General features: G+C 34.0%; 4 protein-coding genes across 5 annotated transcripts in view; 2 read left to right on the forward strand and 2 right to left on the reverse strand.

Moving 5' to 3' along the window:
* Window positions 1-5,487, reverse strand: part of LOC122607739 (transmembrane protein DDB_G0273707/DDB_G0273361-like) — an 8,416-nt gene extending 2,929 nt beyond the window's left edge. Inside the window, exons 1-2 of the mRNA XM_043780768.1 lie at window positions 5,107-5,487; window positions 4,898-5,031 (exon numbers count right to left, since the gene is read on the reverse strand). Coding sequence (XP_043636703.1) covers window positions 4,898-5,031; window positions 5,107-5,350 — 378 coding nt within the window. The 5' untranslated portion in view covers window positions 5,351-5,487. The remainder of the gene's footprint in view (window positions 1-4,897; window positions 5,032-5,106) is intronic.
* A 36,130-nt stretch (window positions 5,488-41,617) lies between these two features.
* On the forward strand, window positions 41,618-42,650 carry LOC122608577 ((+)-cis,cis-nepetalactol synthase NEPS3-like). The gene has a single exon (XM_043781672.1). The coding sequence runs from the start codon at window positions 41,758-41,760 to the stop codon at window positions 42,544-42,546; it is 789 nt and encodes a 262-aa protein (XP_043637607.1). The 5' UTR covers window positions 41,618-41,757; the 3' UTR covers window positions 42,547-42,650.
* A 727-nt stretch (window positions 42,651-43,377) lies between these two features.
* Window positions 43,378-44,974, forward strand: LOC122609543 ((-)-isopiperitenol/(-)-carveol dehydrogenase, mitochondrial-like). Its single transcript, XM_043782577.1, has 2 exons — window positions 43,378-43,419; window positions 44,222-44,974. Exons 1-2 carry the CDS (start codon window positions 43,378-43,380, stop codon window positions 44,972-44,974), a joined length of 795 nt encoding a protein of 264 aa, XP_043638512.1.
* Window positions 44,975-45,108: 134 nt separating this feature from the next.
* LOC122606658 (plasma membrane ATPase 1-like) lies at window positions 45,109-53,047 on the reverse strand. 2 transcript variants are annotated; one of them, XM_043779500.1, is made up of 22 exons: window positions 52,989-53,047; window positions 52,565-52,645; window positions 52,363-52,482; window positions 52,157-52,255; window positions 51,849-51,986; window positions 51,618-51,752; window positions 50,990-51,169; window positions 50,147-50,353; window positions 49,676-49,795; window positions 49,463-49,582; window positions 48,785-48,907; window positions 48,607-48,711; window positions 48,367-48,511; window positions 48,033-48,197; window positions 47,433-47,671; window positions 47,316-47,348; window positions 47,136-47,217; window positions 46,887-47,047; window positions 46,345-46,530; window positions 45,728-45,910; window positions 45,476-45,654; window positions 45,109-45,380 (listed from the first exon to the last, which is right to left on the reverse strand). In XM_043779500.1, the coding sequence occupies exons 2-22, from the start codon at window positions 52,619-52,621 to the stop codon at window positions 45,284-45,286; spliced, it is 2,874 nt and encodes a 957-aa protein (XP_043635435.1). In that variant the 5' UTR covers window positions 52,622-52,645; window positions 52,989-53,047; the 3' UTR covers window positions 45,109-45,283. The 2 variants fall into 2 exon arrangements, with proteins under 2 accessions (XP_043635435.1, XP_043635434.1); XM_043779499.1 differs by lacking the exon at window positions 52,989-53,047 and having other exon boundaries at window positions 52,565-52,825.
* Between the last annotated feature and the right edge of the window lie 11,955 nt (window positions 53,048-65,002).

Consider the following 65,002-nt stretch of genomic DNA (forward strand, 5'->3'; position numbering starts at 1 on the left):
AATTTAATAATTAATAGCATTTTCTAAAGTTGTGAACTAGTTTTATAAAGATAGTACTCACTCGTCTAAATTTAAGTGTCTTATTTTGACTTTTGAAATCTTTTTTTTTTCAACTTTGACCGTAAATTGTTTCGTATGTGTTATACAATAATTGATGTATAATGTCTAGATAGATTGAGTTTTAGATGTACTTTTTATTGATATAACTTTCACAGTGCGTGCCGTCTTCGAGAATTTAAAAAAGTTGAAAACCTGGTTCGGAAATAAAAAAATGGGCTTCTATAATTTAATATGTCTAATCAATAGGTTATATAAAATCAAATAGACCAAAATAGTTATAAAATTATAAAAGAAAATATTATATTATATTAATAATAAAAAGTAAGTATAAAATTAAACTAGTGTTCATAAATAAGAGTAGTTATATATATCTGATTATATATTATATATACCACAAATTTATACATAGTTTCTCGTGCAAACCCAAAAATTTAACCTGGTTTTTAACTTTTGTTATTTCCAAGTCTATCTGTAGTTCTGTACTCTACAAGTTCACTGTTTCACATACCATAACTCAGAAAAGATAAAATAATTATATACAGTATATGAAAATAGGGGTAAACTACAACATTAGGTAATAACAAAGGGTAGTAAAATGAAAAATATGAAAAGATTTGCAGTCATCATTTTCTTCACAAAGCATGTCTATAAATATCGGTCATCTACAGAGCTATATATATATAGGAGAGAGATCAAATAAAAAGATGTGTTAAGGAGAGAAAAGAAAGAAGGTTATATTAACCAATCAGAGTGTGACACGTCGTTTTTTTAAAAAAATTGCGCGGTGGCATTTTTGTAAATAAATCAAACTTTTGGTCAGCCTGGGTTCTGGGTCAGCTTGGGTTCTCGGTCAGCTTGGGTGGTCAGCTTGGTTGGTCAGCTTGGTCAACCCCAAGCTAACCCAACCCAAGCTGATTCAACCTGACACAGACCCGAAACTGACCCAACGTGACCCAAGCTGACCCAAAACCCATAATCTACATTTGTGTAAATTATGTGTAAATTGTGTCAAGCTAACCCAACCCCAAACTGACCCAACCTGACCAGACCCCAAGCTGACCCAGAACCCAAGCTGATGCAACCTGACACAGACCCGAAGCTGACCCAAAACCCATGTAAATTGTGCCAAACTAACCCAACCTGACCAGACCCCACCCCAACCTGACCCAACCCAGAACCTAAGCTGACCCAAAACCCATAATCTACATTTGTGTAGATTAATCTACATTTGTGTAGATTATGTGTAAATTGTGTCAAGCTAACCCAACCCCAAGCTGACCCAACCTAGCCAGACCCCAAGCTAACCCAACCTGACCCAAGCTGATCCAACCCAGAACCCAAGCTGACCCAACCCAGAACCCAAGCTGACCCAAAACCCATAATCTACATTTGTGTAGATTGTGTCAAGCTGACCCAACCCTGACCCAGACCCCAAACTGACCCGACCCCAAACTGACCCGACCCCAAGCTGACCTAAGCTGACCTAACCTGACCCGACCCCAAGCTGACCCAAACTGATCCAGACCCAACCCCAACCCCAAGCTGACCTAACCTCACCAGACCCCAAGTTGACCCAAACTCACCCAGACCAAAAGCTGACCCAACCTGATCAAGCTAACCCAAACTAAGCTAATCCAACTCAGGCTGACCCAACCCAAGCTGATCCAACCCACTGAGAGTTGAAGCTGACCAAGCTTCACAAAACTTTAAATTATTTACGAAATTGCCACCGCGCTTTTTCTTTAATTTAGACACATGTCTCGTTCTGATTGGTCAATAGGTCTATCTCTTCCTTCTCTCCTTAACACCCCTTCTTCCAGGATCCTCACCCTATATATATATATATATATATAAAACTAGATGAAACCCGTGCGTTGCACCAGTCTAGTTTACTTCCTAGCTGATTTATTGTAAACTAACATACAGTAAAAGTAATTTTATATATAATAAAATAAACATTAATGTAGATTAAACAATAACAACTGATTGGAATTAAATATAAGACTAAATAAAAGTGATATAAGACAATCAACAAAGTTATAATATGACAATTAATGTAAATTTTTACACATCGGCTACAAACGGACTCAAAAGAAACCATAACACAAATTTAAATTAAGGATTATGAATAGCTCGATAGCACCACCCGCACCACCTTAGAGCCGACTTTCATTAGGTATTATATTATACAAACAAAAATACCTACGATCAAATTTAAAAAATAAAGACTCACCAAGTCGAATTTGGATATTTAAATTGGGAAGGAGAGATTATAAGTTTTGTTTAAAATATCGTAATTGTGCTTTAAATACTTATATAATATATTATAAAAATGTATTTGATGTTAAATTTGTTAAAGGTCTTGTTACATTGTCATTAACTTATATGTACGAATAATTGTACATTTTAATGTTAAAAAATCTTTTTTTATATGAAAATTACTCTTTTTATCCACACGAAGACGCTAGCTAACATTTTATCCATTTATTAAACATGATTTGGGCTGAAATTACCCGGTGGTGTAAAATTCTTTCAATTTATGCATTCTTCGTTCACGACCTATTATGTATTCACCAGGACTTAACACTTGAGAAAAGGAAAAAGTCCGTTAATGGATTTATTATGACTGCAATGTGGTGTTTATGGAAAAGCAAGAGATCGGAGCATTTCTAATAATAAATATTTAGTGGGATGTAATGTTATCGGCGAAATTATATCATTATCGTATATGTGGATTAAAAATAGATCAAAAGGATGTTCATAGAGTGGTGGTGTTGGATGTCTTTTGATATTAAAATCTATTATATTGTATCTTGAGAAATATTGTGCATAATGTTAACCGCTTGATTTGAGTCGATTTTTATGAAAGTTAACATGATAAAAAATTAATTTATGTGACACCAATATGAACATTTGGTAAAGTTAGGATCTAGTGGGTATCTTTCATGGAATATGATGAATATCCATTAATAAAGGTCCTCCCAAGATGTTCGTCTTTAATTAATACTTAATACTTATGTTCTTTCCAATCGAAATCATGTGTAATACAGGTTTGTTTGTTTTTTTTCCAATGGGTTAAAATCCCCAACGTCATTATGATGTCATTATGATGTCCTGTAACGATGCTTCGATCTTGAAAGACCAGGGTTCAAATCTCACCAGGGTTAAAAAATCAATTTTTTTTAAACATCAGAATAAATCATATTATATTTCACAAAAAGTAAAGCCCCCTAAAAAATTGTTAGAGTATGTATCAAAGAAAATATTTTGTTCCAAATATATATATATATTATCTATACTATATTATAAAGCAAAAAGTCTTGTCTAAATTTTAAGTTTCAACATTAAAATTTCATGTTTTTTTATCAGAAATGTCATCCGATATACTTTCAACGAATTTTTAGATCCGAAGGCGAACGGCTAAGGCATTTGGCTATCACACTCTATGACCTATTACTTCCAATGACCAATCACACTTTATGACCTATCACCCCACCATCTCACCGCCACTAACTTGACGGCCGTCGCAACGCGCGGGTACCGTTCTCGTATTATAACAAAAAGCATCTCTCTAAATTTTAAGTTTCAACATTACTTTCCCAAAATGTCCCCTATCAATTCTATATTTGCTTAAAATAACTATATTACATTTTTTCTCTCCTCAAATCTCAAACAATCTTTTTTTTCCCTCTCTCTTCCATAAATCATTTATACCTCCATTTCATTCAAAAATTTTTACTCAAAAACCGTACATCGATAAATTATAATTATATGAGTGTTCTTAAAATTTTATGTTGTTTCATTAAAGAGATCATTCTATATACTTTCGAAGAAATTTTTAAATCCGATGGCAGAGCCCGTAAGGCTAAGGGGGGAGTCCATCAGGTATATCACCACATTAGGTATATCACCACATCACTGTCACCGCCACCGCTGTCATTACAACATCACTCCACCATCACCTCCACAACGCGCGGATACCTTTATCTCTTATTAAAGAAAATCTAACTTAATGGTCTCTAATATCATTCGATCAATATCAACCTATCATAGGTAAATTATATTATTGTTCTGGACAGTTAAAAACAAACATTTTGTTTTCTACATATGTTGGACCACAAACTTTTCATTTTTAAATTTATTTTTTAATTTATCGAATAAGAATGTCCTCTAACATTACTTATCCCCGTCAACACAAGAATGAACTCAAAAGGATGTGTAATTGTGTGTAAAAGGCAAAAAGCAAAAATATATATTCTGTTATGTAGATAGGTTTTCCCAAACAGTGTGGCTTTTTGTATGACAGACTTATTTTAAGACGAATTATTTACATAAAATAATATGAATTCCCAAATCTAGAATATTAAGTATAAAAATTATTCAAAATAATAAGCCGCCGTGACACAAGTTTTTAAATTGATGGAAAATAAAAAGTTGCGTATTATGGATGACTTTAATTTATTACTTGATTTATAAATTTGATAATATATATAAAGCACTTTACTATTTTTTGCAAATAACCTTTTGAGACGGCTATGGAGTTAAATTAAAATAAAACAAAAGTGTTAGGGGGAGTTAATAGTGACAGCATTAAGACTAAACCTTACAATGCTGAATATTATATTATACTCAAGATGATAATAATCATATTATAACTAAATCACCATATCAAATAACCTTCATTATAAATTATTTGTTATGCAAAAAATTAAAGTTAAGGTGGCTTTTGATTTATAAAGTTAGTGTTTATACATGTAATAAGTCAATAATGACAATCGGTTGTTATTATTTTCCTGAAAATAAAAATATTTTAAAAAAGAAAGAGATTTAATAGTACCCGAGCACCAGGGGTAGAAGGGGTGGCAAAAAGGACGGCGCAAACAGCTCCAAGTGGTGCTATTGTCATTGAAACACCTTTTTTAGCCAACATGTGGTCCATCTTTCCCAACACCGCCATGGCTGCAAATGCACCTATTGATAAATTCCAATATATGTGTTAATATTTTGTCAAAATTAGTACAAAATTTGATCATATATATATCGAACCTGCTGATGGCCAAAAGATGTCACTTAGTGAAGGAGCTTTAGAACCCATGTCAGGTTTCCAAGCATCCCAGTTGGGTGAGACTAAATTAGCCTCCGCTCTAACACTAAATTTTGTTCTTTTGAGACCGGAATCACTCGTGTCTCGGACGAGACTCGGGGACAGTCGAAACCGCAATGCATTGTGGTTTTCATGGTGGATCTTTACAAGATTTGAGATATACAAAGAAGAAGAATATGTAGCCATGAGGTATGGCTTAATTGGTGGTTTTAACGAGGTAAAATGGGTATTTATGTGTGTGTTTTGGTTTTAAAACATATGATTAGTGGTGGGCTCACAAGTTGAAATGAAAGAAGACAAGTGTTTTGTGTGTGTTTGTGTGCTGGCTATTGAAGGGTGAGAAGAGGCAATTGGATGATAAGGGGCCAAAATATGAAGCTTAGTTTTTGTGATTATAGTCAACTTGTTATCTTTCTGAATTTGTTATGTCATGTTGTCATTTTTGTCAATTGGATTGCTTCGCCTCACAATATTTGCTTTATCAATTACCCATTTTACTTTCTTTTTTTTTTAATGGCAATTACCCATTTTACTTGATTGTTTAATTTAATAGCCATTAATTAGGTCAATTCCAATTATACCATCAAATGCTCACTCTACATCAACAATACAGGGTTGAGTATTTATATTACTCGTACTCTATAAAATAAATTATCCATCTCTTTTTTTAACTTTTCTACTTTTAAAATACTTCAAATATTCTTGACTTTTAACAAATTTTTAATCTACACACTACATCTATCCAAAATATCCCTAAAATATTTTTCAACCTTATATATTCAAACTACCTATCTTTTATTTACTAACTTAAATATTTTTACACAATATACTTATAATACTCTTAATGAAATTATTTATAATATACATTTTTTGAGCCTTAAAATAACCACTTTTACATTAATAATCACATAGTTATCGCCACCACCATCACCGGTTGCGCCACCACCGTCGCCGCCACATTGAGCGGGTACCCTTCTCGTACCATCAAATTCTCACTCTACATCAAAAGTATAGGGTTGAGTAAAAACAAAAACCCAGAGGAAAATACACAAAAATTGAACAAAAAAAACAAAAAACCAAACCGATTTTGTTTTTGGCATTTAAATCCGCCAACAGATTTTGGTTTTCAAAAACCAAAAGGTTCGGTTCGGTTTTAACTAAAAACTTACTCAAACCGAACCTACAAGAGACATAAATCATAAATAAAGTAGTCGAACATATGGTTATAGGTAAAGTCTAAGCATAGGGAGACTAATGCTAATCTTCCTTTATTCTTTTACCCATCTCACGATCCACGCACTTCACTAGCTTATACCTGCTTATCCTGAAGGACACAATATTTTCATAAAAGCAAGTGTTAGCTAATAATTTAGCTAAGTAAGATACACACATTTTTAAAATGTTATTCATTTTACTTTCATAAAACTTCGTCATAGTTTACTTATCAAAGCAAAATCACATTACATATCATCCACGGTAATCATAGATCAACCCACACTTCCTTTTTCCCACATTGCATCACATTTCATTTCATATCAACATATACATCATATCTTAATCAATATCTTATATCATATCAACATAGACTTACCACTTAAACGTAACTTCATATCATACCTTGACATATCACACATAAACTTGTCACACGTATTCATATTAGCACATGTAGAGTAATTACTCCTAATTGTGTCTATCAACGCTACATCATACTTATCAACATATATCTTCTTATAATCTTGATCAACTTGTTCTACTTAATCATCTTAATCAACTTTAATCCACTTTATCAACTTATTCAACTTTATGCATTCCGTTATGCTTTTAACATTGGTGGTTAGTCACTCCAACCGGAAATACTAAATCAACGTAACTATGCCGCAAGAAATTACTCAAGCGACCACTTATAGTATCCCGTCTTGATGGTTAGTCACTCCATCCGGAAATACTAGATCAACATAACTATGCCACAAGGAGCCACTCAAGTGACCACGTACGCACTAGCTTTTCAACTAGCACGGGTTAAGCTTAACACAAATTATGCTCGAGACTTCTTATCTTTATTAGCTTAGGCTACACTTTCACCTAAACTAATCACTTATCAACATCTTTACTTTACTTTATATTAGCTTAGGCTACACTTTCACTTAAACTAATCACATATCAACATCTTTGCTTTACCTTAACTTTAGGTATATTAATTACCTAATGAGTTTCACACCTACTACAACGTGTAATCTCTTTAACGTGCACATCACATAACATTTCTTCGTGTATCTAGTGAACTAGACATTTCATACTTAAGTGCACATATAAGCCATGATCACATATCAACATTTAGGCATATCAACGACTTTATCAAGAACACATATCTTAAACATAACATGGTGACATAATTATAAGCATCATACTTCATATGCACATACTTACTTTTACTTTAAACGTCAACATATCAACCTAAATTAACGAATACACGAGTGAAGGGATACAATTACAATTATGGTCCGGAACATAATTTCAAGTGTATCACAACATGAGTATATTTGTGCCTACGCTTGTGATGCCCGGTTTGAGATGAATTTGAGTTGTGAGCTGGATTGTATTTTTAGGCAAAGGCTAGATGAAAAAATTGGTGGTGACAATTTAGAATGCTTTGTGTAGTTACGTCGTAGTTATTTCCATGAGTTATTGAAGGTAGTTGGTCTTCATCATTCTTGGTTTAACTCTTGTGGTAACTAAGGAAGTGTCATGAAGCTCATATGTGGTATTTATGTATTGAGAGACGCTATAGATGGGAGCATGTATAGGATTTAACGACTTGATTTATAGAACGAGTAGTGATATACTTTTACTTGCTTATATATGTTCACCTTAATTTACTTTCACTAGATCGAGTACCAGGCCCGATATATTAAGAAGGTTATTTACTGGACGCAAGAACGATGAGATGTATATGCAAAGATGAATTAGACATTAAGAATCATGCTAGATCTTTAGAGGCAACTACGTATCATCGACGAGAGAATGAGGTAAGTACTTTTTGTTGAGTTGAAGTTCATGCATGACCTCCATGTTTTGTATAATAAGATATAACTTTATTAAAGTAACCCCTTGTTTAAGTATGGAACTAATTGTCGTTACGTGCTCAGGATACATTGATTTGGTGAAATAATCGTCTGATGTTACTCGTATTAATTATTTAATATGGTCGACAAACATACTATTTTGAAGGCAAATCGATCTAAGCCTTATCCATTTTAAAGAGAAAAAAAAACAATTTGAAATTTTGGGTGGTTGTAGCAAGACACGTGATGAGCAACTAGAGTAGAAGATATTTTTATAAATCTACGTTTGATGAATGAGCTTTAGGATCCCAAGTTGAGCAAACTTTTTTTAGGATACATGGTGACTAACATACTTAGATACTGAAATCGCTAGATCAACAGTTTAGATATAACTTAAGCAATTACTCATTCTTATTATGCTTTCACGGTGTTGATGCATTAGATAGGGTACCTATAATGTTTTAAGGTGTTGTCTAAAGATTAAATGTGCTGTGAAAGACATAAACATATTGAAGTAGGTTGATGTACGTTAAGGGTTTATATATAGATAGATTTGTGAGGCTCATGAATGAAGGGATAGAGAAAATTGATATGACTAATGTATTGAGAAGGAAATTAGTGGGTTTCGGGTCAAATTAAATATGTAAAATCAACCCAATCAATTATAGCTAGGTTTTGATTGTCAATTTTTTTAAGCTAGTATCTCTTAGTATTATGAATAAATTAAAGTAAACTAGCATTTTACTCGAGCAATGTTGCGGTGGTGGTGGTGGCGACGATATGGTGGTAGCGGTGCTGTGGTGTTGAATTGTTTCATTAAAGTTATTATAGATATTTAAAGTGGAAATCTTTAAATTAAGAGAGAGAGATAATTAATTCATTAAGGGTAGAATGGTCATTTCACGTGATGACATTTTTATGAGAAAGAGTGTTGAAAAGTGTTAAGAAATAAACTTTGAAAACTTTTATAAAGCAGTAAGAGATAATATATTTATGGACGAGAAAAGATGACCTTTATGTCCACATTAATTTCAATTATACTAGCAACTAAGAAGCATATATCAAAATTTGAGTAGATTTAGGGACAGAATCCTTATAAGAAGGAAGTAATTGTAACATCCTAAATTTTTTAATATATTTGTTGACCTTTACTATTAGTCAAAGTTGGTCTTCTGTTAAGTAGCTTAATAATTGATGGCGATAATTATTGTGTTTTATATGTGTTATTATGTGGCAAGTAAGTAGAATAATATGAGTCGTTTATGTGGATCAGTTCAGATGTGTGTTCTTATTTAATAGTATTGATAAGTATTTATCAATGCTTGTTAAGGTGATAATTATTCCCTTAAATGTTGACTTGATATTATCTGTTATTTCGTGAAATTAATAGAGGTTGCTATTTAGTTAATTACTCCCTTTATCCCATATTAAATGTCCAATTTTGACTTATCAAGTCTTCTGTAAGTCCCCTTGACGCGGATTGTTAATAGTTTGATCCCATTATCCAGAGGTGCGGAATCCCTCTCTATAACGTGGTGATTCACAACGAAAGCCCCTAGATCACCTGTTGCCTCGCAGGTCTTCTTCGGGCTAGCGGAACGACCTTTGACCTATTAACCTGCACAAATATGCTTGATAATTCAACAAATGTTCAACCCTAATCCCTGTTAGGGTTCTGGTATATATAGGAAACTCGACATGGGCTTTAGCGAGTCGACCTCGCATTTCCTGCCCAGCTCGACATAATTACGAGGTGGTAATTGATGTCCTGCCTCGTATTTGACCCTGCAAATACGAGGTCGTATTTCCTATATGTCATCTCGTAATTATCCCTGCAATTACGAGGTCGTAATGCATACTTAGCAGAATATTATTACACATTCAATACTCAAACTTAATCTAGTATTCTATGCATAATATGAAGTTCATTAATGACAATTACAATGACAAATACATATTACAATATAAGTCCAAACAATCTAGATTGCTATTGACATAGACGTGACTCCCCCTTGGCAATAGCTTCTAGACGTTAAAAAGTCGTCGTCTCGTCTTTGTCATCAATCTACTTCCTCTGCTTCATTTGAGAATAATAACTTCAGGTTGATTTAGCTTAAGGCGCCTCAAGCTCAATTATTATGTTTATCTCTGTAAACAACTATTCTTTGAGCTTGTAGAGCTTCTGAGGTAGCCTTGCCGACATAACTAGCCTGGCTAGACTCTCACTGGGTCTTTGTTCTGATCACAGAACTTCCTCCAAGTTCTTGAGTAACTCGAGCAGCATCAGGATCTTCATTCTGATCATCCTTATTTCCTGCCTTAGCTAGCTCATCACCCTTACAACCTGAGTTATCCTTTTCAGCTCTAACCTTGAGATAGTTGTCGATGAGCTCATGCAGTTTTTCTTCGGAGATCTTGACTCCCTTCTTCAATGCATCTGCCATCTTAACAACCTTCTCATCTAGTGTAACACCCCGCTAAAGCGGAATACACGAGATGCACAGATAAGCACAAGCACGCACAGTACAAGTTCAAACACAACTTATAACATTAAGGAATAAGAAGTATCATAAGTTATTACAGCATTTGGGATAAACCCTGAATTAGATAATATTCAAAAGACAGAACAATTATCTTAAGTACTTTTTGAACTCAGAACAGGAACAAGCAAAAGGAAGTCTTCTCAGCCACTAATCTTGAACGCACGAACAATCTCCATAGAAGTAAGCTGGAAGTAGGAAGACTCCTATGTTAAGAGAACTAAGAACCTAGCCTGAAAAGCATGTAAGTTCAAAAGGGTCAACTACAAAAGTAGTTGGTGAGATTCACATAAAGTACTCGTTAGTTATACATAATATTAGTATGTATATTAAGAATAAGTCATAAGGTCTGTACGTCTTGTCAAAAGTACTTCGTAATATTAAGAATAGTTTTGGAATATGTAATGTACTTAATATGCATTTATATAATTACTGCTAACCCGATTGGTCAATGATGAACGATAATGAATCAGTAAGCTCACAACAACCAAGTAAGCTACAAGCATGATCTAGATCAAATAAGTACAGATAATATGCATCCTCTAGAACTGTAGAGAATGAGGGTGGACCTACCCTAACAGCGTTGTCCATAATTACCTACGGTTCATTCCCTGAACTATGGGATATGAATTGATAGCAGTAAAAATAGAACTCATGCATAGAACAATAAGTACATACAGAGAACATAAAGGTGATACAAATGTATTCAAGACCCTGCCCATTCAAGATCTAGAATACAGTTTCAGAGAATAAGTATGATGATAGGAATGTATTCAGATCCTGCCCATTCAAGATCTAAATACACTCAAGAGAGTATATAAGAAGATATGGATGTATTCGAGATCCTGCCCATTCAAGATCCCAACACACCACAGAAGATAAGAATAATAATAAGGATGCATTTCAGAATCATTTTATAAATAGTCGGTATGTTCATAAAATAGTACATAGGACAGTTTTAGAACATATGTATATATTTATATATATACATTTAAGTACGAAATACTTTTCATACGATCATATAATGGTACGTAGAACAGTCCAAGAACATATATATATATTTATATATATATATAATTTAAGTACAAAAATAGTTTTCATGCTCTTCAGTCCCCGATAAGGAACTTTTGAACAAAATGTACAAAAAGGGGATAAGTGAACTCACAGTGATCTGGTACAGTACAGTTATCGAGCAGAAAGGATAAGCACAAAGATAGATATTATTATATCTATCGAAGTCCAAGCACGTCTTGTCTGAGGCCTAAGTACACGTCGTTGATCACATAATACGTACATATATCAGTCCTAGTGATTAATTAATCACAGAAATGTTCTTGATGATCCGATGATTTGGTCCTTTATGCACAGAAAACGTTTGACTCTTAATGAACTTTAAGTACTTGAACATGCCTTTAAAATGTCTTTGAATATACACTAACAGATTGTACCCAATTGTTCTTGTAATTGTTAGCATGGAACTTGTACCCATTTATCACGATCAAGCAATAAATCATTATTATTTTATTCAACTAGAACTTGGCATTAGGGTTTGTACTAGAAACATTGTTATAAATTGTCTCATGTCTTGATCTACTTTGGTCTATTAATAGATGTTCATATACGAATTTAGGATTCACGATCGATTCATAAGATTACAATATACTTTCTTCACAATAAGTTAGGATTGTATCAAGGTTTATTCGTCATTTAAACAGTCCTTGGCCAAAAGATAATTTAGATCGTTCTATATTTGGTGATTTAGATCGTTTCGTCCTAGGCACCTTTGGATCGTTTTGAGTGAGCTTCATTTAGGTCGTTTCATACAAGTTCTGTTTAGATCGTTTCAGGCAAGCTTCCTTTAGATCGTTTCAAGGTGTTGTTCAGTTTAGATCGTTTCGCTGCTTCCCCATTTAGATCGTTTTACTGCTTTTCCATTTAGATCGTTCTACTGCTTCTCCATTTAGATCGTTCCACTACTTCTTCATTTAGATCGTTTCATCAACAAGCAGGAAGAGATCGTTTCATCAAGCAGAAAGAGATCGTTTCATTATTCTGTTCGTTCATCCATTCTGTAATTGTGACTAGAGTCGATTCAACATTAGATTGAGTGAAACCGATCGTATGATCAGTTGCCCAGAATGTGAATCAAGACCGAGCCACACTCCAACCATAATGACAACGAGAAGTAGCAGTAGCAACTCAAGAACATAAACACGAGCCCAAACAACCAAGAAATCAAGTCTTAACGAGGTCTAAGGCGGTCTTGGAACGAGTTAGGACGTAATATTAGTACATGTTAACATGTTAACACCATTTTCTTATCACATTTTCAGATTTCAGAATCAATTTAACACATGAACACTTGGTGGTTTCAAGAACAAGTTATGCTCATATTTGAAAAATGGGTTTTGCAATTTAATCACGTTATGACCCATATTTGTTCACCAACATGACGTTAAACACATTTAGACACAAACCCATTGCTTACAAACATGATTTCTTAACAAAATCGGACCAAATCATCAAGAACAAGAACATAGAAAGTACACTTTTATTTTGATCAAATTCTCCAAGAGATGTTGTTATTACCTGTGATTTGATGTTGGAAACGTGTTTTGATCGTCACAAAGAACCCAAAAGTACAAGTGATTTCACTCAAACAACCCAAAATCAAGGTGGTGATTTTGTGTGTGTTTATATGTCTGACTATGTGTTTTTAGTGAGAGAGTGAGAAATGGAGGTGATGAATGAATAGTAACTTTTCTCACACTACAACATTCTATTTATACCTTTTCCAAATGGATGCACTAAGTATTTCCAAGGGACTATTTGTGAGCATTTTGCACTGGAACACTTATGGACACGAACATTTATGAACCGAACCTTCATACTTTATCGAATTTAATTCATAATCCGTCACATAAATCAAGATTTAAGATCTAATTGACCTTCAAATAAGCACATATTTTGAGTCTAGAGTACGTCAAGAACTTAAGTAGATTGGACTGTCTAGCCGTTCCGATGGCGATAGAACGAACTAAAAAACTTATTTAGGATATTTATTTGGCGGTTGTTACATCTAGAGCCAAATACTTCTTGTACATATTAGACACTACAACCTCTGCCTTGTTCAACTTATCAGCAAGCTCTACAGTTTTGGCAGCTTCATTCTTGAAGTTCTCAGACAAACTACGGATCAAACTCCTCATCTCAGACAAGTCTCTGTCATGTTGCTCCTTTTGCTCAGACAGTAGTCTCTGCAGACTAGCAACATCTTGAGTAGCTTCTTCCGATGTCTATGATTGTCTTGTCTCTTGTACAACAATAGGTACGCTTTGTGAGACACCACCACCAGCAGAAGTTTCTTGTTCCCTGACAAGTGTTCTTCTTTTAGGTATGGGCTGCTTTGGCTCCCAATCAGCGTCATCATCATCTCTTGTTATTCATCTTCTTCCTTAAGTGGCCTCAGTAGGTCTAGGAACCATTCGAGATCCAACTCTGATGAAAGCATGAGATCTGTAAGGATCTTCATCACCATCACTGCTAGAATCATCATCAGAATGGACAGAAGGCTCTTTGTCTGCTTCAACATCAATAATAGCCTTTCCTCTACCTACTGCATCACCACCTGACCCACTAGCCTGTCCAACTCCAGATCTACTAGCTTCACCAGAACCTAAACCACTAGCTCTAGCTGCTTTAGAACCAGTTGCAGCTTCAACCACATAATCATCAATGTCCTGGTTCAGGTTCACATCCACTAGATCATCATCATTGGGATTGTACCTTTGCACTTGTGCAATGTCACCATCTGGATAAGCCATCTCCTCCAGAATATCATCAACCATTTCAGGATTGGCACCAGCTTGGTCAATCACATCATTTGCAGCTTGTACAACCACTTCAGGCTCTTCTTGCACATCACCTTGCACTTCTACATCATGCAACTACTCCGGAAGCTCAACATTCCTAGCAGCTTCACCATCTTCTAGCTAAGGTCCTTCATAAGCTGATATGACCCCATCAGCCGGTGCAATGTAGTTTGCATTGATGATCACATCAAACAATGCAACATCCCGTGCATTTGGATCATTCGGATAGCGAGACAAAACTCATCATAACCACGGCGAATGATCGAACTCACTTGCTTCACTTCCCTTCCAGCAGGTAGATTCGGAAGTTGAGCATTGATAATCATCATCACAAGTCGAGGAAACAACAAAAACCTCCTCTTGCCCGCAACTGTGATCTGTTTTCTCATCTCATCGAAGAAGAACTTCGAGAAACTATATGGCTTGTTAAACATCAAGCCAACCATCTGTGCTTGTGCTTCCTTGTTTAACGTATCAAAACCAGACTTCTTGTTGCTTAACCCAACATTAAACACATGAGCAGGATACCTCCACCTGCCATAGAAACCTTTCTTGAACAACGTTCTACTGGCCAGGTCACCTGCAAATCCCATCCTCCAGAAAGCACCTTGAATTAATTCATGCCAGAATCTGGTGAGACCTGTAGCACCACCTTCCTGCTCAACTGTGCCTAAACGAAGTATACCAATGACATCAGCAGCGGTGAACTGTATCTGTTGCCCGACAACAATGGTATGAAATATATGTTCGTCTCCAGCACGAACAACATTAGCATTTGCCCAGAAATCTCTTAAATAATCGAGATATATGATGGGCGAATGAGTAAGCACATAATGAACTCGCGATATTCTAAAGAAAGCGAATATCTCGTGATAATATCCGGTCCCTTCCTGACCATCATCGAAGTTAATCACGTAGTTATGCGCACCGATGAAGTTTCTTGCCATTTCTGTAATCAATAATACATGATTAATTACCTAAATTGACATAAAAGTTCACACGCATAATCTACACAACTAGAATTATCTCTGTAACCTAGTCAAAAACATATAAATTATCCCTGTAATTTATACTAAATACAATTAACATAAATTATCTCTGTAATTTAGTTAATATCATTAACTATAATTATCTCTGTAATTAAGTTAACCACTCATAAATTATCTCGGTAATTTATAATCAAAACATATAAATAAATTATCTCGGTAATTTAGTTATACAATTCATTAACTCATTTTCAAATTTTTATTACGATAAACTTTTGAAAATCTGTTAACTTAACTTAAATTAACCCTGTAATTAAGTTAAAATTAAAAATTATCTCATTTTCAAATATTTTATAAAAATAAAACTTTTGAAAATCTGTTAAGTCCAAAATACGAGGTCGTATCCCTGTACAAGGTCGTATTTCAAGGTCAAAATACGGTCAACCAAACTCTAAAATACGAGGTCGTATTTTCCAATTTGGCATCGTATTAGTCCAGGTCGTAAATCGGCATCATATTCTGGAAGTCAACATAAGTCAAAATCAATTGACAACTGCGATGTCGTATTTTTGGGCTAGCAAACCCCTAAATACGAGGTTGTCGCACTATTCATCTTCCCCAACTCGAAAACACGATTTACCCAACCAAAACATGTAAAAATTGTATCTATACGTTCGTATTCTAGTGATAAACATACCCCAACCCTTAGTTTTACCCAGAAAACATCAAAATCGAAGAACTTAGGAAAAACTTGTTCGAAAATTTCGAACCCTATTTTCTTGATTTTCTTGTTGCATGGTTAACTATTGGACGATTATATTATATACCTAGATTCATTATTTCACGAGGATGACAAATATATCAACGAAAACACTCGATCTAATTGTATCTATCAAATCACCAACGGGGTAGCAAAGATCTTTTTCGGGGTCGTAAAGCTCTAAAATTGATATTCAATTTGTGAGGTCGTGATTTGGTTTATATACCCACTTGACCCGAATGGGTCTGGGTCAACCCGGCCCATCAATTACAGTGTCGTAATCAAACTTAGCCCAATAGACCGATTACGAGGTCGTATTTTGCTATCTTCAGTTACGAGGTCGTAATCTCACCTCCTGCACACTTTAAACTTCAATTTTCGTCAATGTTTCTGAATAATTGCTCAACGTTTACTACGAAATTCCTGGAAATATGAAAAATTAAAATGACCAAACCTGTAGCCAGCGAATATTCATCTTTTCCCTGATCTTCATTTTAAACCTGAAAAGTTAATAAACTTACACAAAAATTCTTTAACTTTTCCACGATCAATCTTTCTTAAACAATCTAGAAACGAGCTTTCCCTTACTGTACCTCTTGCAATTAATCTATCACTTGTAAAATTGACAAACGTATTCATACAATTTCACAACATATTCATAGTTATAAAATTGATTATTCATTCTTACACTCCCCCTCAATTTTATGATTAGGAGTATATCTATGATCAATCAACATAACTACCATCATTCTTATGTGCTCCCCCTCAAATGATGATTAGGATACATAACTATGATGTGTTTTTGAATAATTAATCATTCTTATGTACTCCCCTCAATACATAACTATGATTAATTATCAAGACAATAGAAATTCTTATAATATAAAATCCCTTTATATCATACAAATTTCATATTATCATAACAAAATATACATTATGAAATGTAGAAATTCTTATAACATATCTTTACATTATACAAATTTCATACACTTTAACATATTGATTATAACTTCATATTCTTATGAAAATAATTTCATAACTATATGACCTAATAATCAATATTTATACATGAATATATGTTTCTATATCTAAAGTTTCAAAGTATCTTTGAACACTTTTCATAATCAAACATAATACTCATGTCTAAAGTATAAAATACCTTTCACATTCATATATTCGTTTCTATTTCTAAAGTTTATACCTATAAAAACCTTTCAAGTTTAAACGAAATATCGATGTCTAAGGTATATATAACATCAACCTTTCACATTTAAACATTAAACATTATGTTTCTATGTCTAAGGCATATAATAATGTAAATCCTTTCATATTCACTTAATATGTTTATAACATGTACATTAAGTCTATATCTAAGGATTTAACATAACCTCTACATTCACATTATGTATATGTCAAAGGTTTATCTAACCTTCTATACTTACATTATGTCGATGTCTAAGGATTTTATTACGACCTTTTATATTCACAGTGAGTCTATGTCTAAGATTTTAATTAATCTTCTACATTCACAAACTGTCTATATCTAAGGATAGTACATAACCACTTGTGAAATTCTATTATGTCTATGTCTAAGACCTAATAGGCTTCTACATTCACACAATGTCAAAATTCACATAACCTTTCACATTTACTTAATATCAATGTTAAGGTCTTCCTTAACCTTCTACATTCATATTAAGTCTATGTCTAAGGATTTCCATAAGAGTTATGTTTGAATATACATAGTTGATAATCTTTCATATTTAATCAAGATTTCTATATCTAAGATCTTCAACTAACAATATTATAAACATTACTATAATCATCTTGTTAATGACTGTATCAGAGCAAGTCTGGCATTAAGCTTGTCAGAGCAATGATCCCTTTAATAACCTGATGATCTTAGCTTTGCTTATCGATCTTCAGTCTTTTGCTCAAAATTCCTTCCTTTGGATTGAATTTTCTGCAAATACACTGAATAATAAAAAATATTTCGAGACAACAAATTAATTGCCATACCCGAAACTTGATATCCAGAAACTTTAGATTTAAACAGTAAACTTCAAACTTTCTGTATTGTCATAACAATCAACTAATCCACCAAAGATTGTTGTAGTCCTCCCCCTCAACGATAAATCCCTCCGTATTAAGCATATTCTGAGTCTCTTCTCGCCTTGCATAACCGGCATGTGATAGAGGAGTTGAATTTCCAACAATCAATCTTGTACTAGTTGACTATCATGAAAACCAGAAACTTTGAGATTTGAAGCTCAAACTTTAGGAACATGGAACTTCTTGTTTCACGACTATTCTTTGTCTCTAAAACAAAAATACTATGCTTCTTTATGCTAATACCTACACAATCAAGCTGAAAAATACCATACAGAGATAAAAATACAAATGTTCTTCTTTATTACTTCATTACCATATCAGCAATGACTTAATCTAGAACTACATTTTTCATTTTCTTTTCCAGATTTTGTTGTTCTTTTACTATTATAAGTCATAAGTCCCATATGACCTTATCTTAGTCTAAGAACTACAAAATAATTATAAAGTATCGAACCTTAAGAACTCTGTCTTATTGTTCCATTGATACTTATTAGAGCTTTAGAATCTTAAGAGCACTGTCTTATTATTCTAAGGTAATAATGAATAACCTACCCTGAGGTCTTTCACTTAAATCTATGGATCACCTACCCTGAGGTCTTCCATTTACATGCAAATTTATATTGATTTAATTGTAAGATGTTAACTGATCTTAACTCAGTAAAATCACTTAACAGAAATCTAATCACTTATACTTCTGCATAAGAAAATGATACCAAATGTAAAATACAAATGACCTACACAACCCTGTGTGTTAGTCTTTCCTTGCTTCCATGCTGAGATCTTGCTTGACCACCTACAAAATTAAAAACATCTGTTCGCTGTCCTGCACATCTCAACAAACAATCATCATATCTTCTCAAAGTCATAACATATAATATGAAGAAATGAATAATTCAGCAAGATAAAATACATGAATCTGCTTAACAATCTATTATTAACCTAAGTCTCATTAAGGTCTATAATTCACTGTCAAGCACTTTCGATTCTAAACACAATCATTTGAAATCTCAGTTTCAAATCCTTTTGATTTAACAAACATCTTTTCAAGAATAATTCTCAAACTATTAATCATCTCCCCATTCATTCTTTGAGAATCTTTCTTCTAAAGATCAAATCAGTTCTTTTAAAGATAAAATTCAAAACTATGAGAAACTCTGTGTTCATTCTTAAGAACATCTTCTTTCTAGGAATAGAAACATTTCTTTCAAAGATAAAATTAAACAACTCTGTGTTCATTCTTAAGAAAATCTTCTTTCTAAGAAATTTACATTAACCCAATATTTGTTTATTGAAATCAACAACTCTGTGTTCTTTTCCTTAAACCTATATTAACGAGTTAACAAAGTATCGGTTTAAAAAAACAAACTTTCTTTTAGCTTATGATCCTTTCACTATCGCTTAACTACCCTACTCATTTATTTGTTGTTCCATAAGAACGTAGTTGAGTCCTCTTGGAAACTAGATTCTGTTCTGACCCTGTCTCTCTTGCAATAGGAACTTTTTTATTTAAAACAATACAAATATAAATAAACATACACACAGTTTACGAGACACCTAACACACACACACACGAACATAAACGAATAACATAGTTACAAGAGCTAAAGTACTGTACTGATTAGATCAGCTTAGCATGTTACATAAGCCCACATGAGAAATAATTCTCTTATTATTAATTATGAACAGTGATCCAAGATGATTACCAATATATTTGTCCTCTTAAACACTCGGTACTTTCAGTTTCCTATTGTTTTGTAACACTTTCGACATACCCTGGTCAAGGACAGTCACCATGTAACCCGAGTAGCCTAATATGCCACTTAATCAAGTTTGAGAGCTTAAGTGACCCACATTCAGATATACTCCCACAATCGACACAAGCACTAAGATTAAGACATTTGGTAACTAAAGGGAGACGGTCTTTAAGAATCAAATCAGCGGTGACAGGTCGGTGATTCCTCACACGCAGAGTGACATAACTTGACTCACGTACGGAAATATACCCAACATTACATAATGCCAAGTACTTGTATATTTGTGACGTAACTTTAAAGCACTTATGAAAACCCGTGACTTTCTATGAGACCCGTGTAGCGACCTTTCTGACAACTTATCCCGAGTTGGAAGCTTTAGGTAGGCTAGGTATACAAAGACACCCCAAGGACTTACTCGTCCAAATCTCAAAGGCCACATTAGCTCCATAATTTTCAAAAGATTAATTAGATATTTGCATATCTTGTCACAAGTACACATCCGAAAAAGCAATACACACCTATGTATGTACCCGAGACCTTCTATATAATGACCAAATATACAAAATTACAATGCTAGATCTTTTGTAAGATTTAAGGACCATACTCTAAATAAAGAGCATGCATCCTCAGCCATAAATCTGAATATGTTTCCCATAAGAACATTGTATATATTTAAGTTCAGATTATAAGGAAACCTTGGTACTTTGTGCCTATTGATACATCATATAATGGAGTCACTGAACAAAGCAATACTAGGAATAGATATGGTGGATAAAATGTCCTTCTTTATAAGAGTATAAAGGAATTTCTAACCTTAAACCTCTGAGCCTGTGAACAAGCATTCACTTGCTGTAATGTATTCCAGTGTCTCTCCTAAGATCGACATCCACTTAAGTCTCTTTCCTTAATAACACCAGTTTCTTCATCCCTGTGATTAAACTACTGCAATTCTGGAATAGACATAAAACATATCCAATATCATACACACACACTATAGATCATCATATAGAAATGATCTTCTATTGTAAATAATCTATAACAAACTTTAGAAAAAATAACAAATGATAAGACTAATTAGAACATGTTTTCTTGAAGCAATGATCATCAGTTTCACGGAGTTTTCTCTTTCGTCCATCTAACCGATCTTGTTAGAGATACAAAAATAGTGCTTAGTTGTATTTAACTTTATGAACTTTTATGTAATAATTTTAAGGTTGAGGGGGAGCTTTTGTAAGTTTCCTTAGGATATATAAACCCCTCCCTTCTTCATTCCTAGTAACCTTTTGTAAGCTAACAACTCATTCCCGTATTGTATGAAATCATATCATTTCACACACACTCCTTTCTATCTCAAAAACACACACTAACACACCATAACCACCATTGTTGATCACATAACTTCCGCATCAAAACACGAATATTTCTACAATTATCAGATCTTCAAAGTCCTTCACAGTTTGTTCATGAGATCTGCATATCTCTTCTTGTTCAGGAGTTAACATGAGAGGTATAACTCTTGGATAATCACGATAGTGATCTTCCATGCCAACCTCAACACTCCACACTTTGTCAATCAAAACCCGAGAAAAATAGTCTTTTGAAAATTCTCTCTCGGTAAAAACCCGATCACCACCCTTCAGTGTATAATGCGTAAGATAGACTTTTTCCTTTTCCAAGTCCTTCTCTGACATCCGTACACCTGGTAGAGAGTCTTGATCATGTTTTTCAACAAAATTAACACGGTCAATTAAAATACTTCCTTTTACAACTTTTCCAACACCGGAGATTTTTCTGCCTTTGGAATCTACAAAACAGACATATGATCCTTTGACAGGAGTAAACTCTGTCACTAGACGCTTGTCTTCCATAATGTACCTGAAGCTTCTGCTATCGACAAACCATAAACCTGCGGTCTTCCTTAGCAGCTCCTGCACATTCACAAACATATTAGTTTCTCAAGGGACCCCTAGCCTTACTGGGTTTAGGTCTTTCATTTTCCTCATCAGAAACCATATCGGCCCAGTAACCACCAGTAGGAACCCATGCTTTAGCAGGTTTAGCAGTTGAGCTGCCGGAGGGTCCTTTTCTGGGGGAATTCCGTGAACCTTTTCCATCACCGGGTGGACGACTTAGGGAACCACTAGGCCTCCTATTGGTAGGTAGCCTCTGGTCATTATCCCTCAGATTCTTTTGAAGTCTAGACATTCTCTCAGGAGACGAAGAAGATAATCTCCTGGGACTATGTCTCTGAAAACGGTCAACTGGATTAGACTGCACATTAGAGATAATCCTATCATAATAAGCATGGTCTGATTTTATCTTGAGTGGAGATTTTGATCTCCAGTAGCTTGATTGACTTGACCACTAGAACCTTCTATAAAAGAGACACCTCTAGGCTTATTATCAGTTTCGCAGTCCTTTTCAAATTTCCTAAATCTCAAATAATTCTGAGTTGTTAAACTGTCAGGATTTCTCTTAACCCACTCCTTATATCATTTTTCTTTATGATCTTTCATTGAAATCCCTTTTGATGAACCAGAATTTCCACTAGACTCCATACTGCCTCTAGATTTTTCAGGTGAGACCCTAGATTATTCTTCTTATAAGGACAACAACTTGACACGTGACCTATTTCACGACACTTAAAACATGACCTTTTAGAAGTTTTCTTTGATAAATCACCATTAACTATCTCAGGCACTGGAACCCCATGACCCCTTAATTCATCAATATACTCAAGAGTGGCATATGCTTCTTCCCAAGTAGTTGGAGCTTTAATAGGGTCAGCATATCTTTTTACAGTCCGAATCTTAGGACCACGACCAATAGATAACATTTCTTTAAGTTTTCTTTCAGCAAATTGTTCTGGTGTTTCAGATTGTACACTTTGACCTTCTGCATCCATTGTGGAAGATTGAACAAAACCCTTTTTAAAAATTTTATTTTTAAACTCTTCACATGGTTTTGGCAAGTTATCAGATTTTATTGGTTCTTCAAGACTCCAGATTTGTTCAATTTTTTTTGGATATTTACCATTTAAATCTGACTCCTTTGCTGAGAACACTTTTCCATTACCTTTTAAAGTGTAATAAACAATAGTTTCAAATTCAACTTCCTTTTCAACACCTTTTAACTTGTTATCTGTTGTCGGCTTAGCTTCACTTGGGTCTGAGTGAGCCTTAGGAATACTAGTCTTATTCTCAGATTCCTCTGACTTAGATGTCTCAGGAATAGGAACATCACTAGATTTAGTCTCAGGAAGGGTAGTCTTAGGCACATTTTCAGATACACTCTTATCTGATTCTTGTAAGGTCAGGTTCTGAAAATTGTCATAATTGTGACTAAATGGTGGAGGCACAGCATTGTATCTTTGGACAAAACTGGGTTGTTCACCTTTAGACTTGGCATCTCTAAGGTGACCCATCATGGTTCCTATGTCTCTCATTTGTTTTAATTTACCACTTAGTTCAACAATTTGTACCCTAGAATCTGCTAATTCCTTGTCCTTATTAGCACTTTCTTTTACTGCCCTTTCAAATTCAGCATCCAGCACTTGCTTTCTGCCTAGTAACTGTGCATACTCAACTCTAAGGGATTCGAACCTATCTTCTTCAGATTTTATCCGATTAAGATATTTTTAGCTTGACCTTTATAACCATTACATCAGTTGCTAACTTAGATCGATCACTAGTAGCATCATTTAATCGGGTCTTAGCTAATTCAGTTTCCCTTTTAAGATCAGTTACTTCGCTAGATAAGCCTATGCTGACAAACAGAAACAAAAGCATGTAAAGAAAAACTTACCGTGTTTAGGAGCTTCAAGATTAGCTACATAGTTTACAAGCTCTTCTGTGCTTAAATTATCAGGTATCTCAATCTTTACATCTTTGTCTTTACTCTTTACTTGTGAATCTGTTTCAACTTTTGCACGAACCTCTGTCTCATTTGATGTCTCGTCCTCAGTAGAGGCTCTTCTGACTTCATCTCTTACTGGTTGTGATGGTTTCGGTTCCTCTTCTGCCTTCTGATGAAAACTATCAAGATCATCCGTGCTGGCATACAATGTATAGTCGAATGAATTATCAACAAAATTGTTCATCCCTCCATCAAATTTTTGAATTTCTGCCATGAATGCATGATTCTGATCATCGGCACTAGTCGAACCCCAATTATATGTACCATCAGATTGAACCACCAATGCTCTTGAGTTAGCAACTTCTCCGGAGCTTCGGTTCCCAGTATTAGCATATGGACGTCCAGAATTCTGACTAGCAATAGAACCTCCCTGATTGAAGTTCTGACGACCTGTAGCTGAATTGTTGTCCCGTTTTGGCCTCTGACACTCACGAGCAAAATGTCCAAAGCCATCACAGTTGAAACATTTCACCTTGGTTTTATCAAACACTACTTTGCCGTCAACCATCTTCCTTCCGGTTCTATCAGTGAAACGCTGAACTCTCAATGTTAACATAGCCAATTGCCAGTTCAAGTCCATTTCTTCCAGATCATCTGGATTAACTTGCTTGTAGTCCTCCCTAACCAGTTCAGCATCAGCCAGTTTTCCTCCAATTAGCTTTTCATGAGCCGACACAAAAGAAGCGAGCATGCCCAGATGTCCCCCAGCAGATCATATGCTCATCGGCATACCTGTTAAACCCGAGCTTGGAGAACTACTATTCTTATTACCATTATGCACAACAATCGCTGATTCTGGAGAGCTTACATACAACAAGTTGTTGTCATAATCCATTGTCCTCTTCATCTTCTCATCATCTCCACTGTAGAAGGCAGTAATCCCTCCAGTTGAAGATCTTGAGGAAGGAATGCTTGTCTTGCTATGATAGAGTTCAGGACGCTGAACAAAATCACTGCAGCCTGCTTCCTTCGACTTTCTTTTCATATCTTGGCTTCTTAGCTTTCGAATAATCTTTTCCAGAGTCCACTTACTGAAGTCGGGATTTTGTTGGACAGAGGTGATAAATCCTTCCCATTTGATATGAAGTGATTCCAATAGCTTCTCGATCACATCTTCTGGATCCGGATTATACCCAAAGTAGGCAAGCTCAACCAGCAGATGACTATAACGAACCAGTGTCTCATCAAGAGTTTCATCTTTGAAGCTAGTGAACACATAATACTGCTTCTTTAACAAATATTTCCTACTCTTCTTGTGATCGCCGTCACCTTCACAATGCTCTTTGAGTGCATCCCATAAGCCTTTTGTTGTATCATACTTTTCAAACAGATGTAGAACTTTCCCTTGGAGAGCCATTCGGAGCGAACCCAATGCCTTGCTTTCGACTTCATAATCTTTCTTTTTATCGACATTCATTTGCTCATATGAAGCAAGCCTAGCACCGCTCGAACTTGATGTATCACCTGTTACTTTTGGAGGAGTATAACCGTTTGTAATGCATATCCACATCCTCACATCCATCATGTAACACCCCAACTAAGGCGGAACAATGAGATGTACAGAAAGTCGAGTATTCAAAACAAAGGATTATAAATAACATTCACCATAGCTTTATTTGATAAAAAGAATTTACAATGTACAAACATGTGAACCAAATTCCAAGTACAAATGCGTCCACCATACTTGGATATTAAGTTCACGAAAACAAATATCAGGCACATGAATAGTATACTACAATGATCAAGGCGGATTTCATTGCCCATCACAAGGTTTGATATTCGACTCCAAAGTGCAATGCAAACAATCATGATGCATATAAATCCTCAAAGCTTATGCTAATTCCTGAAAAGCATGAAGAAAAAGTGTCAACTACGAAGACGTAGTTGGTGAGTGCATAGGTTTTTATATAAATCTTGGTACATCACCGTTTTAATACTTAGAAAACTGATTACTATTACATTTCGAAATATCCAAACCATATGACCGACAAAAAAATTCTCATATCATATTATCGAGTTTTTCCCAAATACCACAATGTTATTTAAAACGTTCAAAATCCATGGTAATTATAAAGTTCTCATTTGTCAAATCTTCTTGAGGGAAAAATATATCAAATGATTAATCATATATCACATCGAAACCATTCGGTCATCAATATTTCAATATCGCCAATTTAAACGACTTTCAAGATTTCATATGAGGGACGATACCCAAACCGTATGTTCAAATCAAAATATCCAAACATATTAATATCAATTTCATTTAGCCACACGGGCATAATTTAATATCAAATCATTTAGCCACATGGGCATAATTTAATATCAATTTCATTTAACCACGAGGGCATAATTTACATAATTTTTGATGAGTAAATTCTTGAGCCACTACTACTACCTTTTCATGTCCAAACAATATATTATTTCATTTCATTTCATTGCACAAACTGTCAATCAAGTGCTTTAATTACAATTGGGGTCGTGCCATGGAGACGACCATTTAAATTTAAGGTAGCTAGAACACCGCTCCGGTCGGACTGGAAGAGAAGGTCGTCACAAAGGCAACCAACCTTCCATCGTTACGCTCCGGGTGGGTGGACGAAACCTAGTTGCGCAACTATCTAACTACACGCCTCCACTATCGAAGTAAATATTAGTGTACCGAAAGAAAACGGGTTGACAGAACTCAAGCTCATCATATAACATTTATCACATTGAACATACGATATAACTTCATTTCATAATCGTAATCCCAAGAATCATTTCATAAATATATAGAAAGCAATTTCATTTATATATCATGCTTTTCACCCCGATAGATAAACACATAAAATAGTTTGAAAGGGGGCTATGATTCACCTTGATATGCCGAGCATTATAACTATTTATCCAAAATGGGTACTTCCCATCTATTGCTTCCTTGATCATATATTCCATCATGGTCCTCATCCACATTTCAAAGCCAAGACTATCCCTACAAGAGGACTAATATACATAAGTTCTTATCTTAAGCCATTACCTAGAAATGCCACTTTTATTATGTTGCTATAAATTGTGGAATCCAAGTATATTGCTAACATTCGCATCATTTTCGGTAACTTGGCTTCATTTGTGGTTTTACTTGATATATTAGGTTATCATATAGAAATTCCATATTAAGTTATGTTATCCTTATTCATCATTTGTTGTGTAACCGATTTTTGCGTGAATTAACGTTTGTGATATCAATATATAGCTTGGTTAACATAATTACTTATGTCAATCTCACTTAATTATCTTTGTTTTATTTTGATTACACTTATCTTCGACTCGTATATTTCTCGATTTGTCTTACGATTACTTGGTTCATGAAATTTGTTTAAATGTTATGGGCCATTATCAATTAGGCCAAAATGTGATGAGTTTTTAAGTGACTTGGGCTTAATTTAGTTATTGGGCTTAACCTTATTTGGGTTATGTAATTATTGGATCATAGTGGTTATTGGGCCAAATGGCCTACTGATTTATGGTCCTTTGGGTTCACTAATTAGGCTGGGCTAGCCCATTAACTCCTTAGTGCATCTTTTAGCCCATTACACAAATGATTACTTTACTTCAGGATTTTCTGTTTTTACTTCACATTTTTATGGAATGTTGGGTACTATTTTAGGGTCAAGACGAATTATTTGGACCTTAATGATTTTTACACAGTGACTTATATGTATCTATTATTTTTGTGAATTTTTGATGAATTTTTAGATAATGTTTGGTGTCCTTAAAAATTATCCAAATACAAACTGTCCCAAATGGGCACTGTTTGCGACATCAGAAGTTTTATAAAAGTTCTCGATGTTCTGAACGTTAGAAAAATCCCATGATTTTATTTTAAGTTCACGACACATTGAAATTACTTTCCACCAAGTATGACCTCCTGGAGCCTTTTGGTCTAGGAGATAAAAATTGTCAAAATTCATAAAATATTCAGACAAAATAACAGCTTTGACTATTTTCAGTAGAAAATTCATATCTTTCGTTCTGCTCAGTATTTTTGAGTAATTCCGGTTGGAGGTTAATCTTAACTCATTTTTCTACAACTTTTATTTTGATATTTTTTCCTGAAAATGCCCTCACATGTTCAGTTCACCCGATTTAATATAGAAAATTATTTCTGTCAGAATGTTCTTGATTATATCAACCCACCAATGACCTTTCTAGCTTAATTAACACTTAAATCCATCACTACAAGATTAATACTTCTTTTTGTATCACTTTAACATCAATATTCACTGATTTCAAACATATATAAGATCATTTTTCATCATATTAAACTGATTTTATACAAAACTTATTCAACAAACCTAGTTCTTGCAAAATCATCTAAAAATGTGATTGCATGTAACCATCTAGCCATTTTATGAACAAATCTCCTAACAAGTCTTCCATAAAACATAAAAATATGTTTATTCTTGAAAATCACAGAAATATATTAATGAATATATGAAAATATATCTTCATTTTTCAAGAAAAAAGTCACGTTTATTAGATAATTACATAACACAACACTTTTGGGTCTTTAACTTGTTGAATCCTAGAATCATTCTTCTAGATCTTGACAAGCATGAGCATGAGGAAGAAGATTCTATCAACTTGCCTTCATCAAGTGTGTTTTCAAGAAGAAAATCAAAGAAAAACTTAATTTTGGATAAAGATCTTTTAGTATGAACAAAAACAAGATAGATTAAACAAAGGGATGATGAGTTATACCCTTGAAGAACTCGGTTTCATGAAGAAAAGATGGCTGGAATTTTCGTGGCCTTTATGCTCTTAATAACCCTTATTCCAAACTTAATATAACCCTTAAATCTTACTTGAATCAACCCTTGATTAGTCCTTAGCAAACCCTTATTATTATTATAGATTAGATATGATTTTTCCCATTTTTTTTCTTGTTGTTCTTGGCTGATAATGGAGGAAGAAAAGGAAGAGGAAATGCAGAATTTTGAGAGAAAAATATGGTTGAGTGTGTGTGAAAGTTTTGGGAAGTGGAGAGAAATAAAGAGTGTGTAAAGGGTTTGTGTATGGGGAGTGTAATAATCTAGTTAAATTTTGATTGGTGGAAGGGTATGGGAAAAAGGGGGGGGGGGCGGTTTTTGGAGAGAAAAAGGAAGGGGTTTTTGTTTTAATTTTTGTATTTGGAGTGCATGTATGTATGTATATAGTGTATGTAAGTAATATGTGTAATTATGTGTAGTTTAGGTGTATGGATAATATGTTTACTAGCTTGTAAGGTTTTCAAGAAATTTGTGAATATATACATATATGTATGTCGTGTATGTGTATATATATATATATGTATATGTTTTTGTGTTTTTAATTTGTTACATAAACCTTTACTTACAATCTTGTATTTATTTTAAGCATATACATATACTTATTATTATTTGAACATTTTCATGTACATATTAGTTTATAAATATATTTTGAGATGGCAAATTTTTACTTCTCATGTCATATTTACTTAAATTGGCTTTGTGATTGATTTGTTGGACATTTATAAGAAGTTTTGATTGTTATCTCAAATTGTGAGACTTACTTTATTATTTATAATTCGATTAAATGTTAATGAAAATTTTGTTCCATGGTATTTTATCAAGTTCATTTGGAACTAATTTATGGCTTGAGATTGTCTTGAATGATTATAGTTTTTGTTTATAGCATTTCTAAGGCATTTCACTGTACTAGAGGGCAATTATCACTAAGCCCTAAATGTCTAGATAGCGATTCTCTTAATAAACCTCTACGGATCGATACCTAGATAAGTATAAGTAAATAGTCCTAATTGGAAATTGAGGGTTGTTACACATCAGTCTACAGTATGAGTCGAATCTTCCCTTCCAATTGAAGTATCTGTCAAGGCTTATCAACTTTGGTGGTGAGTTGGCCTTTCCGGTTTCATGATCCATCAGAATCATTTGATTTAGCAACGCCTGATAATTTGCGGGTAATTGTGACGTCATTTTCTTAAAGCTAGTAAAGTTCACGAACTGCTTAAAAATAAACAAGGTCGTAAAGTTCACGAGGTCCAAGAATACGAGGTCGCAATTTGAACTCGAGGTCGTAATTGAACTGGCGAGGTCGTAATTGAGCTCACAAGGTCGCAAACGATATACGAGGTCGCAATTGAACTGGCGAGGTCGTAATTAGCTACCCAAGTCGTAATACGAGTTGGATGAGGTAATACAAGCCCGCGAGGTCATAAATGATGCTGGTCCGATGATTCTCTTGAATTCGAAACCCTAAAAGCCAAAAACACACTTTCGACGGCTGCAAACACCAAGATATACCTCGAACAAGATTTCTGGTCGTAAACTCGTGAAAGAATCACGTCTAAACGACCCTAAATCAATGTTGTCTATCACCAACAAACTATAACCTTCCGGTATGAAACCAAAAGGCTCTGATACCACTTATAAGTCCCTTTGGCGCGGATCGTTAATAGTTTAATCCCGATATCCAGAGGTGCGGAATCCCTCTCTATAACGTGGTGATTTACAACGAAAGCCCCTAGATCACCTGCTGCCTTGCAGGTCTTCTTCGAGCTAGCGGAACGACCTTTGACCTATTAACCTACACAAATATGCTTGATAATTCGACAAATGTTCAACCCCAATCCCTGTTAGGGTTCTGGTATATATAGGAAACTCGACATGGGCTTCAGCGAGTCGACCTCGCATTTCCTGCCCAGCTCGACATAATTACGAGGTCGTAATTGATGTCCCGCCTCGTATTTGACCCTGCAAATACGAGGTCGTATTTCTTATATGTCACCTCGTAATTGTTCCTGCAATTACGAGGTCGTAATGCATACTTAGCAGAATATTATTACACATTCAATACTAAACTTAATCTAGTATTCTATTCATAATATGAAGTTCATTAATGACAATTACAATGACAAAGATATATTACAATATAAGTCCAAACAATCTAGACTGCTATTGACATAGACGTGCACTTACATCTTCTGCTTTAAACTTTGACCGCGAAAATATTTGTTTATATCATATAACACTACATATAAAATATATGGACGGATTGAGTTTTCAATGTACTTTTCATTGAAATAACTTTCGTCAAATATCATATAACACAAAAAAAGATATTTATGGTCAAAATTGCAAACAGAAGACTTACAAGTCAAAATTGGACATTTAATATGGGACGGATGGAGTAATTTAGAGGGGTGTTAAATGTTAATATGGCTCCTAATAGTATGTTATTTAAGTTCATAATTTAGTCATTATCTATTATTTTTGTGCCGTCGAGCAAACGAAATAAAAGCAAAAAGATGGTTGTATTGGGTGGTGTAGCCGTCAACCTCATAGGCGAATTATAGAGATAGTTTGCTGGCCTTATGGACTAAGAAAAGAAAAGAACCGCAATGCAGATAAAGGTGCACACAAAAAAATTGGGAATTTAAGGTGTTTGTGTCTAGCCAGGATTGGAAAAAGGTAGACATATTATTTGTTTGTTTAATTCACTCTCAAGCTCCTACAAGTATTATATTTAGTGAAATCCTTCTGTAATTTTGGGGAGGCGGTCGAGTAGGGGTACGTGAAACCATATCTCGTTGTCATTGTTTTAAATAAAGAAAGAAAAGAAGAGAAAAGCTAGTTGTGTCATGTCGTGTCCAGCCGCAAATCAAAAGAAAGATTAAACCATATTTTGTTGCGTTGATTCTAGCCGACATCAATAAAGAAATCACAAAGTAATCAATTAAACAAATTGTTCTACTGTTTTATTAATTGTGGCTAGCGAGAAAAGAAAGATAAAAGTCATATTTCGATTATTCGATCTCTTCTGGTCTCGTCGAGTAAGGCTAGTAACCAATCTGTTCGGCTCTAGTAATTGGTTCAATTCAATCAGCTATCGCGTTTGATTTTACGTATATCACAAGGTATAACTTCCCAACATGTTTCCATATTTAGCGTACTAGTTAGTTTACTTCTTATTCAATAATAGTCTACGGGTTTGAGATGTCTCGGAATAATGACGGGTTTTGGATTAATAAATTCGTATTGTAAAATCCGGATTAGTCCTAGTTAACAATGTATTTCAGAAATTTTAAAGAAAGCTATTTTGTAATTACATATGTTCTTAAGTCGACTTCGACCCTTTCCAAGTGATGAACATGACGGTCTTACATTTTGTAATAACGAGAGATAGTGCCCGCGCGTTGCAGCGGTGAGATGGTGGGGTGGTAGGTAATAGGAGGTGATAAGGCATAGAGTGTGATAGCCATATACCTTAGCTGTACGCCCTCGAATTTGAAAATTCGTCGAAGGTATATCGAATGACATCTCTAATGAAAGAGCACGAAATTTTAAGAACACCCATACAACTTTTATAATTTATCGATATACGGTTTTTGAGATAAAAGATCTTGAATAAATTAGAGGATTAAAATGATTTATGGAGAAGAGAGAAAAAATGAGTGATTGAGATTTGAGAAGAGGGAGAAAAATGAATAGTTGAGATTTAAGGGTATTATAGGTATATTAGGTAGAGATGTTTAAATTAATAAATAAAAAAGAAGGACAATATAAGTATTTCAATTCACTTTTTGAGAATTTTTAAAAAATTCCCCCTTTATAATATAATATTAGATAATAAAAGAGATGGTAAGGTGATCATGGTACATTTGCAGTCTTACGTTAGATCCGTTTTACATTTTTTAATGAGCCTAGTATTATATATAGATACCATGAATTGCATAGAAGTTGGTTTATGAGGCATGCATTCATATAGACATAGTGAAATATATGTGTCGTTAATGTTGATGTTAGTGTTTTTAATCTTTTATTACATAATTATTTTGGGCATTGAGATGGGGTGACGTAACGAGTTAAAGTGCAATATTACTCAACTCGAGGTAAGATACATCTTTTACTACATGATGGACAATAAAACATAAGTTTTCATTGGTTAACTTCCCCAAATGAATATTTGTATGTTTATATGTATCCGGGATTGTATGAGAGGTTTCTATGGGAATGATTATGTTACCATTAATGATGAATAGGTATGATAAAATGATAATATGTTTATGTTATAAAATGATGTTATGATAAAATAAGGTAAATGATAGGTTGAAATGTAAATGTTGATAATACAATAAGATGCTTTGATGATATAAGCGTATGATGATATTATGCAATTGATGACATGATGACGCATTGTTATGATGTTATACTTATGAAATGATATGACGATATGTACGTTGTTGTCACTTTAAGATGATATGATGCTTATATGACATGATAATATGATGTTATTATGTTACAACGATATGTTGATATGAATGATACGTTGATATGAAAATAAAGTGATATGACGATGTGATATTAACATGTGATGATGATATGTTGATGCATATATGTCATATGATTGATTGCATGACTTGAACATCTAGTCACTAGACTTCTATAGGTTTGCCATGACACGTGCACGATAAGGTGCCCTAAAGTTAAAAAAGATGTGTGTGATTAGTTTAGGTGAAAGTGTAGCCTAAGCTAATATAAAGTAAAGAAAGATACATGTGATTAGTTTAGGTGAAATTGTAGCCTAAGCTAATATAATAAAGAAGTTTCGAGCATATGTTAAGTCTTGTGTTAAGCTTAACCCATGTTAGTTCTTCGGAGTTAGTGTGCATGTGGTCATGTGGTGTGGGAATTTAGATACCTCCCCGTGGCATAGTTATGTTTGAGTGTATCCGGGTAGAGTAACTAACCACTACACGCGTAAAGGTTAAACGGTATACTCAGTTGGATGGACTTTGTCTTTTCTTAATGACGACGATGGACCACCATAAGATTTACCCATCAAGTCGGGTGTGAGGACTCCATGTAAGGTCTTATGGCCGCCTACACATAACCCCACATCCCTAAGTATGTATGGCTTATGTCCCATAGCCTACGTCTAGGCAAAAGAAAAGTAAATAAATAAAGAAAGTAAAGAAAGAAAAGACAAGAAAGACGAAAAGTAAAGCTTTATGAGGTTAGACACAATTAGGACTACGATGGATCCTAATATGATAATTTATGCATATTACTATAATGATGATGATATGCTATTGCTAAAGTATGTTGTGAAAGACACCATAGCAGTGGAGAATCTTGGCAAGTGCTATATAGGCCAGCGCAGAGTGCCCTGACTTTAAGACGGGCCCCCATTTTTTTAAAATTTCTTAGTTATATATTAGTATAATTTAAATATTTTATTATAAAATCATTATTTTAAGGATTTATAAAAGTTAAAAATAAAATGAAATGCATATTTTTAAAATAGACTAGTATTCAGCGGAGAATGAAAAAAAGGGTAAACCGTAACTACTTTTATGATAAAGAACATTTCGTGTTTAATAAATTTATATAAGCAATTAGTACCTTTTTTTTGTGCACTTATTGTAATTCTCACAAAATATATGTATATAATCTTTCTTTTTTATATGGGCCCCATTTTGAAATTTTGAATTCGCACACGAATGCTGAAATTAACTTGCCGGCTCTACACCATAGTAATGTGGTGATCTTAAAGTGTTGTAATGGTTATGTGATATTAACAACTATGAAATGTTTTTGTTAGTATAAAATGAAATGAGAATGTTTTCATAAACTCATGTTATCTTACTTAGTTTTTAAAGCTAACACTTGCTCTTTTGAAAAACGTTGTTCCCCCAGGTTAAGCAGGTTGAGCTAGTAAAAGACTTAGCTTGGTGAGGCGGGTAAATGCTATGAAGAAGACATTTAGTTTTTCCGCTTAGTTATTTATGCTAGCCATATGATGAATGACTACTTTTAGTATGAGTTACGTACTGTTTATGTTGGCATTTATGTTGATGCCAAATCTTGATTATCTTATACTATTTTAATGATATGTATGTTGTAACATCACTTTTATAAATGAACTATCCGTTAAGGGTTAGTTATGTTCTAATGGTTCTGTTTTCCGCTTTTCTAAACGCCGTTAGGCAACAGTTTTTGAAAATCCAGATTTTATAATAACGGGTGTTACATCTTGGCACAAACATAAATGCCCACATTATTACAATCTCTTAAATCATATATAAAGTAGCCAAAACATAAGGCTAAGGGAAGTCTAAGCATTCGACAAACTATGCTAGTCTTCTTTATTACTTCTACCCATCTCACCGAGCTAATCTTTTCCTAGCTCAAGCTTGCTTGTCCTAAAGGCACAACATTTTAAAAAGAACAAGTGTTAGCTAATAAATTAGCTAAGTAAGATAACATAATTTGAAAACATTTGCCGATTCATAATATACTAACAAAACATGTCATAAATGTTAATATCACATACATATTATATCACAAGATAAGATAACACAATATGATCATCATATTCCTAATGTGCCTAACATTTCTTTCGTATATTTCTTTCTTTACTTTGTTTCTTTGCCTAGACGTAGGCTAAGTGACTTACGCCACTTACATAGGGATGTGGGGTTTGTGTGCAGGCGGTCGTAGACCATACATGGAGTCCTCACACCCGACATGATGGGTAAACCTTTCGGTGGTCCATCGGGTTCGTTAAGGAAATGACATTGTCTTTCCAACTGAATAAACCGTTTATGCCTTTACGCAATGGTAGTTAGTTACTCCACCCGGAATACTCAAACATAACTATGCTACGGGAGGTATTATGATTCCCAAACCATGTGACCACGTGCGCCCTAGCTCCGAGGAACTAGCACGGGTTAAACTTAACACAACATCTTAAATATGCTCGAGACTTCTTATCTTTATTAGCTTAGGCTAACTTCCACCTAAACTAATCACATACATCATCTTTTACTTTAAAGCCCTTAATCGTGCACGTGTCATGGCAATCCTATTCATATGTCTAGTGACTAGGTGCTCAAGCCATACAAGCATTCATGTAATCATAACATTACATCACTTCATATCACATGCATATCGTCAAAACATACATAGCTTACCATTCATAACTAATGGTAATCATACATATCCCATAAAACCTCCCATATAATCCCATAATCTTACAAACATGCAATTATATCCATTTGAAATTTAACTTATAAAAATTATGTTTTGTTGTACCATCAGGTGATGAAAAATATTATCTTACCTTAATAAGAAAGCAATAACGCAACATTACACCAAGACTCAACAGTGAACGCTCAAACCTTCAGAACCTACGATGTACAAAAGAGTCCAATTAATGCTAATCTGCTAAGTTTCTTTTAGCAAGTACTCACTGTCATTGTCTTTTTATGAAGATCATGTTTTATTACTAATTACTAACACTATAAAGTGCTAAACATTCAATAACTTTTAGTTCAATAATGACAAATTCAATCTCGAACCACAAGATTCAAAACCGACAATTTCAATCTTAAACCATAAAGATCAAAATTTACAATTTCAATCTCACAAGATTCAAAACAACAATTTCAATCTTTTAGACTACAAGGACCAAATATGTCAAGTCGAAACTGCATGGATCAAAACTGTCAATTTCAAAACTACAGGGATAAAAACTGTCACATTTGAAACTATAGGGATCAAAATAGTTAGTTTCAAAACTACAGGGATCAAAACTATCATTTTCAAAACTACAGAGACCGTTTATGTCAATTCAGAAACCTCAAGGACTGAAAACGACAAATCTGAATCTTTAGGGACGAAAACTGCAAATTCTGCTAGCAACGACGTCAATAGATGGGACATGCAGATTAATCGGTCAAAAACCATTTCCCTCGCTAAGTTGTCGCTAGTTCCGTCGCTATATAATACATAAACTTTAAAATGCGATTGTGGCTTCGTTACTTAACCATCTTGAGGTTTCAAATCACAACTGCCGCTTCGTTAATCAACGGATTTAGATGATTCTTTTTGCAAAACTCATCATTTTCATAAAGGAAGATATTACAGAAAACAAATCTCATTTAAATTGCTTTTATCACTGGATCTCACGAAAATGGCATTAAAAACGTTACAAATCATTTTGAAATCCATATGTGTAAATCAAGATCATCCCAAACTATTTCACAAAATTAAAAGACATTAAAAATGAAACATATTATAGTAATCATCTTGGCTTGTATATCTGTCATCATTGAGATCCCAAAATATACCCGAAAACGTTAATTTTCGTATGAAAATCTTTAGACACAAGCAAGGATCATTGTAATTGACACATAAAGAACAAGGATATGTTATTTACTGATTTCTAGGAATTCACTCACGAAATTTGGGAGAAAAAGATGAATAAATGAGAGAAAACTTAGAAAATCTCTAAAGAGAATGAGTTTATGAATTAGTGAAAGTTAGTAGATGATATGAAAAGTTAATATGTTTGCTATCAAACCTTGTAACCCTGATAGACCAGAATTTTCTTAAGAACTCGTTCATAGGGGTTGGGCCTAGCTTAAGCCCACTCAAACAAGCCCAAAAACTCATTTTAAGCCTAAAAATTAAGGCCCAAAATTAATACGTACATTAAAGTAGATCAATTAACGTCTAAGGCACATAATGGTGAATCGATACGCCATATTAACATCACATAAATTAACAACATCTTCACATATAGAGACATTAATCATTATTTAACAACAAATTAATCTCCTAGCAGTTAAAGAAACTAATGGCGTCAACTAACGGTCAAACGATAGAAGTTGCTGATTGACTAACGACAAAGTCGAGGTCAAAGATCAAAAAGTTTAGGATGTTACAAGTCTATGTAATATAAGGAACTTTCAAATCATGATTATTAGATGTATCCAGATATATGTAACAACCATATAAGCTGTCACGTGTAAGTTTTTGATTGGTGAAATAAATCTAGTAATCAGGATTTGAAAGTTCATTACCATGACATAGACATTTACAAAATCTTTACATAACATAGACATTTGGTCATAGTTAGTTATATCCATAGGTGATAATCCCCTTTAAAAAACCAAAAGGTTGTAACATAAAGTTGTAATTAAGGGCCTCATTCTAAATAGAATGAAAGTTAGTGACAAAAGTAAAAATTGAAAATCTTTTATGGTAAAAATAGAAAAATAACAAAAAATTGTGGCAAAAATAAAAATATAAAAAAAGTCCATGTAGTTAAGACTACCTTAATTGTTATATATATAATAACTAATCTTCAGGCCCGTCCGATGGGCGGACAGTTTCAAAATATACTAATTAAAGTTAATATGATTCGAGTAACCATTAATATGAGCAATATCACAACTTAATCAATACTAAAGCTAAAGAAAAAACATATGAAAATTAACTCCATATAAATATTGATTACAGTTTACCTTTTTTTTTTTTTCAAATTTAGTTAAATAAAAAATTTGCAACAAAGTATATAATTTGAGAATACATACCAATTCATCTACAAATACTATCTCGAACGTTTTGATTTTCTTCGGGTTGTTTCACTCCGAAACAGTCCATACATGCACAACAGGGAGTCGTAGATGATGGTTAACATGTATTGGCTTAAGATCTTCAAGATGAAGTAATGTGTTTTTGTTTTTTGTTATTGTAGAAGAAGCCATAACGAACTTATAATGAAAAACAAACTAAATTAAAAGAGTTAATAATAACAATAACAAGATTTAAATGTTAAGTAATAGTAATAATAATGATTAAATATAAACAAAGTATATCAATAAATAAAAAACCATTTTCGTAGTCGATCGTAGGTGTTTTTTTTTTGTTGATAAATTGTGATGTTTTTTTCTAGGTTGTATATATAGATAAATAATTTTTGGGAGGCTTTTAAGGATAAAAAGAGTTTTTAATTAATAATAAGGTTGTCCATTTATTAAACTAGATAAAATATTAAAAAAATAAATGATTAATAAGGAGGGGGGATTAGGCTCAAAGAGGGAAATTAGGGGTGACAAGTGTACCTCAACCTACTTTTTTAGTTATATTATAGAGATAGAGATAACTTAAAATTCACCTCTTTCACTTGTCACTACATTTGAATAAAAAAAATACATCTGGGTCAAAATTTAATTTATAGGAAAATGATTTGTACTGCAAATTTTACCTAAGCTTAAGTACTGCTACTTTAGAAAAAGTTACAAATTAAACCTTTGAACTTAATAAACATATATAGCTCCCTGAATTTTACATAACCTCCCTTGAATTTTACATAATCTCTCGCTGCTTTACCTAAGATTGGTACTGCATGTTTTACGTAACATTTCCCCTTAATTTATACCCCATGAACGATATTTGTCCAACAATTAATATGAGCAATATCACAACTTAATCAATACTAAAGCTAAAGAAAAAACATATGAAAATTAACTCCATATAAATATTGATTACAGTTTACTTTTTTTTTTTTTCAAATTTAGTTAAATAAAAAATTTGCAACAAAGTATATAATTTGAGAATACATACCAATTCATCTACAAATACTATCTCGAACGTTTTGATTTTCTTCGGATTGTTTCACTCCGAAACAGTCCATACATGCACAACAGGGAGTCGTAAATGATGGTTAAGATGTATTGGCTTAAGATCTTCAAGATGAAGTAATGTGTTTTTGTTTTTTGTTGTTGTAGAAGAAGCCATAACGAACCTATAATGAAAAACAAACTAAATTAAAAGAGTTAATAATAACAATAACAAGATTTAAATGTTAAGTAATAGTAATAATAATGATTAAATATAAACAAAGTATATAAATAAATAAAAAACCATTTTCGTAGTCGATCGTAGGTGTTTTTTTGTTGTTGATAAATTGTGATGTTTTTTTCTAGGTTGTATATATAGATAAATAATTTTTGGGAGGCTTTTAAGGATAAAAAGAGTTTTTAATTAATAATAAGGTTGTCCATTTATTAAATTAGATAAAATATTAAAAAATAAATGATTAATAAGGAGGGGGGATTAGGCTCAAAGAGGGAAATTAGGGGTGACAAGTGTACCTCAACCTACTTTTTTAGTTATATTATAGAGATAGAGATAACTTAAAATTCACCTCTTTCACTTGCCACTACATTTGAATAAAAAAAATACATCTAGGTCAAAATTTAATTTATAGGAAAATGATCTGTATTGCAAATTTTACCTAAGCTTAAGTACTGCTACTTTAGAAAAACTTACAAATTAAACCTTTGAACTTAATAAACATATATAGCTCCCTGAATTTTACATAACCTTCCTTGAATTTTACATAATCTCTCTTTGCTTTACCTAAGATTGGTACTGCATGTTTTACGTAACATTTCCCCTTAATTTATACCCTATGAACGATATTTGTCCAACAATTAAAAATCAAATGTTCATCTAACGGATTGCTCCAAGTCTATAGCAACCTCCAAATTGATTTATCATCATTTGCTTGTGGGGCTGTATTTGGAATCGATCAATAAGAAAACCAGTTACTTTTGATGTTCATGAACAGTTGATATTGGCTTTGGAGTTATAAGCGGGATATATACATAAAAAATTTGGGTGTGTATGTAACTTGTTTTCAGCTACTATTGTAGGAAAGAAACTTTGTTTTGGTTCATTGTATGTAAGTTTGTCTCAAAACTGAACGAATGGTGTAACAAATCGGCTGGATATTAACGTGGCACCATCAAACATAGGGATGACAAAAAAAACCCGACCGGACGGGGAAACCCGATACCCGACGAGAATACCCAATACCCGAACCCGTTCGGGGCAGGGAGTGGGGCATGTCCACCCCGACCCGACACGATATCAATAACTATATATATATACTTATAAGTGATTAGTTTTAAATTTATATTTCACCTTTGTAATTATAATGTTTCACACTTATATCAACTAATTTGTATCTACATTCTACACTTGCATATCCATTTTTCAAAACATCAAGAACATATAGTATCATTTCTTAAATTAAACAAGATTTTGGTAATTATTATTGAAAAATAACTATTTTTATCGGGTCGGGATTCGGGTTTCGGGTTTTGGGGCATTATTTTACTCCCGACAGGGTCCCGATAAGGTACCCGATGGGTTTTGGGTTCGGGTTTGACACTACCCGCCCCGAACCCGACCCATTGTCATTCCTAATCAAACATCTAATACGTGGCCCAATGAGAGAACGCCACATCAACATTTAGCAGCTTATTTACACGATTCGTTCAGTTTTAGCAGGTTACTTACATACAATGAACCAAAACAAAGTTTCTTTCCTACAATAGTAGTTGAAGACAAGATACATACACACGGATTCTTTTCCTAATTGTTAATTGGCCAGAATGTATTTTTTTCTTCGCTGCTCTAGAAAAAGGTATCTAGTTTTAATTTGTGATTTGGGCAAATATATAATCGATTTAGATAGATATGTAATTAAAATGTTAATACGGGGATATATGAAACTTTCCCTGAGAAGTATTACAACCCTTAAATGAGTCCATATGCATCACACCTGCTACCGTGGTTGCAAAAAATATATTTTGGTTGACCATAAATATATACAATTAGCAACTTGTACAATATATTAATTCCTATCTCCACTACAAACCAAAAGCTGAAACATATGCAGATCGATATATATTATTTAAACAAGCTAGACACATAGATGTCCGCAAAAAATAATCTCATTATGAACAAAATACAAGGAAAGGTCGCTATAATCACCGGAGGAGCAAGTGGTATTGGCGAAGCCACTGCTCGTTTATTTGCCAAACATGGGGCGAGGGCAGTGGTGATCGCCGACATTCAAGACGATCTTGGCAAAGAAGTCGCTTTATCCATCGGCTCAAATCAATGTACATACATTCACTGTGACGTTACCAATGAGTCCCAAGTGAAGTATCTAGTGGAGACGACGGTTGAGACATATAGTCAGCTAGATATCATGTTTAGTAACGCTGGCATCATTAGTAAATCCAAACAGAATGTGGTTGACTTTGATATGGATCAATTTGACCGTCTCTTTGCAGTCAACGTCCGTGGAATGTCTGTATGCGTTAAGTACGCAGCACAGGCAATGGTAAAAAGAGAGGTTAAAGGGAATATTATTTGTACTTCGAGTATAATGGGCAGGATTGGGGGAGAAGGACGGACGGATTATTGTATGTCAAAGCACGCAGTGGTTGGACTAATGAAATCGGCAAGTAAGCAATTGGGGCAGTATGGAATTCGGGTTAATTGTGTATCTCCATTTGGGTTGGCTACACCTTTGACTTGTAACTTGCTTGAGAAAGAGGCTGAAGAAGTGGAAAAGATTTATCAGCCGATGACTAGCTTGAAAGATGTGGTTTTGAAAGTGAATGATGTTGCTGAGGCAGTTTTGTTCCTTGCTAGTGGGGACTCTGCTTTTATCACTGGGCATGATCTTGTTGTTGATGGGGGTTTTACTGTTTGATATCTTTTTTGATATATTATCTTGGGTTTTATAATAAAACTTGCAATAAACGTTGAACGGGTTTTTTTCTGGTCCATTGGTCGGTCAGGTCAAAAGCCTATATTTTATACAAGGGAAAAAAAAAGAGATTCTTTTTGTTTAGTTTACTTTGCCACCTTCCTTAGCTACAACTGCTAATTAATACGCCATTTTTATCATTATCTTTAGAGTTAATTATTTAAATGATATTTAACATTTGTTCGATATTGTCGGTTTCATATCTAAACTTTAGTTATTATACTCGGATCATACTCTACATTATAAAAAGTCCACTTGGACCATACCAGACTAAACCGCCATTAGTTGACCATCAAAACCCCCTACATGACTTGCACGTGAGGAGTTATGGATATAATTAAAATAATTACTTAAATGGTACCTAACGTCCCTAACATTTAATTATAACTGAAACTAAGCATTTTTAGTAGACATGTTAAAGAACATCAAATTAATGACGAATAAGCTAAATTAACTTCATGTTAAAGAATATCAAGTTAATGACGAATAAGCTAAATTTTTTTTGAACATTTAGTTGGTATTTGACATCAGGAAACACCTAACCGTATAATGGTGAAGCCCTGTACGTACTCTAAACTACGAATAAGCTAAATTAATTTCATGTTAAAAGAACATCAAATTAATGACGATTTAAGTTAAATTAATTTCTTGTAACTCTTAATAATAATAATAATAATAATAATAATAATAATAATAATAATAATAATAATAATTAAATTCCTAAAAAATGGTCTAGAAAAGATCAATCAAGAATTAGGTGATGTGTTGGGCGTTATGAAAAGTTCTATGGACGTTCCGAACTATAAAAAGATCGAGGGAACCACATATACATCTTGCTAAAAAGTGGGATCGAGGGAACCACATATACATCTTGCTAAAAAGTGACCTAATGTACTTCCCATTATAGCTCAGTGGTTGAGCACCAGCTTTATATGGTTCACAAAGAACCAATGGTGTTTTTGATTTACATAATGTTATACAAAAAAATAAAATATTATAAAGACATTAGAATTTAACGGAATATTTTTAATTTTTTTTAAAATATTTAAGTGATCTTCTCCCATCAGGAATGGAGTTTCCATCAAAATAAAGGAATGTTTAAAGTCTAACAAAATGAGATTCTTTTATTTTTAGACAACCAAACACACTAAAAATGAAATTTATTTCCAATTCTATCAAATTCTGTAAACCAAACGCGACCTAAAAATTGTACAAAATGTACATAATGAAAATGAGATATCGAATAATAAATCAAATCCAATTTCGAAACCAAAGTTTTGAGTCTGATCTTGGACCAAGTTGACATTTAAAAGTCGAATTAATTTTGGAGAATTTTTGGAGTTCAAAAATTTTAGGTATATGCATCAACATTTACAATGAAAGACCTTTCAAACGAAGCATTTTATCGGTATATGCATCAATATTTACAATGACACTTTTTTAACATATTAGATGAATCGGCGAACTCTACAATACAATGATTCCAGTCTTGAAGAAAGACAAATATGCGATGTAAAGAAAAATAATTATTTATGATGCTTGTATACATTTAAACGAAGTGTCAAAAATAGCTGTCTAGCCGCTCTCTAAATCTAACATCGTTATGACGGAAGTATATGGAAAAGTAGCTATTGTCACAGGAGGAGCAAGCGGCATCGGGGAAGCCACGGCTCGTTTATTCGCCAAACATGGCGCACGTGCAGTTGTGATCGCGGACATCCAAGACAACCTTGGCAAAAACATCGCTGTCTCCATTGGCTTAGACCGTTGCACTTACATACATTGTGATGTTACAGATGAGTCCCAAGTGAAATCTCTGGTAGACTCAACAGTGGCCATCTACGGTCAGCTGGATATTATGTTCAGCAACGCGGGGATTGCAAGTAAATGTGTTCAGACAGTTTTTGACTTCGATATGGAACAATTTGACCGACTTTTTGCAGTCAATGTTCGCGGGATGGCAGTTTGTGTGAAACACGCCGCACGTGCAATGGTGGAGCTGAAGGTGAAAGGAGATATTATTTGTACGGCTAGTGTGTTTGCTAGGAAAGGGGTGGCACAACGGACAGATTATTGTATGTCAAAGCATGCAGTGGTAGCACTGATGAAATCGGCTAGCAAGCAGTTAGGGCAGTATGGGATTCGAGTGAATTGTGTGTCACCATATGCTGTGGCTACACCGTTGATGTGTAACATGCTTGAGAAGGATGTTGCAGAAGTGGAAAAACTGCATGAACAAATGACTTGTTTGAAAAATATGGTTTTAAAAGCAGAGGATGTTGCTGAGGCTGTTTTGTTCCTTGTGGGTGAGAAATCTGGTTTTATCACTGGACATGATCTGGTTATCGATGGCGGATATACTAATATTTGATTTTGTTTTGATTCTTTCAATAACTATAGTCGCGTTACGTTGAATAACTGTAATTGCATTTACTTATTTGGAAATGCAGTTTAACAATAATTCACACTAAAATGCATTTTTAGATAAAAAGTTTCAACTTATAGTGCAGGAAAAATATGGTTTAATTATATTGTAACTTTTGGTAATCAATACCTACATTACATTGTTATCATAATGTAATGTAATTACGAAACTAAAACTTAGTTTATCTGGTAGACAGTGTACCATTGTTAAATTGTTTCTATATCGATACCCTTCATTCTAACCTCAGTTTATCTATTAGACAGTGTACGATTGTTGAATTGTTTCTATATCGATACCCTTCATTCTAACCACCGATTCAACATGCCCCTTCAAAGTATGCATTTCTCTTAACCTGTAAGAATAAGCAAATCCAGAAAGAGAGATCAGAAAACACAAATTCCACCTTCGGAAACCTTATCATTACCAAGAAGCCAAAGACCATCTTACTTTGCCATTTCTGCTCTCCGTTTTGCTTCTTCTGCCATCTGGTTGAGCTCCGTAGCATTCGTTCGATCACCAAACATTTTCGCGTCAGGAACTTCAAGTCCATGAAGCGTTCTTTGCGCATGTGCCCATTGCAGCTCACGTTGTTCCTTCCCAAAATCCTTTTGTCTAGTGAATGCAATCTAAGAAAACAAACACAACTTCAAGACCGTGTTATTATGCAGTAGTACATGGTAGGCTAACTTTATCACGTACCCTTCTCTCAATAACAAGATCCCATGCCCGACCACTGATGGCGTAACGGATAAAGAATTTGATGAGATCAAGAGGGAAGTAGAAGATGATATTATACAGCCAGATTACACCAGCCCAGCCCCACCCAATTCCTTCTACCGCAGCAAAACTCCAATTTGCATACACCGCGATCAACGTGGCAATCTGTGCAATGGGAAGTTAACAATGATTACCTATCTATGTGAAAGTTTCCACCATTTTATTGATAACAGGGTCGATTTGGGTTATGTTATCTCTAACAGATCAACTGGATAAAGTCAAAAAATTTGCCAAACCGGGTCAAAAATAGCAAACAAGATATTCTTAAATCTTAATGCATAAACCTCTTCAATTGTTTTGCTAAGCAAATTAGAAACCTTTTTAAAATAATAAAGATAATTTAGTCTTTGTAGTCATATTGAAAGCATATTCAAGGAAGAAATTAAGAAGAAAGGAAAGAAATTAAGGGGAAAAAAAACAAAAAATCTTCAAAGAACAGACAGCTTTTGGCCCCTACTAAAATTTTGACTGTTTTTAGGCAAACACATTATCCATCTGATCTGACCCCCACCATTCTGACACATCTAAATGTTACTCACCAACTGGGCGACAGCAAAAGCCATAACAAGCAGCCAACCAGGGCGTTCAACGAATGACCAACTACGTGAACGTGTCACAAATATTAGGGCTTGGCTGATTATGCTGACTTGAAGATATACTGCTGAAGCAAGCTTTCTGAAATCGTCATGAGCTGTTTTCTCAAGTGTTGGTACACCAAAAGTACGCTAGCAACAAAAAATGGAAGTAAGATGAAAGCAAGACACTGAGTATAATGTCCATTCAAATATAGATATAGTGTTTTCATTCAACATGCCTTCGGGATATATCTATATATATAATGTATGCATTACATCCCAAGAAAAATGCTCGACTTACCTAATAAATATTAAATTAACCGTTAACCATGATGGAAGTTATTAGTAGCCTACAACTTATAAGATATTAAAAATTTCTCACTTGTTTTCCAAGTTCAGGCACTTCAACTTTTTCTCCCTATTCTATTTCTGGAATGGGTTGTTGGTTTCTTACACAAGACCGTAGCAAAAGAATATGATATTTGAAGGGAATTGTATGTACATACCGGGAAAAAATCGGTTTTGTAAGCCGCCCAAAAGAAGATAACGGTCATCATAGCTAAGTAACTACCTAGAATGACGCCTGTTGTGAAAATCTCGGCTAATTTCCAGCTATCTGGAAGAGGAGATGGCTTTACTCGATCCTTTGATATCGTCATAATTGTACCTGAAAATAAGTTAGATGGCTGTGAGGTGATTACATGTAGATGATACGAAATGCAAGTAAATTTGAAAGGGAAAAAAAAATAAAGTACCGTCATTAAGAATAGCAATGATAAGCACCATAAAAGGTGGGAAATCGAACTTCCAGATCAATGCGAGCAGCATAAAACCAAGCTATAAATAAGGCAGCAAAAACATATAAGATTCATAACTATCATTTATCGGGTTTAGTCATATAGTTTACGTGCAGGTAGTAAAAGTAAATAACTTACCACTATACGAATTGTAATAGAAACAGCATAAATCTGCCAATAATGAATATAACTGTTAGGGTTAATTAAACAATATGACAATTGAAACAACAGGAAAGGCATGAACAAGGATTGTACTGTGTAATTTTTCATCCTCTGAAAAATAGCTCTACTGGTCAAGACGGCACTAATGATAACGCTGAGCCCTGGTTCAGTGAGGACAATGTCAGAAGCACTACGGGCTGCATCGGTTGCGTCAGCCACAGCAATTCCAATATCAGCCTTTTTTAAAGCAGGGGCGTCATTTACACCATCACCCGTCATTCCACAAATGTGTTTCCTAGCTTGTAGGCGTTTTACTATTTCATATTTGTGCTCTGAGACATATGTAGAGGTTAGGAATAATAAAGACACAATTAGAGGTAGCATGTTCCGACCGTTTTACATATAACTGGGTCAAATCGAATTTTGTCAAGTCAAAAGGTTTAAAACTCGCTTAAAGTGTAACTCCCAAATCGTTTTATTAAAATACTAGAATACTATGGATTAATACAAATCCTTATCAAGATTGACAAGCTATATATTTCTTAAAAGTAATTGGAAGAAAAACCGATTTCAGTCAGCATAACTGACCCACCCATTTTGCTTTCCTTATCTAGACAGTGTTCATCCATAACTGACCCACCCATTTTGCATCCCAACACAATGAAAGTCCTTAAAGTTAACACTAGTATTTACCGGGAAACACGCCGGCAAAACCGTCAGCTTTCTCTATAAGTTCATCAATTGGTAAAGCAGCAATAGACTCGTCAGAATTTTGACCAATTAAAGCAGATGACGGATACATGTTGGTACCCATTCCAAGACGGCGTCCAGTTTCTTTTCCGATTGCCAGTTGATCCCCTGTTTGAAGTCAAAATAAACTAGTCTACTTCAAAAATTACAGATATTTTTTAAAGTTTTACACCTAAGTTTTTAGGTTTGCAAAATAGTTATAAAGTTCATATGTAATAGAAAAACATTTCTTAGCATATTTGGTAAACTTATGAGATATAAAGGCAGTTTCACGCACCTGTAATCATTTTAACATTTACTCCAAGATCCAAAGCCCTTCTTATGGTGTCAGCACTATCATGCCGTGGTGGATCAAAAAGAGGCATGAGACCTATAAATTGCCAAGGTCCTCCTGGGCTCTCTTTCCGACCATCAGGAACATCCTGTTTTGTTTGAAAACTGAAAGGTCAGTAAAACCTCCCATAAAGATATAAGACAAAAATGAAATGTAATTGATGATTTGATTGATATGTCTCACCTGGTATGCTACAGCCAGTGACCGTAACCCTCGCTCTGCAAATTTGTCAATTATAGCATGAACTCGTCGTTCAATATCTGATTTGTTGTGTGCAAGATTTAAGATCTAACAAAAAATCAGGATGTCAATTTTGGTGGACCAAAAGTCAAGTTATCTAGATGATAGTAATATACGTTACCTGCTCAGGTGCCCCTTTGCTGACTCTATGCATTTTACCCTCATCGTCTAAATAAGTCAATGCTGTGCGCTTGTCAGTTGGATTAAATGGCAAAAAATGAACTTCCTTGATGCGAGCACGCGCCTAGAATATATTGAGGAACTATCTAAGGACACAAGTACAGATTCAACACAAACATTTTTTACTCATTGGGTGGCAATTTATAATCCTTTTATATCGAAAGTGGAACAAATGTAAAATGTACGGATTCCTTTCCTATTAATTCTAATCAAATTTTATCCATAGACAAAACTTTGAATCATTTTTTCTCAAGCTGTAGGAGGAGAAAACTTCCCATACGGTTCCGCCGGGGGATTACAATAAAAAGGAAATTGCTTGAATGTAAATGCGTTAAGTGTATAAAAACTAGCCTACTGTGCATTCAAATTATATAACGTTCTAGATTGTTTAAAATAAATCCGCTTATTATTTCAGGTATATAGTTTTTCTTATCATCTTATAACTATTTAAACCATTAAGTTATTTAATTACAAAAAAGGAGGCAAAAGGTGTTGGTGAGTCACCTCTACCTAAATTCATCACGATAAAAAGCCATTCGGCCCAATCCATATTCGCATATTACCCAAACCTCTTGTTTTACAAATTACATCATAAACTCTTGGATCTTGCCAAGATTACCTCTTTTGGATCAGCGAGCATACCAACAATAGCAGCATCAATGGCATCCTGGTTTTCGGTTCTGGAGGCCCGGGCTGACATCAAAATAACAGTATCTGGATCTACACCTTTAGCAAATACCTGAATAAATGAGTTAACAGCAAGGTCAAACAAAAAGGTCAAGCAAAATGTACTAAATATGATACATTATTAATAAAACCAATATGAACTGACCTCGATAAGGTTCTTATCGACAGTGAGCTTGTTTAGTGTCAGAGTTCCGGTTTTGTCACTACAAAGCACATCCATTCCTGCCATTTCTTCAATGGCTGTCATTCTCTTTGTTATGGCTCCCTATATAATTAGTGTAAGTAAGTATCAGGCTAAATGAAAGACTCAATCAGGTGCATAATGAAAAGAATCATAATGGGCCGGGGTCCAGTTGGCCCACAAAAACTTTTTTATACAAATATGTCATTAACAAAGATTGCAAAAACAATATTCTTGTAGAGAATAATCTATGGATAAAACCTTCTAGGAGGTCGGATGCATTAAAAATAAACTTCGAACCATTCCCCTTTAGGTTGAAGTTTTTTCATTTCACTTGTTTGATTGTCAACACAACCCAAGCAACCGATTTAAATCCGCCTCTGGTGACATAAAAATAGAGAAAGACCAAAAAATTACACATGTAATGAAACAAACCTGCTGAGCTAAACGATGAGATCCAATTGCCATTGTTACAGAGAGAACGGTGGGCATGGCGATTGGGATTCCTCCAATTAGGAGCACAAGAAGATTGTCTATCCCAGGCCTATATTTTCTGTCTTGAATTGGAAACATCACTATAATCTCAATAAGCATCCCCACAGCAATTGAACAAATGCAGAAGTTCCCGATTGCTGTCAACACCTAATTATAATAATTGCAAAATCAACATTGGTAAACATGAAACGATAAGAGCTTTCCATAGCATAAATAAGCATGACCATATATCTAATGCAAAATAAAATGAGCCACTAGCTGATACAATGAAAAATGGGAGCACAGTATAAATATAAAATTGTGCTAAAGAACCAACTATTCACCTCACCTCAAAGAGCCAGCTTGGCCAGTATGCTGGGCACAAATTTTATTGTTTCGTGATCACATTTTGGAAATCCATCAAACTTAAAGATTTTCTCGTTTTGAAAATATTGCCTTCTAACTTAAGAAGGGAATTTCCATTCATCGCACTCTATCTCAAGTATTTTACTATTTTAGGCAGAATGTTTTGTTTTTATACTTTTGGAGAAACATGCCAAAATTAGTAAGTACCATCTATAAAGAGGACCTCTTAGTATCTAAATATAAGGAACTTGTGTTTTTAGTTAATTGCATCATTAATGTAAATCACATGAAATGTGATATTTCTTCGACCCACACTTTAGGCAGAACTTGTGTTTTGAGGTAGAATGTTTTACAATGGAGGCAAGACTTGTTTGGCAATGATGAAAATGCAAAACACATCAATCGAATGGTAAAGCCAATAATTATTTATGAGCTTGCCTTTTGAAAGTGACCAACTTGATTGGTGGTGTCAACAAGGTGAGCAGCTTTCCCAAAGAACGTGTGAACACCAGTGGCAACCACAACTGCCTCTATCTCTCCTTGCTTGCAAGTAGAACCTGAGTAGACTCCATCCCCCGGGCCTTTTGTCACAGGGAGTGATTCACCTGTTAAAGCTGACTAAAAACCCAAACAAGAATTATTTACACACATTATGTCAAATCAAAAACTATCAGTGGCAACTATTGATTGATGAATAGGTGTGGATACAGATTATTCTTGAAAAGGAAAATAGAATAAAATGTTAAAGCGAATTTCATCCCTTATTAAAAGTTTGTCACCCTTCAAATGAAAAAGAAAAAATAATAGTAGATCGTCCCAAACAGGAGTTTAATACAAGTACTTTACCGTTGATACAAACCTCTGTCATCAAATGGTATAACTTTTATCATATATAATACTCAAATTAAAAAAGTAACATTTAATGTTTCTGGAAATTAGTTTCTGGTTAATCCAATCCAATCCATTTCAAGTAGTGGAATATATTTCCATGTTTTGACTGGTAGCGCATATTCCACCCCTTTGGCCACCTCTACAAACTAAAGTTGACTTATCATTGAATGACTACCTGGTCAATCTTCAAAGGATCGCCATCAAGCAGACGAGCATCCGCCGGAATAATATCTCCAAGTTTTACACTGATTACATCCCCGGGAACTAAAATTGAAGCATCATCTTCATTCCATTTTCCATCTCTTAAAATCTACAGACAGATTAAAGCTTAAATTTAATCTTCTATACAAGCTCAAATCAAAACATTTCAAACTAACTTCAACAACAAAGTAACAAACTCAAAAACCTTTGCTTTTGGGGCCAGAGTAGCCATAAGAGCTGCAGCTGCATTGCCTGCATTGTTTTCTTCCACAAAACTAATCGCAGAATTTATCAAAAGCAAAAGAATGATTCCCAAAAAATCCTGCCAGTCGGGAGGCTTTCCCTGAAATTATAATTCTGATGCAATTCAGTAAAAATAAATATGTAAACTTTTTCTGTATACTATGTTGATCCTTTTCTTCCAAAAATGCAAATACTCGTATATTTTTCTTAATTGAGATTAGAATCATATATACATAATTATATATGAGAATAAGTATATTAAGATCTTACCCCTCCATTAGCAAGAGCAATTGCCATTATAGCAGCAGCTTCCATCACCCATGAGAGTGGATTCCACATAAACCCTAAAAATTTCAATAATTTGCTCTCCTGAGATATAAAAATTTCCAAATATCAAAATGAAAACAAAAACAAAAAAAATTGTACCAAAATCACAATGTTGGATTAAAATAAAGCAGATAAATTTTGTTAAATACCTTATTTTCTTCTAGCTTGTTATAGCCAAAAATGGCTAATCTTTCTTGAGCAGCAAAAGTGGTGAGACCATCTTTACTACATCTCAAATTCTCAAATACCTCCTCAATGGGAATACTTTCCTACATATTAAAATTCAGTTAGTACAAACACAAACAAAAAAATTAAATACAGAATTTAATGATCAAAAACAGATCAAGTTACCAAATCTACAGTTTCTCTCAACACAGCTTCAAGAACTTCAGCCTTTTCTTCCCCCATCACATCAAGATCACAACTTTATCACTAAATGATTCACACCCAGATTATAAAAACACAAATTTAGCAAAAAAGATTGATACCCCGATGAATAAAAGCACAAATTGTTACCAAGTTCACAACTTTATCTCAAAATGACTAAAAATTAGATGAAAAATTCACACAAATTTAGCAAAATAAATTGATGCCCAGATGGAAAAACCCAAATTGTAGTCCAGATTTGTCCTTTTTTTTTTAATAAATATGAGATTTTTTGCACCTATATCAAATCTACAAGTAAGTAAGAGTGGGTGAGCTGTATGCAATAGTATACTATAGAGATGGTAACGGTTATATATATAAATCGAAACCACTCGCCTTTGTGATTTACCTGTGCTCAAGTGTTAAGATTGTTGTCGTACGGAAAGTTGTACTTGCTGCTGTGACGGTTGCACTGTTTTAGGTGTGGTCCACTAAGAATATCTTTTCCTACATAAAAAAGGGAACTTTAGCTATCCCACAAGAACAGGAAAATGACAATGTAAAAATCAAATATTCATATTAATAACTTCATAAGACCAAAAAAGGAAAAATTACAATGTAAAAATTCGTAATGAATAGTCAATGAATTTTTTTTATTTGAGTAGAAAATCAACTGTAATAATTTATTGGGGTAAATTACACTTTTGTTCTTTGGTACGTTTTTCACTTTTAGTTATTAAACTTCAAAATTTGTAATTTATACACTAAACTTGTCACTTTTTATTACTTTTGGTCACCGCGTCAACTTTGTTACCTTTCTTCCGTTAACTTGCCTAGATTCGTTAGTTTTTTTTGTTTTCGTCCTTTTCATATATTTCATTATTAAAAGTGATAATCGATGAAAAGTACATTCAAAACTCAATCTATTTATATGATTTATTACAAATTTATATAACACCAACAAAAATATTTAAAGTTAAATCATAAGGCGTTATTGATTATTTAGAGAAAAAATCTAGAACACGTTACTTCGAATAACCATTACAATATCTTATTTTAATTATAGTTTAGCAATAGTTAATAAAATGAATTAACGAAAACTACAGTATATAAATTTATATAACACAAACAAAAATATTTACGGTTAGTTTGATTAAATGAAATAATTGATATTCTTTTTGAACGATTATGAAATAATTGTTAGTTGAAATTTTTATTTATAAAGTTAGATTTTTTTAGTGCCTCTGTTTGAATTTTTTAGTTTTCTTATGTCTGTTTTAACCGTAAATATTTTTGTTTGTGTTATATAAATCTATATAATTTTCCTTAATTCATTTTATTAACTATTGTTAAACTATAATAAAAACAAAATATTGTAACGGTTAACCGGAGTAACGTGTTTTAAATTTTTTTTTCTCAAAATAATCGATGTCTTATGATTTAACTGTAAATAATTTTGTCTGTGTCATATAAATTGTAAATCATACAAATGGATTGAGTTTTAAATGTACTTTTAATCAATTATCAGTTTTAATAATGAAATAAGTGAAAAGGACGAAAACTGAAGAAAAAAAACTAACGAATTTGGGCAAGTTAACGGATGAAGGGTAACAAAGTTGACGCGGTGACCAAAAATGAAAAAAAAAAGTGGCAAGTTCAGTGTATAAATTGCAATTTTTAAAGTTTAGTGACTAAAAGTAAAAAATATGCCAAATTCAGAGACTGAAAGTGTAATTTACCCTAATTTATTTAGAATATATGTTTTCTTTAAAAAAATTATGATGCATGTTTCAAGGATCATTGCTTATGCCTTATTATATACATTAAAAAATGTCTTTATCTTATAATATCAATAATGAAAAATGCCTATTTCTTTTAGGTGTCATCTCTTATGGTAATTGGATGGAAAGCTTTTTTTGAAAAATAAGTTTTCGAAAAAGGTTGATACCATTTGAGTGAATAGCTTATTTGTGGATAGGTTGATAATCCTCAACATTTGAACAAAAGGTTTTTCATTATTTAGTCTTATAAAAAGCTTTGTAAAAAGCTTCTTTATTGGAGTGAAAGCTTTTAAATAGCTTAAAGCTAATGGATTAACTAGGTGACAAAATAAAAAAAACTTTCAAAAATTGTTTCCCATTGTGTATGCTCTTGGTTTGGGTGTAAGAGTAGGGTAGTACCTCCCCACATTTTCTTCTTCTTCCTCGCCCTCTTTCCCCCATTTGTATGGAATACTTCCCCGCCCTTCCCCACCTTTTTTTCTCTCTTTTTTTTTATTCAAATAAAAACTAAAAATGTTATTCAATAAATTAAATATACAACTAAAACACACAGATAACTAAAACATAAATTACTTAAACACGTAAACTAGGGCATCCGCCCTCCATATCTCAAACAAATGTCACGTTTCTGCGCCTACACCATCTCGAATATCGGCCAGGTGAGGTGATCGCGTGACCTGATGACGATGTCCATATCGTTATGGCGTTTCCTCATTTGCTTCTGAATCTGAAGCTTTTTCTCTCGAGCTCGCTTTTTATCCTCATTGTCGCATTTCAACTCGGAAACCATCTTCAAGAATTCTTCAGATGTAGTGGGGTCGGATGTAGCCGGCTGTTTACCTCTACGCGGGTGAGGCACGTATCTAGCAGGCCATGGTGGTTTTTATGTTTCAACGTCATTCCCACCTTGTTCTTGATCACACTGGTCCTTGTTTAAGTCAATATGGATAAACGCCCTCTCAGATGAACGAACAATCTTCCATCCCCTCCAAGGTTAAAACTTCCACCCATTTGAGCGCGTTTTTCACAACATGTCACGTATCTACATGTGGAAAATCGGACTTGTTATTGTATTTTCCCATGTATACTGTCACGACCACTGATGTGACTAATTTATACCCATTACCCACATTGTTATTGGCCATTTTATTATATGTTTTAAGTCGTTTTTGTATGCATTTGGCGCGTTTATGGTGTTTGTTAGTGTTTACAGGCTCTAAACAGGATACGCGTTCATTTGGTACATTTTTGGATGATTATTGGCCCAGAAGTGCGTTATGATGTTAAGAGTTGAATTGAGTGGAGGAGACGGCAGAGTTTGGCAAGTAATCGAGACCGAAAGAATTTGGCTCCACACAAGTACAGGACTGCGCCGCAGTGGAGATGTATCGAGTCCACTGCGCCGCAGCCCAGATCCACGGAAGTTCATTGAAATCATCCGACTGTGCCGCAGTCACTAAAGGAAGAAACGAAATCAAGGAAAATGACTGCGTCGCAGTGGTGGTCACACAAGCCATTGCGCCGCAGTCCCCCTGAAGTCAAAGTCAGCAATACCTCACTGCGCTGCAGTGAGGGAAGGCTCAACCTCACTGCTGCGCCGCAGTGGGTGCACGGGAAAACAAGACCTTCCTTGTTTCTGCATCAGATTTTGGAGGAGTATATATAGCAAACCCTAGGTCGAAAATTGGCTATCAAAAATCTTTCTAGGAGCTATTCTACAAGGGTTCTTCTTCCTCCAATCAAGATTATTTCTTAGGCGGATTCGTTGAAGATTCACGGGCACCCATCTAGATCGTATGATAAGCCTCAAATTGTACATGTGTCCCTACACCGAATTGGACGTTTTGTACTCGTTTTATAGCTGTTTATACTTGTTTTGTGGTGCGTTATGGTATTTGCTAGTGGTTTCAGGCCTACAGCAGGTACATTGCCCCTAAATGGTAGAAAACAGCTCAGAAGTGGTCCATATGCGCTAACGGAGGAAGAACAAAGTCGCAACAAAGGAAAATCTGGAAAACAAGTACACCTCACGGCACAAGGAGATTATCGCGGCGCGACCCCATTGTAATTGACCTTGGCGGCGCGACTGGTGAGACTAGCGGCGCGCCAAAATTCCCTGATAAAAAGTTTCTCGAAAAAGTTACTTCTCGCGGCGCGGGATGTGGCTCGCGGCGCGACCAGCGGGGGACCTGACGGATTTTCTCTCTCCTGAAGTATAAATACCTTCCACCACTCAACCATAACCCTATCTTGGACACTTTAGCCTCCACACTTAACTCCCAACCGATTTTCAAGGGTCTTGAAGGGTTTTCATCATTCCAACAACACTTTGAAGATTTGAAGATTAATTTTGCTCTAGTTACTTGATGAAGCTCGATTGTAACCTTGATTTGAATCTTTTCTTCACATTTGGTACAATATGTCTTTCTCTTTATTTGTATTTTTAGCTCTTGACATTATGAGTAGCTAAATCTCTATACGTCTATGGAGATGAAGTTAAACAATTAGTTATGGTTGTATAATCTTTTGAATTCAAGTTGGTTTTACTTAACATTTTATCAAGATCTTAATGAAGTGATTTCTTTTACTTGAGCTTGTGTTTTTGGTGACATTTGTGTTGTTCGATAGTGGTACTAGTTGAATGCAAGTATTATTTGAGTTGTTTGTCTATGAATAACTCTTGCTAGGTCATGGTATGATAGTAAATGATACAAGTTTTATAGAAGACATTTTGTTAAGTGGATTTGACGATTGGTGGTACCACATTTCTTTCACAGAGATAAAGTTGTTATTTAAATTAACCAAACAAACTAGTTAGTTCATGGAAATGTAATAAGGTTGGTGGCACCACTTGTTGCAAGGAATTGAGTTGTTTAGGTGATTTAGTCGATTTTACAAACGTTGTGCACCCGTTTGTGTTATTTACTTGTCACGGTTATTTCCACCAACTAATATGAATTTTGAGCTTAAATCATATGCAACCTAAACTTCTTGTGTAGCGGATTCGTCATAGATGGCTTTTTAATTATTGTTTACACTAAACCATTTTCGATTAATTCTTCGGAATTACTAATTTGTTTTAATTTCCGCAAACTAACTTTTCTAAACGCAAAGTGACAATTTGGTCACAAACCAAACTTTCTCTTGATTTACATTTTTACAACCTTAAGTACAACATTCAGTCCTTGTGTTCGGTCTTGGTCTTACCAATTAACTATATTACATACGAACGGGTACACTGCCCGTAAGTGTGTGGTAGTCAGTAAGCGGTAGATCTTGTTTTAAATTATTAAACTCGATTTCACACATCATCGTATCTACTTATTGACTTGCAATTTACTTTTCATCAAACGATTGGTACATCATGTTTCTCTTCTATTTTATTTATTATTGTGGATTGATCATGAGTGGCTAAACGTTTAACTATCCACCTTGATGAAACGAGATGGATAATGTGATTGCAATATTTTTAATTCAAAAGGTTTTATTTAATTATCATTGTTCTGTGATCTTGATGATGTTAATTCTTTTCATTAATTAATTTTGATATTGGTTGCATATGATTCTTCGTTGGTGGTACCAGTTGAATGTGTATGTGATTTTAAAACGGTTACTTGTCTATAAGTAATTATCACTAGTTCATGGTATGATAGTGAATATCATTTTAAGAAAAAATTAATTTTGTCAACGTGATTGATATCGGTTGGTGGTACCACGCTATTGTCACATGGGTTCAATTGATAATTTGATAGTCAATACAACTGATTGTTAGAAGAATTGTCTTAGTTTTGGTGGTACCGGGTTGGGTAATTTAACAGGCAGTTAGATGATTCGATAATTTGTTCACGGTTGGTGGTACCACGTGAGTATCTTAATCTTGTCACGATTATCTTTAAACTTTAGAGAATTTGTTCTTCATTAAATGCAATCACATTTTGAAGTTGAGGGAAGTCAAGGTGGATGACTTTTAATTATATTGTTTGAAGTTCTTCTTAATTTTATGCAATTTGCCTTGCAAAACATTTTCAATTTTCGTTGTCAAAAAGGATTTTAAGAGTAACACCCGTTTTCCAAACCATTTTACTAAACAATTATTTCAAACCAATTCCTGCGAACGATCTCGGATTTACCTCAATACTATATTACAAATGATCGGGTCCACTGCCCGTGAGTGCGTAGTAGTGAGTTTTTAGGTAGTTTTAGTTTTATAAATTTAAAGCTCGATTTTGCACATCAACCACTTTGAACACATCCGCGTCACTTAGGCCACTCATCTTACTCTTCTTAACATTGTAAATACCACAAAAACCCCGAAACCTTGTGTTTCAAATTCTTCCATATCATTACTTTCGGGCTAGGTTAGAATCACGCTTCAAATGTTTATCCATCTCATGCTTCACCTTCCTCCAAAACGAGTTACTCGTTTAGGTGTTTCAACAATATGGATCTTGAGAAACGTTTAACCAAGCTTTTACCAATGCCGCCTCTTCATCCTTCCCCCAATTACGACACTCTCTTTTTTCCTTTTTTTGTTACTTGTGTCTCGGGGATTGCTTCTACTTCCTCTTCATGCTCCTCCTACTCCTCTTATTTGTCTTCTACTTCTTCTTCGACATCTTGGTGGTGTTGTGACGAACCACTAAATTGTGTAAAACCGGATTGATTTTTGCCCGCATATTGTGAAAACCTGGATGTATCGAAAAAGTCAGGATCCATCTGAGTCAAGAAATCATCACCGATAATGGGTCTGTAAACATTATTGGCGGTATTTTGTGGCGAAGAAGGAGGTGGCACTGAATCATGTGTATTTGGATTCGGTGGGTTTTTGTGACGTGTGGAAAGTTGATTGAGTACTGGATCTTTAGTATGTCATGCATTGCAATTCCTTTGATTCATTTTTGTAATTTGTGTGATTGTTGTTTGGGTGTTTAATAAAAGAAAGAAGAAAGAAAAAAAAAGAAACAGAACAAAAAACAAAGAAAGAAAGAAAAAGAAAGAAAAAAAAAGAAGAAGAAAAGTCGGGAGGAGAGGAGGAAGGGAGGGAGGGAGAGAGAGAGAGGGGGGGGGGAGGGGGAGAGAGAGAGGGGTGACCTTTGGTGTGGACTAGCTGCTTTTTCGATTTCTTTTTTGGTAACGGTCGAAATATCGAGATAGACCCCGGGACAACCCTCCCCACCCTCCTCCCGACCCAACTGGCACCGGTACAACGGGGTGGTGCTCGAATAAGTACCCGACCGGTACGAGTCTCCTCCTCACGCACCCCGTCTACCCTAAGATAGGAAACTTGGACAACAACACATAACATAAGGATAAAGATTTATACATCGATAAAAAACTTTTTACATACAGATGTATAGTAAATGGCGGCAAATTGTGATGAGTTGAAAATATTTAATTATCATGAAAGTTGAGAAAGTGTTGAAAGAGATAATAAAAGGGTAAATATGGTAAAAAGTAAATAACTAATACAATTAATGTGAAATATTAGTTTCAATAAGAATATTAACATAAAAAATGCAAATTATATGTGCCCTTGGGCATATATTAAAGGATTTAGTTTGCCGGAATGAAACAAACTATGCCCAAAAAGTTATAGTGTGCATGCATAAACTTAATAAAAATGTTCAAATCATGCAATGTGTATACGTGGCAGCCCATATGAGCTGCCACGCGCCAAAAATTTTTTTTAACATGTCACGTGTAAGATTTTGATTGGTTTGGTCACAAAAAGTTACATGATTTGAACATTTTTACTAAGTTTATGCATACAATAAAAAAAACATTAGTTCGTGCACACTATAACTTTTTGGGCATAATTAGTTGCATTCCGGCACAATAAACACTATATTAAAAAACCTCTTATTTAAAATCATACAAAATGTAGATTTTCATACATGTAGAAAGTCGAAGCATAGGTTGGCCTTGGCAGCTGGCACCGTATCACACTATATATCAACTAATGTGGTCGTTTAGGCGTTATTAATCTAGGGTTTCAAAAGTTTAAACCCAACTTGAACCCTCGAGCCTTAGTCTATCTCCTTTGGGATAGCCATGACTACACATGTTAGGTTTTTGAAATGATTCTGTTGTAGTCTCAAAATAGTGATCAATTTGCTAAAACAAAATGCCACAAATATACCGAAAACATTCCATATGGTGTGCCCAAGTTTTTTTTTTTTTTCTTATTTAACAATTAATATAATGTGTTTTTATATTTAATATAAATGGTAATGTGATATGATCGAATTGAGTTTTAGTATGATGACTTAGAGATCACGACAAAACGAGTTCTGGAACAATTTACTGACGTGTTGTTGAGATGATCAATATGTTTGGGCATTTTGTAAAAGCCATTGGAGAAGTCCTTAGAGATTAAAGTTTGCTGTGGATTGAAAATCGTAAACTGAACAATACTACACAATCAATAGATACTGATTACTAACACATAGTCTTTGAACTTCCATCGTTTGTTTCCACTTCTACCCTAGCTTCATTTAGTAAGGCATATTTTTACTGATCACACAAAAACTTGTAAAGCTAAGAACCGACCTTGTTAGTTGTTAGTATTTTAACGAGAAATTAAGGCTACTAATTATATGACGTAAGTGTTGTATCATAATTATCTAATTTAATTTTTTAACTTTCAAAGATTCGACGGTTTAACCTTTAAAGGTTAAACCGTCGAATCTTTGAAAGTTAAAAAATTAAATTAGATAATTTAAAGGGTAAAATAATAAGTAAACACAAACTTATAGTATGATATTGATTATATCATGTGGGGAGGAGGATTTAATTTTCGAAAATAGATATGCGTTTTGAAAAATCATAATCATATAATTATATGTAACAAAATGTGTTGTTAAAAATTTTGCATTTGATTATGTTTTTATTAAATTACAATAATCAAATAATTAACTCTTAATAAGTAAAATGTTTAAAAAATATATTTATTAAATGATAATCAAAATGAAACTACTTCACATCTTCATGAATATAGATATTGCTAAAGTGCTAATACATATTTAGTGGTTTGTTCATTTACATCCATAATTTTTCATGGATCTAAGGGTCTTAATCTTAGCCCTTGGATCATTTCCATCAATGACTAGGATCAAAACTTGTCTTCTAATTTAAATAAAAAAACATAGAAGGGTATGATAGTAATTTGTACTAAAAAAAAACTCTACCCTACTTCAGCCACTTTTCTTCTCCTTCCCCTGACCAAAACACACACATACAAACACACACTCTCTCCCTCTCTCCTTCTTCTCCTCTCCTCCTCCTCCTCCTCTACAGATGATGACGATGACCACTACCACCACCACCATCTCCGACCATCACCAACACACACACACACACAATTGCTCTTTTTCTCTCTTGTACGTTCAGTGACTCAGCTCTCTTTCTCCTCCTCCTCCGGCTACAACAACCACCACTGTGACACCCCGCAAATTTCAGGTTGGTCAAACTTAGAACATTGACTATTACACGTGACATTTTACAACGATACGAGTATATGTGATAGTATGTGCATATAATAGATATAAATATAAATATGCTTGACTTATATGATATTGGAACCTATTACGTATGTTAGAAATCAATTATATAACTAAACTTGCACATACACTAGCTGTATTAGTACACTTGCACCTAATACACTAATCAATATTTTATTAGATAAATAAGAATCCATTTTTATTTACCCCACAAATAAATTTCAGATACGAATATAAATTATTCAAGTATTCCCTAAGTGTACATAATCTACAAACATTACATAAAATGAATACAATTTATAAGATGATGGCACAAAGCCTTAGAAATAAAAATCTATGCAGATTAACCCAAATACCTTTTGAGTTTCGGTATTGCCATCAATGTACAACCCCACCAACAATGCATAAATAAATAATTTAAGAAAACTAAATAGTTAATTAAAAATCCTTTATAAACCTTATGGTCCCCCCATACCCACTTCACCTTTCACTCTTCACAAACAAACAAAAGCATACAAGACAATAAACCACTCTCTCTCTCCCACTTGAAGATTCCGGCAGCTCCTCCTCCTGCCGCCGCCGCCGTACAGCCACCGCCTGTCGCCGTCAACCTCGCCGGAAAATCTCCAAAACACATCCTCATCAACCACAACTCATCCTAAAGTCACCCAACTCCTCCTTCCACTTTCAAATCAACTCGCCACTACCCACCACCTCCTCACAACCGTGTCACCACCACCACAACACCACCTTGCATCAACAACATCCCTTTTGATCATCTAAACTCAAGACCCACTTCTTTTTCTTTCAGTTTCGGGTAAATACAAAACCCACCAACAACAATACTCTATTTTCTTTTATGAAGTTTTGATCGTCTTTTGTTATTTGAGTGTTTAACCATGGGTATTAAACACTTGAATCTTGATAAAGATGAACATGTTTACTTTTTGTGGAAGCACTTATGTTATATCTTATTATTTTTATCTACTTATTTATTTTATTTAACCTTGTTTAAGGTTCACCACCACCCAAAAAGCTTTATAAAAATGTTGTTCAAAATACTAATGTGAGTTTTGATGGGTACTTATATTTACTTTTGAGTTAAATGGTGTAGTTTCATTTGAAAAAGACTTCCTGATGTCTTGCATGGAAGTTTTTTTTAGAAAAGTGAATTCTTATAAAATGAAAATGTAAAAGTCCATGACACTGATTTGTACCATACCATCATTTATCAAGTTATTTTATTACTTTCTTTTTTATACTTAAATATATATGTATATACATTTGGAAACATTGATGAAAGTAAGCTTGAAAAGTCAGATTTGTTTCTTTTGAGTCACATAGTGGAAACGGAAAATGACACTAGTATGAGGGAAACTTTATCAGTTTATTTGCCTTCAAAAGTTGATATTTTCACAAAGTACAAAAGATTTGATGATGACATCTTTTTGCTATTTTATTATTATTACTTTTATTGTTATATATATATATATATATATATAAAGAAATAAATTATTTTGGGTAACTCAAAGGGATGTTTCATCTTGGGTTTGGTTACTGACAGAGGAAAGTAGTGACAGGAACTTTTTTTTTTTAATCATTACACTTTTGAAAACAAGAAATTTTAAGTTTTATTTCTACGTACATTAAATATTTTTGAGACATGAACCATCAGTTCATTTAAAACTATTTTGGAGCATCTATAATTTGAGCTTCCGTATTTATATATAAAGTATACTTGAATATTTTAATTAACAGAAATATTTACTATACAACTTTGAATTCTGATTTTTGGAGTATTAATGTTTGTATATATATATATATATCATAACAATACAATAATGCATTGGAGATATATCCGGCAACAAACCACTTGTTCGGTTTCACATGCATTAGAGTGTTATGAATATGTATATGTGTGTACAAATTATTAACTCCTAGAAATCTTACTTCATGAAGTTGTGTAGATTTATATTTCATCATTTTTGAAAAATGCAAATTCTAGTGAAAGTATATTATTATTATTATTATTATTATTATTATTATTATTATTATTATTATTATTATCGTTATCATTATTATTATTATTATTATTATTAATGCAAATTTTTAATTTTTATTTATTATAGCAATTTACAAAACCCAACAAAGTGTCATAAGTGTAAAAAGTAGTTTATTTGCATTTATTTGTTCACTTATTTTAGTTACATCATTCTAGTTGATCTATAATTTTTTATTTATTTAGTTTTATAAGATTTCAAAATTTTAAATATGAAAGTTATTGAACAAAAGTATTTATTTATTAATACACTTATAATTTATTAAGTGTATTATTTGGGTGGTGAAAAAAACTTTAACAATCTAATTATTATTTACTTAGTTATTTGTTTAAGTATCATCAATTAAGCACAACATTAAGAGTGCTATATACTTTTCTTGCACTAGGTTAATATCACCATTACTTGGAGTTATTTGCATCATTACCTTCACGTCTCCACTACTAAGGTGAATCTTCATAGCCCCACTTTGCTTTATATATTTTTGGGGTGAGATACACACTCTATGTTTTTACGTGTGAACGCAAGTACTTAAAACTAGTATACATTATTTGTCTAAGTTTAATTGCTCATCTATAAGTCCTCCTAATCGTGAAACGTTAGTTATGGTTTTAAGCGTGAGTATGTTGGATAGTACTATTTGGGTTGACACCCCCGTCCGGGTTGTTAGCGCCAACTTGACCTGTGGTGGTCGAACGGATGCATGCATACTTGTAAACTATTAAGTATTCTGAGCAAGATACTGTTGAGGCAAACTATATTAACTTGTCGAGGAGCTTAGTACAAATTGTATACATCATTTCTATAGCATTGTTGTAGGACAATGGCTACTTAAATCTTGTGGTTCACGGATAACTTTTTACTATTAAACCTGTGAAGCTCACCAACTTTATGTTGACAAATTTTAGCATGTATTCTCAGGTAACTAGATGCTTTGCTTTGGACTACTTGATGACGTAGGCAATCTGATGGCCTTGCCCTACTACCTTGACTTTAGGAATGACTCGTCGATTTGCTAAAGTCTTTATCTTTAATTATGCCTTTTAAATAAATGTCTAATGTTTTACAACAATCTACTCTCATGTG

Source organism: Erigeron canadensis, chromosome 7 (assembly GCF_010389155.1).
Source record: "Erigeron canadensis isolate Cc75 chromosome 7, C_canadensis_v1, whole genome shotgun sequence".
In the NCBI taxonomy this organism is placed as follows: Eukaryota; Viridiplantae; Streptophyta; class Magnoliopsida; order Asterales; family Asteraceae; genus Erigeron; species Erigeron canadensis.

Coding starts and splice junctions, on each gene's coding strand:
- LOC122608577 (XM_043781672.1), top strand. CDS start 41,758: ATGTCCGCAAAAAATAATCTCATTATGAACAAAATACAAGGAAAGGTC.
- LOC122609543 (XM_043782577.1), top strand. CDS start 43,378: ATGAAAAGTTCTATGGACGTTCCGAACTATAAAAAGATCGAG. Junction 43,420..44,221: donor CGAACTATAAAAAGATCGAG/GGAACCACATAT, acceptor ACGGAAGTATAT/GGAAAAGTAGCTATTGTCAC.
- LOC122606658 (XM_043779500.1), bottom strand. CDS start 52,621: ATGGGGGAAGAAAAGGCTGAAGTTCTTGAAGCTGTGTTGAGAGAAACT. Junction 48,908..49,462: donor TGCTCGCTGATCCAAAAGAG/GTAATCTTGGCA, acceptor AATATATTCTAG/GCGCGTGCTCGCATCAAGGA. Junction 47,349..47,432: donor AGAGGATGAAAAATTACACA/GTACAATCCTTG, acceptor CATTATTGGCAG/ATTTATGCTGTTTCTATTAC.